We start from the raw sequence: 59424 nt of genomic DNA on the forward strand, positions 1-59424 counted from the left end.
GTACCAACAAGGCTGCTATGCCGGCGGCACCGTCCTCCGCGTCGCCAAGGACTTGGCTGAGAACAACAGGGGTGCACGTATTCTCGTTGTCTGCTCTGAGATCACTGCAGTTTGTTTCCACGGTCCCTCCGACACCCACCTCGGGGCCCTCTTAGGCCAAGCCTTGTTGGTGACGGTGCAGCCGCGATGATCATAGGCGCCGACCCGGACACCTCCGTGGAGCGTCCCATTTTCCAACTGGTATCCGCAGCACAAACCCTGCTACCAGACTCAGAGGGAGCCGTTGAAGGACACTTGCGAGAGGCGGGCCTCATGGTCCAATTGCTAAAAACGTTGCCAGGCATCATCTCGGAGAATATCGAGAAGTGCTTGGTGGAAGCCATGACACCCATCGGCATCGACGACTGGAACTCCATATTTTGGGTCGTCCACCCGGGTGGATGGGCCATTCTGGATAAGGTGGAGGCCAGCTTAGGGCTCAAGGAGGAGAAGCTGCAAACGACGAGGCACATCTTGACTGAGTATGGAAATATGTGGAGCACGTCGTTTTGTTCGTACTGGACGAGATGAGGAAGAAGTCGTTGAGGGAAGGAAAAGCAACCACCGGAGAAGGACAAGAATGGGGAGTCTTGTTCGGGTTTGGGCCGGGTGTAACGGTGGAGACGGTAGTGTTGCACAGTGTATTCCGGTGGAGGCAGGTCATTAATTAGAGATAATTAGTAATTACCTACGTGTGTGGTAATTCTATGGAGTTGGTCGATTTACGTGGTGATCAGGACCACATCCAAGGCTTGGAAAATTTATCATAAATATAATTTCAATTTATTTATTTTTTTTATATTTATAAAAAAATTTAAAATAGTTCTTTTAGTAATTACACATTTTAAAAGTTTCATTATCAAATACTAGTTTTAACCAATATATATGATTAACAAAGTCATTTTATGAAAGATAATACATATTTATTATAAATAATTAATTTAACTAATTTTCTTAATTTACTCAAATAATCAACAAACTCTTTATATTAAAAACCAGTATATCATGTATCATAGTACCCACGTGAGGCGTCTTTTTCCTTCTCCCAGGGCCATAACGCCATAAACTTCCTTGCGTCGTCCAAATGACTTCAACTCGTCCAAAAACAAATCTCTTCAGGTGCTACATCTCATCGACCATGGATATCTCTCTCATTTCATACAACTTAATTATAACTAATATATTTATAATGTATAGATTCAATGGTGAATATTTGTTCATCAACATTTTCTAACCCTTTTCCAAAAGAAGGAAAAGAAATAGAGATTTGCCCTGCCGCAGAAGCGTTTTGGGCTATTATTGATGATGAGTCTTTTTTGCTTCTTTGGAGTTACTTAGAAACACTTATAACTTCTTTCAGATACATTGGATAAATTTTTCTGCATGGTTACTACTACAATTGAAATGTTGATTTTGGAGAATTCAATTTTCATTCCAAATACTATTCAATCCAACGGCTACTGATACGTGTCGTTATTCTGATTGATTATTATTGTCTCGTACGTTATTGAAGTGACGTCCTAAATATATAAAAACGTGGGGATTTTCGTCGGGTCCACACTACATAGTACATACTCCTCTGGTCCTTTATATAGGGAAGAGAGAGTGTAAATTTTGGTCCTATATATTGGGCACCTGATGTAATTTTTCAGATGGATGTACAGAATTGCCCTTATTAAATTGCTGGCACATTTTCTTCTGAAGACTTCGTACATTTTCTTCGTTCCTCTTTCCAATGCTAAATACTTACTGTATGCTTTAATTTTGTCTTCTTCCTATGCCATTATTCCCGACTTTTCCTGTGGCTTTCTCTCTCTCTCTCTCTATTCATCTCTTCCACTCCCTCTGTCTGTCTTTTTATTCACCTGTTCCGATCCGTGGGCAGCACCATCTTTTAAAATGATTGGTTGATGAAGGGCCATGTGGCATTTAAGTTCGGTGCTTATCTGTGCACGATGCAATGCTATTTACGAGTAATTCCTTCCACCCATCATTCAATAGTTTTATTCTTTTTATTTTCAAAGTATTATACAGAGGTAAAATTGGAAAATTGTTATGTTTTAAGACAGAATTATTGCAGTTTAAGGTTTTTATTGGTCTGTATAAAATATGCTGGAAGTGCCTATAAATAGGACCAGAGGAGTACACGTTATTTTGCTTCCCATCCCGCAGGCTGGTGCCCCCACCTTATCCCCTGATCCACGTGGCTCGGCTACATAGACACATTATTATTCGCACCTGTCCTACTTTATATAGTGGTAGTAATAATAATATTTCAGTTCCTTGTACATAGAATGCAAAGCAAGCTTAGTGGATGGAAGAAACAGAATCTTTCCTTAGCCAGTAGACTTACTTTGGTGCAATCTATCACTAATCAAATGGCTGTTTTTCATATGCAACATTCTCACATTCCGGTGGGTGTGAAGCAAAAATGAGAGAAGATCCAAAGAGATTTTATATGGAACAATAATGAGAACAAAAAGAATTTAGTGAGTTGGGATGTTTTATGCACTTCAAAGGAGAAAGGAGGTTATGGATTGAAATATATGACAGTAATGAATGATGCGCTCTTGGGAAGGATTGGGTGGAATCTAATTGCAAAACTAGATAATCTATGCTCAAAGGTCTTAAGTGGAAAATATGGTAGGAGTGTCAATTTAAGAAGGGAATGTGTTGTAAAGACTACAGATTATGAATCTGGAAAAATCTTGCTCGCTTATGGCCTCAGTTAACTAGTAGTGTGGTATGGGAAATAAATAATGGAAGGGAAGTGCATTTTTGGAAGGATTGTTGGGTTGAGGAGGGCAGAAGACTAATAGACAGATGTAATATGCAATTAAGTGAGGAGCTTTCAATTGTAAGGCTAGTGAAATGGTTAATGTTGATGGAAATTGGGATTGTTGAAGCTGGAAGGTATGTTGTTTGAGGAGGATATGAGATTAATTCTTGCAGTACCACCACCAAAGAATATATATGGTAGTGACGTTGTTAAATGGGGTTCATCACTCCAAAATAAATACGTTGTTGCTGATATGTATAACAAACTGAAACAAGAAGGAGGAGTGAAGGATATATTGTGGAATAGAATTTGGCATTGGAAGGGACCTAGAGAGTGCAAGTTTTTGTTATGGCTAGCAACTCACAACCGGTTACTCACAGCAAAAGAAGAAGTAGAATATTGGGAGGAAATGCTAGTTGTTTTAGATGCAGTGAAGAAGAAGAATCTCTAATGCATGTTATGAGGGATTGCTATGTTGCAAGGATGATTTGGGAACGGCTAGGAGAAGAAAAACCTTAATTCAGAATTTTACTTACTACAAAATCGTGATTGGTTTAGATGAAATCTTGGGAGGAGGAATAAGAAAGAAGTGATTACTTTTGGGATCACTTGTTGGATGCTATGGAACTGGAGAAATAGATGCTTGTTTGAAGAGGGATTTGTCATTCCAAATACTACTCCGGTCCTTAATATAAGACCAAATTGTTGAGTTAGTTTTGGTCCTAAATATAAGACCCATTTCTCATATTTATCAGTTTTCCTAAATTACCCCTATGATGCTCTCTCAACCATAATCAAGTGAAAGAGGGAGATGAGGTATTAAGAAAGATGATTATGGTGTTTTAGGAAAAATGTGTCACTTTTTTTATAATTAACTAACTTACCTAACTTCCTTAATCTAATCAAACTAGTTAAATGGGTCTTATATTAAGACCGGAGGAGTACTATTCAATCCAACGGCTACTGATACGTGTCGTTATTCTGATTGATTATTATTGTCTCGTACGTTATTGAAGTGACGTCCTAAATATATAAAAACGTGGGGGATTTGCTTCCCCATCCCGCAGGCTGGTGCCCCCACCTTATCCCCTGATCCACGTGGCTCGGCTACATGCACACATTATTATTCGCCCCCTGTCCGACTTTATACAGTGGTAGTAATAATAATATTATCAGAAAAAAATTAACTATGTATATTTGGTCAACTATATAATTTTATTTAAATTATAATTAACAATATGGAGTATCGTTCGCTAAAAAATACAACCTTTCAATTCGTCATTTGTTCATATTTTTCAAAGGTGCTCTATTGTGTTTTGTTTTATGCTGTGTGCTTCAACGACCAGTATGCAGGATTTGAGTATTGTAAAAAAAAAAAAACATGAAAGCAAGTGAAGACAACATATTATAAGCGAAACATGATGAGAAACCAGCAATTAAAAATTCGCATTAATCCATCCCATTAACTGGACTAGAACAAGGTTGACCCCTGGATTAAAATTAAACCAGCATGTTAAAAATCCATCACCAAACCACATACTTTCTATGGATTTTTTTTTTGACAACTACTTTCTATGGATTTATAAGCACTACGGTACGTCCCACTTAATTTTTTTCCCCTCTCGAATCCATGCTTATCGCGAATTAATAAACTGCTTTTAGGGCATGATCAATATATCAATGTCAAAATTAAAACATATCTGAAATTATAGTAACTAATTAGAAACCATAAATAATAAGACTAATTTTAGATTTTGCATAACACTGTGAAGTATGAACTAAACTTAACAAAATAATTTAAGAATGGCTTATTTGAGAGATAAAAAAGGCCAAGAATCATTCTTCTACTGCAGGTAATCACTTAATTTAATAGTCACCATAGATGTGAATTATTTATATCAGTACAAGTCACAGACATGAACCGTGAGAGACAATGTATCCGTACATATGCATATAATAAGATCAAAATTGATTTCATTAACGAAAAATGCTAAATGAAGGAATTTAAGCAGTGACTTTGCATTTAGACTTTGACAATGAATTTGATTATATCCACTTCAATTTAAAGTAGATTTTGACAAAAGTAAAACCAGTGCTAATCAGAGAGGAAAATTCAAGTAAAGGAAAGGAGTGTGGGAAAAGTGAAGGGATGGCGACGTTCTAAAACAGTCAGTTTTGATTGGAAATTCAAATTTCTTAACCTAGTTTCCAGCTAGCTTTTGACCATAGGGACGAGTATAAAGTAAATGAACAAATAAATTTGCACAAAAAAGAGAGAACCAAATCGGTGATTAATTATGCTATGGAGGGCAGAGAAAACCAGGATGAAGGGCTACTAGACAATAATCAAGAAAATAATTTGGAGTAGTTGACGTTTAACTCCTCTGTATTTGAGAGCAACCCCTCAACTTCTATGCCTCTATTGGCAAAGCCACTTTCCCTTAAGATTTACTCCTAACGTGTTTCGCTTTTTTTTTTATGTACTCGACAGATAGCTACAATTTGTGAGACCTAAATTTACATTCTGGCTAGAATTCTTGCCCCCTACCAAATGTGAAAGATTTACTGAAATGGACCCTGCTTTTATGCCATTAATTGACAACGAGGTACCTGGAACACATCACAGATTCATAAATATCGTGTTCATTACATGCCCCTCTGCTTTAAATTAGAAAAAGTTTACAAGCCAAAAGTGGAATGCTTGGCATTCAGGGCTTTCCAAAGTCAGTTGTACTAAAGCACTCCCCAAATGATTCACATATGTCGTATCAGTAAGCACAGGAGCAACATGCAACGTGCCATCTTATATAGATCAGTTAAGCAGTAAAGGTCACATAAATAGTTCCCTATCGAGGCTCTAACATGGTAACACTTATTTCATTAGTTGAAGAAAACTGATGCTTGCTAGAAGAGTCTGTTCCTGGAAATTTCTTCTCTATGATATAAGCAGGTTCCGTAGGTTCGGGTATGGCACTCTCACTGCTTAACATAACAACCACGTTAGACATGCTTGGCCTATCTTCAGGATGTTGTTGCAGACATAAAAGGCTGATATGGATGCAACGCAATGCTTCGGAAAGATCAAATATATCATCCAAGCGTGAATCAATTAACTCTGAAGATCTGCCTTCTTTCCAAAGTCTCCATGCCTGATAAACATGCAAATATTTGTCAAACTTTTAAGATTTCAAGAATGGTAACACTGAAAAGGTCTCATTCTTTTGACACTTTAAACTTACCTGTCCAATAAGGTTAAGACTCTTGTTTGAATGGATAAATTCTCTATTCTTTTTTCCACTTACTATCTCCAGTAATAATACACCAAAACTGAATACATCTGATTTCACTGAGAACAGTCCATGAATAGCATATTCAGGTGCCATGTAACCACTGAAAAAAAATTATGAAATAAATGGTCAAGATGTGTTTAGTTAGAAGTAAATGTTAACAATTAATAGAATTATGACTACTTACTATGTTCCAACCACTCTGTTAGTATTTCCTTCAGTTTGGTCTCCTCCAAAAGTTTTAGCCATACCAAAGTCTGAAATCTTTGGATTCAACTCATTGTCAAGTAAAATATTACTTGCTTTAAGATCTCTATGTATGATCCTCAATCTTGAATCTTGATGAAGATACAAAAGCCCTCGAGCAACTCCACAAACAATGTTGAAGCGCCTAGGCCAATCTAGAACCTTACATCTTACATTATCTGGCAAGATATAAGTATGATTAATTCATTTTCAGCTTAACTACTCAGGTAAGAGAGAGGGGGAACAGAATATGAAGGAGAAAAGACATGGAAAACTTCTTAGGATTCAAGATCAATTATTACTATATAGTGGGAGAAACAAACCAAAGATAAAAGAGTCCAAGCTTTTGTTGGGCATGTACTCATAGACAAGCATTTTCTCTTCTCCTTGGATGCAACAACCAAGAAGTTTAACAAGATTTCGATGTTGTAGCTTGGAAATCAATATGACTTCGTTCTTGAATTCATTCAACCCTTGTCCAGAACTTTGTGAAAGCCTCTTCACTGCAATTTCTTTTCCATCCACAAGCATACCCTAAAATTAAGACACATAAAGCATAGGCATAAATACTAAGGTGAATCATACTTCATTAGACTAGCATGCTTCAGGATTACCCTGTATACAGCCCCGAATCCACCTTGTCCAAGTTTCTTGCTGATTGCGAAGTCATCAGTTGCTTTGACAATTGTGGGGAGGTCAAGGAAAGGAAGCTCCAAATCTTCTTGGTCGTCTTCATCATTATATTGTGCCATCAGGTTGTCCTCTGTTTCCTCTGTTGTAATGTGAACAACAAAAGTGGAAGGTTGACTCTACTAGACAAAATATGTTGTCTAACAATGCCTAAAGTACATCGTGTTTGTTTTCTCATCCGATTGAAATCCCAGTAATTTAAATAAAAGATTGGCAGAAGAAACAGAAAGGTTCAGTAATGTGGGCCAAAGTTATGTCTTAAAGTAAAAATAAAAACATCATTTAAGATGGAAAAAAAAATCATTTAAGATTACAGTCTTGAAAGAATTAAGATCGTATGTTTTCTCAGGCCGTGGTTTGCATAATGTTGATCATAGAAACAATTTAACTAATAATTTGCAGACCCACTTTGTTACCACAGGAAGATAAAAAGGTAAGCAAAATTACAGATTTTAGTGAAAATACGAGGATGGATGTTCAGTATAAGCGCTCAAGTCAACTTTAGCATCTAGGATTACATATTGCATGTGCCTCCCTACGCGCGCGCGCGGACGCGCGCGCGCGCGCGAGAGAGAGAGAGAGAGAGAGAGTAAGCTGCGACTAGAATTGATTAATCTTGTTCGATATGTAATAGCGATTCATTGAAACAAAAAACAGTACCTGTGAACAATTTCATGGTCTTGCCAATGTAGAACAAAATCAAAATTATCACAACAACTGAGGCAACAATGATGATAATCGCAGCCACCTTCATCTTATGTCCGTCTTTCACAGCTTCATCATTTGTCAAAGAAATATTGAGTTGGTCAGGGGAGGGGGAAAAAAACAGAGAGCATTAAATTGTGACAAAAGCGAGTATATGAAATCATCAAGTATTGCTACCTCATGACTCGTTACAATATCAAAAGCCAAAGTGTAAAAGAGAGATCAGGGGCTTACCTATCTCAGAAGTTTTCATCCGAATATATAGATCTCGACTATCACCAGGAATCTGTCTGATATCCATGAGGTCACCAAACCACAAGATACATCCACTACCTCCTCCTCTGATATCTGAGTTTGCATAAGCTGTGCAAGAACAGTTTCCCAAGCACTTCTCCATACATTCTTGAAGGTTCATACTCCTATTGACCCAAGAATGCATAGAATCAGGATATTTCAGCCCGCTAAATTTCTTGAATCCTACTTTATTCTTGTCCTCGCAGCTTAATGGTTGACTGCGTACGCACCCTTGAGTCCAGTCCATCATATCCCAGCTCTGTGGTGATTTGGGATTAAACCCACTTAAACACTGGCACACTGGAGACTCACCCATGATGCAATTTCCATAAGGACCACAAAGATTATAGTCATCACAGTTGTCTCTTGGAACAGATGCATAAAGCCTCCAACTTTGAGCCTCTTCGATCCATATGAAGCGCTGCCGAGAATAAACGGTTTGGTTCAGGACCATTCTTGAAATCATTGACTTATTCTTGAGGTAGTAGGTATAATACAACTGATCCTCAGTGGACACAAAATCGAACCCAAAAAGAGGATTGTTCCTTAATTCTGGGGCACCATCGAACCTGAGGCCATTCCAGGGTCCACTTCTGTAGTACTCTGCCGAACCCTTCCACATCACCACTTCGGGGTAACCATTAAATACAAGTCCCCACGTAAAGTCTCCGGAAGAAGGGTCGTCCCAACTCTTCCAAGAAGTTAGAGTCCGGTTCAGCCCAGTTTTTAGATCCCACCCTAACTTCATTCCAGGCAACAATGTATCAGAAGGGTAATCAAAGCTCTGCCACAAGTAATTTTCTGGATTTTCGTCTTTCTCATCTCTTAATACTAGATTTCCCGAACCAAGAAGCTGAACAATTGGGTTCAGGACCTTTCTCGCGGGATTTGCTGACCAAACAACGGTCTTGTTTTGGCTGAGAAGCACGAGGTTCCCCTGTCTGTCTAATTTCAACACGCCAGACTTGTCTTTGACTGGATTTTCCCGATTGGCAACCCACACAATAGTTTTGACGGGGATGTTCTTGTACCATACTCCCAAGTAGAGCTTTTCTGAACCACCTAGACTGAAGAAGCCCAATTCAAAACTTCCATCTCCAGAAACTAGGGTCTTACCTCCGGATATTGACTGAGATTGGGTCAGGTGGTCAGCAGCACTTGAAGTGTGAGAGAGCAGAGATAAAAACTGGGCAATGGAGAGCACATAAAGAAGATTTGTCATCGAGTGCCAATCTCGAAGCTCCATTTCAAAGACCCATTTTGATCAGCAATTGAAACAAGTATTACGCAAGGAAGTGGACTGTACACCACTTTTGTTTTTTCCCCAAAGATTTCGCTTAAAGAGGAAAAAAGAAGTTGCAGTGTAGACCAAAAACATCACGCAACCTTCATAATATATCGCCGTCTGCTGGAAAAACAGATTTCTTGTGAACCGTTTGCAAAGTCTTATATATTATTGGTCCACATGTAATAGGAAAAGAAACCTTGTTAGACTCAAATGTATGCCAACTTCCAAGTTCCCAGCAACATAACAAAGTTCCAGGTCAAAAAAAAAAAAAAAAAAAAGGGCAACATGACAAAGAAACCCGGTCTCAGCTATTATAAAAATGGAAATAAAAGGATATTCCTGTATAAGTCACGATGTTCACACTCGCCCTGCGTCCTTGTTTTAGCTTTTAGGTGAAGTCAAGCATGAATGGGAACAGGGGCAACCTTATCCGCAGAAACACGCCTTTGAAAATTATATTTTGTAATACTACTGCTTCCTTAAAATGATACTTCCATAAATATCTTTATGATAGAGGTAGGTCCATAAGTCACAGGCGGAAGAGATCAAAGTCAATAAAGAGAATGAATGTGCTACCAAAGTCCACCAAATCCTCTGTTTTCCTCTACTAACAGCGACGCGTACCTAATGAAGTAATGAACCGTGAAGCCCAATAATGACGCCAAGAAGACTCAGATATAATAGAACTAAAGAAGTGTGTAATGTTTGAACAACAAGCACAAACAAATGCCAATCCTCCAAATGGTCAAAGAAAACAAATGTGTTTGGGTGGTACACTGGCATAATAGCGAAGGATATCAAGGAAAAATCAAATGAATAATTTGTTCCATTTCATTTCTTTCTTTTTGGTTACAACTAAACGAGGCAATTGCCTTCAATAGACAAATTAAAATGGAAGAAAGATCCCAAAATCAGACATAATCTTTGAGTTCCTGTTGAAGGACTTCCTGTAACCACAATTTTGATCCCTCCATAAGCTCAGGACTCAATCTGAACATCAAAACGCAGAATTCTAACTGATTCAGGGCGCCATCGCCGTCAAAATCACCTTCTCTCAACATCGAGCGAAGATCCTCATCGGCAAAATCCTGTAGCCCCAGCAAAGCGGAATTCCTCTTGAGGCTGTCGAAAGTGATGACCCCTTTATCAGAATCCACTAATAGATCAAACCCATTACACAGTTCGTCTATCAAGCCATCTCCACCCAGCTTGTTGGCCATAATAGGCAAGTAATCCTGGAAATTAACTTCTGGGTTTCGAGATGCCATAGTTGAAAAAAAGAGGGAGACGCTTAGAAGCAGAGAGATGGAGAGAGACGGGAGATACATGAGGAAGAGAAAGGAAGGATATATATAAAAGGGGAAAAGAGAAAAAGGATCGGGATTTCCAAGAACAAAACCGCGGGAGACAACTAAGTTACAGGTCAGGAGACGTGAATTCCCCGTCTTTTTTTGGGAGTCCAGAATTTGCCCATGGCTTTCGCAGAAGGTCTTGAAGGATAAAAGCGTCCATGAGCAATTGTGCAAGTTGGACAATCGGAAGTTTCACTTCACACTACCGGGAAAAAGATAAACTCGGCGAAAGTTCTCTCTTTTGGTTAAGTTGTCAACTTGACAATAGACAGTTGGCCCGCAAAAGTTAATGACAACTGACGCGGTGAATATAACCGCTTCTTGTGATTTTAGAACACTTTTTGTCTATAAATTCTTTTATGCAATGTTTCTTTCTTAGAGATTTCAGTTACTGTGCTGGTAAAGAAAAAGAAATTTCAATTACTGCTTCTTGCGATAGGCATCTCAAAAGTTTTCTTGATGATGTTTAAATAACTGCGAGAGTAAAAATTTTTCTGGTATGTACTGTGGATAAAACTTACTCACTCTAATCCAAAATTATGAGTAACATTTTATTATTTTACCTGAATTAAAAAATTAGTTATGCCATTAAATATAAATTTCATTTTTATCTCTAATTAATATTATTAATATGAAAAATAAATGCCCTCTCTATTCTCCCTTCGTTTAAATCATGAGGCACTTTTTAATTAATTACTCCTCAATAACCCAAATATGTTGTATCACTTGGGAAATATGAGAATAAATTGTTCTTAATTTTTAATGGTCATTGATTGTTTTTTTTGGTTGAAAAAAATACCTTTATCACATTTCATTAATGGAATGACCTGATACAAGCATGAATTTAATGCAGTTGTTCACACCCCTAAACTATCAATAACCTAACCCAAGATACATGTCTAGCAGCTAGTCCAATTGTACATGCCCTTATTAAATACAAAATATATGTATATATTTTAAATTTTGGGAAAATGACAAAAAAATGACTATTGAAATTGGAAATGACAAAATGGGCATACAAATAACTGAAATGACCAAATGGGTATGGGGTATCAATCTGGAATTTTGTCAATTCGGTAGAAAGACTAAAATGCCCTGAACCTCTCTGAAGTATATGAACTGGAAGAAAACAATAATATACCAGAAGAGAGAGAGAGAGAGCTGCGAAAACGAAGTTAGAGCAAGGGTTGAAATCTGGAAAGAGGGAAAAGGTAAGCAATTTTTCCGTTAAAACTCTAGTATCACCCGATTTCTTGACTTGCTTTTTGCTGCAATCTCGAATGGGAATGGGTCTGTGAGTGTAGAGGGGTTGAATGAAGAATTTGACCAGGATGAGAGAGTGACGCGTCGGAAATGGAAAAATGGTGACAAACAGTAAGCATGAGGTGGCCAGTGTTGTTAAACTCATTAGTGAAGTTGTAAAATCCTATATTTAAGTTGTTAATGGAATAAGTGGATGTGTGTGTGTTTTTTGGGTGTTTCGAAAGATAAATGAAATTGATTATTGAGGAACTAAAATATTGATTTATGCTTCTTTGTTGCAGGTTAGCAGGCTTTGATGACATCTAACATTGGGTTTAACATTGAGGAGTAATTTTTTTAGTGTAAATAGAATAACTTTTGAACCCTTAATTTTTTTGGGAGAATAGCTGATAGAGAGGTTATCCTTTTTGTAAATGATGTTAACTGGGTAGGATATATTTGTAATCTGAATGACAAGAAAACATTAGGTGGTAGTTTAATCTTAATGTTAACTTGTCATTTGAATACAAGTTATGTAACTTCTGTCATAGGCGTACTGGTTTTTGATAAATATCATCACTTCAGTAGTCAATTCCATTATACATGTAGTAAAGTCTGAATGTTAATATAAACATATTATGATGTTCTTTAGGTGTACTTGTATGCTATTTTGTCAACACATTTTACCATTTGCTTAATTCCTCCAAGGGAGATGGTGGAAGTTGCCAATGGGCATGATCGGAGTGGTTAATTTGATTACAAATGCTGTTATTCACATTACAAATGTTGTTGTTATCATTATCAGGGCAGTGAGTGGCTATGGCATGTCATCTTACAAGCATGTGTGTGTGTTCATTACTGCTGGGGCTATTAATGCTTGAGGTTGCGGGATTCAAGTTTTGGAAATTTAAAAGCTGATATAATGGTGTTCAAAGATTGTTTAATGAATCTGAATTATATATTAGCATGTTCTGAAAGCTGATATAATGGTTGCGGGATTCAAGACTGTTTAATGAAGCTGATATAATGGTGAGCTCAAAGTAGGAGCTGAAAAATCAGTTTCAAGTTACTGAATTATGCATTCGTGTGGTGGCTAGTGAATCATGACCTTAATTCAAGACATGACAAAGCATTGAGCTTATTTTCATCAAATGAAGCCACCACACTGACCAAAAGACAGCATCTGTGATAGTAGTAAAGATTACATAAATTAAACATATAGTATTTGTGAAAGTAGTGTCCAGATATTATCAAAATACTTGACTTATGGTTGTAGGTTGTAAGTTATGATATTTGTTGGCTTAATTTAAATCTTTTTTGGAATAATTTCACTAAACAAGTAATGATAATTACAGCATGCATAATGAAAGTTGTAACTTCTGTCATGGTATTTGCAACTCAATTATTTGTACCCCAAATTACATATATTTGAACCCAAATTTCACTACACACGTAATGAGATTAACAACATTCGTAATGAAAATGACCACTTCCGTATTGTCATTTACAACTATTTTAAACCAAAGTAACATATATTTGGAGTCAATTTCACTACTCCGATAATGATAATGACAACATTTGTAATATGAATTACAATTTTTGTAATAAGAGTTATCATCTCGCTATTGTCATTTGCAACTCGTTTATTTCAAACCCAAATAATATATATTTGGAGCTAATTTCATACTCCCGATAATGATAATGACAACATTTGTAATGTGAATTACAACTTTCGTAATGAGAGTTACAATTTCGCTATTGCCATTTGCAACTAATTAATGTGAAAATGAATTTAACATGTATTTGGAGCCAATTTTACTACCCTGATAATGATAATATTTGTAATGTGAATTACAACTTTTGTAATAAGAGTTACTATCTCACTATTGTCATTTGTTAACTCATTTCTTTCAAATCCAAATAACATCTATTTTCAGCCAATTTTACTACCCCCCGATAATGATAATAACAACATTTGTAATGTGAATAACAGCATTTGTAATCAAATTAACCACTCCGGTCATGCCCATTGGAAACTTCCACCATCTCCCTTGGAGGAGTTAAGCAAATGGTAAAATGTGTTGACAAAATAGCATACAAGTACACCTAAAGAACATCATAATATGTTTATATTAACATTCAGACTTTACTACATGTATAATGGAATTGACTACTGAAGTGATGATATTTATCAAAAACCAGTACGCCTATGACAGAAGTTACATAACTTGTATTCAAATGACAAGTTAACATTAAGATTAAACCACCACCTAATGTTTCCTTGTCATTCAGATTACAAATATATCCTACCCAGTTAACATCATTTACAAAAAGGATAACCTCTCTATCAGCTATTCTCCCAAAAAAATTAAGGGTTCAAAAATTCTATTTACACTAAAAAAATTACTCCTCAATGTTAAACCCAATGTTAGATGTCATCAAAGCCTGCTAACCTGCAACAAAGAAGCATAAATCAATATTTTAGTTCCCCAATAATCAATTTCATTTATCTTTCGAAACACCCAAAAAACACACACACATATACTTACTCCATTAACAACTTAAATATAGGATTTTACAACTTCACTAATGAGTTTAACAACACTGGCCACCTCATGCTTACTGTTTGTCACCATTTTTCCATTTCCGACGCGTCACTCTCTCATCTTGGTCAAATTCTTCATCCAACCCCTCTACACTCACAGACCCATCCCCATTCGAGATTGCAGCAAAAAGCAAATCAAGAAATCGGGTGATACTAGCGTTTTAACGGAAAAATTGCTTACATTTTCCCTCTTTTCAGATTTCAACCCTTGCTCTAACTTCGTTTTCGCAGCTCTCTCTCTCTTCTGGTATATATTGTTTTTTTTTTCCAGTTCATATACTTCAGAGAGGTTCAGGGCATTTTAGTCTTTCTACCGAATTGACAAAATTCCAGATTGATACCTCATACCCATTTGGTCATTTCAGTTATTTGTATGCCCATTTTGTCATTTCCAATTTCAACAGTCATTTTTTTGTCATTTTCCCTAAATTTTTATCAGATGATTTATATGAATGACGATAAAGGAAAAAAAATCTGCATAACGTGTTTTATTTTTTCCCAAAAAAGAGGAATAGAAGAGGTTTAAAAATTGTAAATTTATAATATGGTTGCATTGAATTAAAATAATTAAATTATTATAAAGAGGTAAAACCAGAATAAAAGAAATCGTAATGGACTCGCGCTATATGTCATTGTAAAGAAGATTAATAAGCTAAAATAATTATGGATAATGATATAAACATATTAGATACTAATAGGTAGTATTTGAAAATGAAACTAATTAAGATGGATTAATGGATGGGATTAGGAATGTCGGGGGTTAATGGAAGCAAGTGTGGGTGGTGGCAAAAGTAGTTAAACTTCGCACTCACCATTATTTTATCTGAGCTGATTATTGGTCCCTCCCACGTTTTAACAACCCAGATCGATCCAAATCCACAATAATGACCTCTTCTTTGCCTTTGATTGTGACTGTGCCTGTTCATCCATCTATAGCCGATTACGTCGTATTATGGTATGTGATTTAAACATATCACTTTCCCCATTCATTCCTTTCTGCAATTCTTTTGTCAATCTGAGCACTCTTTTACTGCTTGTTACAAAGTCCCCTTGAATCTTTAATGTCCATCCATCCCTTAAGCTCCTTCCACGATTCTACCTAACTTCTTTCTTGGTTCCAAAAAGAAAAAAGTTAACTTCTTTTTGCTGCATTAAGCTAAATACGATGTATTCACAAAAACATTTTGCTGCATTAAGCTTGCAATATTGCTATGACGTACTGCTTGCCATCACTGGTATTATAAAGAAATTAACGCATTAATCTGTGAGCAGTGACATATAACAAGGCTCTTAATTAGATCAGTTATCAACGGCATTGCTAGGCTCTGCATGTGAAGTAACAGTACTTCAACATCAACAAATGGCCCCTCGCGATTAATTATACCTGTGATGTGAACCTCATATAATTATACCTTAATAAAATTGATTAACCTGTCATTATTCTATATTGACCCTGACAGATTGTTCTGTTAGCAATTATCTCTTTGCTTCCTAACCTCCTTCGTCTCCACAACAAGTGGGTAGTTTGCTGTTTGATTCACTCGTCCCAATCCATATTTATTTCCACAAGATTGATGGATGCCACTGGGATCCATAAGTGGCTTGATTGCTCAAATTGCCCAGCCTGAGGTATACTTCTTTCACCTCTTCATCTATTTCTAACTTGGGTCCGAGTTATTTACGTTGGTTCCTAAATTACAATTGATTAGAGTCACTGAACTTCCTAATACTATGAATTTAATCAAGAGATTTTTCATTTTGTTGAATTCAGCAATCAAAATTCATTTTGTACTAAGATTTGGTTATCAGATTTATAGGATCTCTTTCTCTCTGTTTTTTGCTCTTGTAATTTCACCAGTCTTGACGTGTTTAGAACTCATGCAGCTGTGAATGTATCATCAATTTTTTTGATAGAATGAGAGCTTATAAACACACGAAATGATGCATTATATGTTATCACATTAATTGGACACTGACATTATATAAACACCAATTTGATGGACTTGCTGTGAGCCCCTAATATCATCGACATCTTCATTTTCATCAGGTTATGGAAATTAAATTTATTTTAAGACATTACATGGAAATTGAGACATAGGAAGGTTCAAGCTTGTTTCGGCATTCTATCTTGGCTCTAATGTTGAGTTGGAAGCTTCGTTAATTGAACACTCTCCGCTGCTTCTGATAGTAGAATCTGCTAAGGGTTGATTATCACTTCCAATGTAGAACCCAGGTCTCCTGGATTAGGAAGTGACTTTTCACCATTCAACATTAAAATCACAGTGGACATGTTGGGTCTATCCTCCGGTCTTTGCTGCACACATAATAGACCCACCTGAATACATCTTAACAGCTCGGATGAAATAACTGAATCTTGCAGTTGTTCATCCATTAGGTCCATGGTCTTTTTTCAATCCATAGTTTCCATGCCTGAAAAGGAAAACAATAGTCACAAACAAATGAGTCGTATAATTCTCATAATTAGTTGCAATTAAGAAACTTACTCATGAAACCTACATGTCCCAGAAGGTTAAGACGGTAATGTGGATCGCAAAATCCCCTATTCTTCTTTCCACTTATTATCTCTAATACCATTACTCCAAAACTAAAGACATCAGATTTGTCAGAAAAAGATCCATGCACTGCATATTCTGGAGGCATATAACCACTGTAATATAATAAAGAAAAGAGAAGTCAAAAGGGTTTGCACCAAGAAAAAAAAACAAATTAATTAAATACATACTATGTTCCCATCACTCTATTTGTGTTGGCCTCGGCTTGATCTCCTCCAAAAATTCTGGCTAATCCAAAGTCTGATATTTTTGGATTCATATTAATATCAAGAAGAATGTTGCTGGTTTTGAGATCTCTATGAATTATTCGCAATCTTGAATCTTGATGAAGATAGAGAATGCCTCGAGCAATCCCATCAATAATATGGAATCGTTTACCCCAATCTAGTAGTTTAGTTTTTGTTGAATCTGACATATTTCACCTTTCAAGTTAGCATGGAAACTACTAAATAAAATTGATTAAAATTAGTGATATAAAAGCCACAGAGTGTATAGAGTTCATACTAAAAATAAAGTAGTCTAAGCTTCCATTAGCATGAATTCATAAATCAACAACTTTCTCCCTGTTGAATAGAACAACCAAGAAGCTTTACAAGATTGCGGTGTTGGAGTTTTGCAATCAATAAAACTTCGTTTTTAAACTCATCCATTCCTTGTCCTGATGTTTTGGAGAGCCTCTTTACTGCAATCTCTTGTCCATCTGCTAGTGCACCCTGTGCAACAGTTTGTGGAAGTTAAAGGTTGGTGGTTTAGGAAAGGAATACCTTGGTCAACTATAGATTTGTCACCTTGTACACCGGTCCAAAACCACCTTGTCCCAATTTATTCCTCTCCGAAAATTGATCTGTGGCATTAGAAATGGTTGAAAATTCAAATATTGGCAAATCAAAGTCTTCTTTGTCATTCTGGTCCCTCCAATAAATTGCTTTCCCTGAAATGGTGGCCGGAGGGTGAGTTCTTTATATAATTGATTATTGACAAATAAGAACTACCAAATCTAAAGGCAGAATGTGCGTGTGTGTGTTAAAATGTTTAGACTTAGGTTCTCTTCTCTGTATATTTGCCATCAAGATGTTCAATAAAATTATAAAATATTTAAACATTTTTTCAAACATTCAATCAATGATTCTAAGTGGTAAAAGACCTCAGACTTAACCACAATCACAAAACCCATTCACATGTCATGTTATTAAACTTATATGTACTTGCCTTATTTTAATTGAAAATGAAATAGTAATCATGTCATAAAAAAGTTGCATATAAGTTTTCCCGCTAAAAACTTGAGATCATAGAGATTTCAAATCTAGTCATCATTTCCTGAAAAGGAAAAGAAACACGCACTCTAGTGGTCATGAATTCATCACCTGGATGCATGAGCTTCTTCCTAATTATTAATCCGAGTATTACTATGCTCATGATTAATACAGCGCAGCCGATCACAATTCCTGCAAGCCTCCTCTTGTCCACGCCATTTTTCACTGTAAAATTTGAGATCTTCTGAATATAATCCTGTGAACAGTTTCATGGTCTTGCCAATGTAGAACAAAATCAAAATTATCACAACAACTGAAGCAACAACGATGATAATCGCAGCCACCTTCATCTTATGTCCGTCTTTCACAGCTTCATCATTTGTCAAAGAAATATTGAGTTGATCAAGGAAAAAAAAAATAAAAATAAAGCATTAAATTGTGGCTATAGTACGTATATAAAAATCATCAAGTATTGCTCCCTCGTGACTTGTTACAATATCAAAAGCCAAAGTCTAAAGAAAGATCAGGAGCTTACCTATCTCAGAAGTTTTCATCCGAATATATAGATCTCGACTGTCACCAGGAATCTTTCTGATATCCATGAGGTCACCAAACCACAAAATACATCCACTACCTCCTCCTCTGATATCTGAGTTTGCATAAGCTGTACAAGAACAGTTTCCCAAGCACATCTCCATACATTCTTGAAGATTCATACTCCTATTGACCCAAGAATGCATAGAATCAGGATACTTCAGCCCGCTAAATTTATTGAATCCTGTTTTATTCTTGTCCTCGCAGCTTAATGGTTGACTGCGTACGCACCCTTGAGTCCAGTCCATCATATCCCAGCTCTGTGGTGATTTGGGCTTAAACCCACTTAAACACTGGCACACTGGAGACTCACCCGTGACACAATTTCCATAAGGGCCACAAAGATTATAGTCATCACAGTTGTCTCTTGGAACAGATGCAGAAAGCCTCCAACTTTGAGCCTCTTCGATCCATATGAAGCGCTGCCGAGAATAAACGGTTTGGTTGAGGACTATTCTTGAAATCATTGACTTATTCTTGAGGTAAAAGGTATAATACAACTGATCCTCAGTGGAGAAAAAATCGAAGCCGAAAAGAGGATTGTTCCTTAATGCTGGGGCACCATCGAACCTATGGCCATTCCAGGGTCCACTTCTGTAGTACTCTGACGAACCCTTCCACATCACCACTTCGGGGTAACCATTAAATACAAGTCCCCAGGTAAAGTCTCCGGAAGAAGGGTCGTCCCAACTCTTCCAAGAAGTTAGAGTCCGGTTCAGCCCAGTTTTTAGATCCCACCCTAACTTCATTCCAGGCAACAATGTATCAGAAGGGTAATCAAAGCTCTGCCACAAGTAATTTTCTGGATTCTCGTCTTTCTCATCTCTCAATACTAGATTTCCCGAACCAAGAAGCTGAACAATTGGGTTCAGGACCTTTCTCGCGGGATTTGCTGACCAAACAACGGTCTTGTTTTGGCTGAGAAGCACGAGGTTCCCCTGTCTGTCTAATTTCAACACGCCAGACTTGTCTTTGACTGGATTTTCCCGATTGGCAACCCACACAGTAGTTTTGACGGGGATTTTCTTGTACCATCCTCCCAAGTAGAGCTTTTCTGAACCACCTAGACTGAAGAAGCCCAATTCAAAACTTCCATCTCCAGAAACTAGGGTCTTGCCTCCGGATATTGACTGAGATTGGGTCAGGTGGTCAGCAGCACTTGAAGTGTGAGAGAGCAGAGATAAAAACTGGGCAATGGAGAGCACATAAAGAAGATTTGTCATCGATTGCCAACCTCGAAGCTCCATTTCAAAGACCCATTTTGATCAGCAATTGAGACAAGTATTACGTAAGGAAGTGGACTGTATACGATTTTTGTTTTTTCCTCAAAGATTTCGCTCAAAGAGGAAAAAAGAAGTTGCAGTGCAGACCAAAAACATCACGCAACCTTCATAATATATCGCCGTCTGCTGAAAAATCAGATTTCTTGCGAACCGTTTGCAAAGTCTTATATATTATTGGTCCGCATGTAATAGGAAAAGAAACCTTGTTAGACTCAAATGTACGTCAACTTCCAAGTTCCCAGCAACATAACAAAGTTCCAGGTCAAAAAAAAAAAAAAAAAAGGCAACATGACATAGAAACCCGGTCTCCTTCTCCCGGCAGCTATTATAAAAATGGAAATAAAAGGATATTCCTGTATAAGTCACGATGTTCACACTCGCCCTGCATCCTTGTTTTAGCTTTTAGGTGAAGTCAAGCATGAATGGGAACAGGGGCAACCTTATCCGCAGAAACACGCCTTTGAAAATTATATTTTGTAATACTACTGCTTCCTTAAAATGATACTTCCATAAATATCTTTATGATAGAGGTAGGTCCATAAGTCACAGGCGGAAGAGATCAAAGTCAATAAAGAGAATGAATGTGCTACCAAAGTCCACCAAGTCCTCTGTTTTCTCTACTAGCAGCGACGCGTACCTAACGAACCGTGAAGCCCAATAATGACACCAAGAAGACTCACATTTTCACCTAGTCCACTCTTTTAGTTACAACTAAACTGGACGGAATCATAACCAGTTCAGATATAAAAGAATTAAAGAAGTGTGTAAGGTTTGAACAACAAGCACAAACAGATGCCAATCCTCGAAATGGTCAAAGAAAACAATTGCGTTTGGCTGGTACACTGGCATAATAGCGAAGGATATCAAGGAAAAATCAAATGAATAATTTGTTCGATTTCATTTCTTTCTTTTTGGTTACAACTAAACGGGCAATTGCCTTAAATAGACAAATTAAAATGGAAGAAAGATGGGGTAAAATCAGACATAATCTTTGAGTTCTTGCTGAAGGACTTCCTGTAACCACAATTTTGATCCCTCCATAAGCTCAGGACTCAATCTGAACATCAAAACGCAGAATTCTAACTGATTCAGGGCGCCATCACCGTCAAAATCACCCTCTCTCAACATGGAGCGAAGATCCTCATCGGCAAAATCCTGTAGCCCCAGCAAAGCGGAATTCCTCTTGAGGCTGTCGAAAGTGATGACCCCTTTATCAGAATCCATTAATAGATTAAACCCATTACACAGTTCTTCTATCAAGCCATCTCCACCCCGTTTGTTGGCCATAATAGGCAAGTAATCCTGGAAATTAATTTCTGGGTTTTGAGATGCCATAGTTTAAAAAAACAGACTCAGATGCTAAGAAGCAGAGAGATGGAGAGAGGCGAGAGATAAATGAGGAAGAGTAAGGAAAGAAATATATAAGAGGGGAAGAGAGAAAAGAATCGGGATTTCAAGGACAAACCGCGGGAGACAACTAAGTTACAGGTCAGGAGAAGCTAATTACTCGTCTCTTTTTGAGAGTCCAGAATTTGCCCATGGCTTTCGCAGAAGGTCGTGAAGGATAAAAACGTCCACGAGTAATTGTGCAAGTGGGACAATCGGAAGTTTCACTTCACGCTACGGGTAAAAAGATGAACTTGGCGAAAGTTCTCTACTTTGGTTAAGTTGTCAACTTGACAGTAGACAGTGGCCGCAAAAGTTAATAACAACTGACGCGGTGAATATAGCCGCGTGTTGTGACTTTCTTTTTTTAGTAATCAAAGAACACTTTTTGTTTATAAATTTTTTTATACAATGTTTCTTCTTATAAATTTCAGTTACTGTGCTGGTAAAGAAAGAGAAATTTCAATTACCGCTTCTTGCAATAAGCATCTCAAAAGTTTTCTGGATGATGTTTAAATAACTGTGAAAGTAAAAATTTTTCTGGTATATATTGTGGACAAAACTTACTCACTCCGATCCAAAATTATAAGTAACATTTTATTTTTACCTCAATTAAAAAATTAGCTATGCCATTAAATATAAATTTCATTTTTATCTCTAATTAATATTATTAATATGAAAAATAAATGCCCTTTCTATTCTCCCTCCGTTTAAAATCATGAGGCACTTTTTAATTAATTACTCACCTAAATATGTTATATCACTTGAGAAATATGAGAATAAATGGTTCTTAATTTTCAATGGTCATTGATGGTTTTTTTTTTCCCAATTAATGGAATGATCTCACTACAAGCGTCAATGTAATGCATTTGCTCACATTCCTAAAGTCCCAATAACCTAACCTAAGATACTTGTCTACCAGCTAGTCCAATTTGACGTGCCCGTATTATTAACGTGCGTGCCCAACTGCCCCTTTAGCCGGCAATGCTCCGTTTAATAGAAATTCTGAAATGTACAAATTTAAACTTCATTTTTTTTTCATTTTGATGTTTTTCGAGTTTAAAAATTAAATACAAAATATATGTATATATTTTAAATTTTATAAGATGATTTATATGAATGACGGTAAGAAAAAAAATATGCATCACATGTTTTATTTTTTCCTAAAAAAGAAGCATATAAGAGGTTTAAAAATTGAAAATTTATCATATGACATAGGTCGGATTATGGGTTTGGTATTTGTAATCAATGTTCTCTTTGAAATGCAGCATCAAGCAGACATGTAAATTAGATTTTCCTTACATTTGCTCATATATTCCTTGCTTTTAAATTTATGAAATATAAGTCTATCAGAGTTTGTTTGCTGATAAACTGTAGCAATATGAAATAGGTTGGGTAGTTGTTGTGTAAGACTTACAAATATCATTAAGGCATGGTAGGCTGGTAGTCCTCAGTTTATTGGGAAGTCCGTTCACGTGGAGAGGTGAAGGAATTTGTTTAGAGTTGAATTCATAATTTTTTTTATTTAGCCTAATTAAACCATTGCCACGGTTTTTTTTCCCCGTAAAAGCTACCTAATAAATAATTGGTGAATTCGTCATATGTTAAATTCATGTATCTTTTGTTTCATATTTTTATTTGCAGAGGTTGATCTAGTAGGAAAGAAAGAGCTGTTCACCAAAAAAAAAAAGAAAAGAAGGAGCTTTTTAAATTCATCAGTTCCTCCCCCCCCCCCGCCCCAAAAATTTTAGAGGTTGTCCTCAATAAAGTAAGAATGATTTGATATTGTTTTGTGCAACTCTATAAAAACAAAACCTACAGATGTTATATTTTTATTTATTTTATTTTATCTCTTTTTTTGTGCCATCCATTTATTTTATTTTCTCTATTCAGGAAAAATGCGATTTTCCATTCTTGACTTGGATTGGTATATAATAAATGCAAAATATTAGACCTTAATGATTGAAAAATTATAGGTCTTAAGCAATGTCAGACCTCATGAACATGAAAAATGCACAGTGGTATTGTTCGGTATTTCATATTAGCTTGAATTATTTGTTTTTTTTTTATCACAGAACAGCTACGAGGTATGTTGAGTAAAAAAAAATTTTTTTTTGGTGACAAGATTTTAAAAAGGGATTGGACTCACCTACGATCTAAAGGCAGGGCATATAACTCTTGACCCCAACTCAACCCAACGCCGTAGCAACTGGGGCCCCACTGAAAGGTTTTTTTACAAACTATGAGGCCTTAGCTTTGGAGATGCCTCCCCCAGCGCCGCGACATGATCCAGGATCGAACCTGCTCTCTTAGTGAGGGTGTCTGACCTCTTCACCTGCTGAACCCACGGATGAGGGGTATGTTGGGTCAAAAATTTGATAAATGAATATTGTCGTTTAGTTAGTTTCTTAGCTCATCTCTCAATAAAGAAGTTGCCTACTTGCATTGCGGGTTGAGCCCAATATATTGTAGAATTTTTTTTCTTTATGTCGTGGGGCTATAGTGTAGGCCAACTGAACCCGTTGATTATCATAAATAAAATAATCTTACATTGAATTATTTTATAAAACAATTTGAGATATTTTTACATTTTTTCTGACTGATTTTTCTATTTATAAGCATTTTTTGGATTTTTAATCTAGAATATAACTAACAACACTTTTTTACAGGGAAGTCTTTTTTTTACCTGTGAAGAACTTTTTTTTTGGTAGTAGGTCAATCATTTTTTGAATTGATCTTTTTGTTTGGTGAAAATATTAATTATGTTGTGTCTAAATCTCAAGATTAAATATGTGAAGTTAATGCATCTCGCGCATCGTGCGAGATAGCACGTGCTAGTTATTATAAAGAAGTAAAACCAGAATAAAAGAAATCCTAATAGACTTGCGCTATATGTCATTATAAAGAAGATTAATAAGCTAAAATAATTATGGATAATGAAACTAATTAAATAAACATAATAGATACTAATAAGTAGTATTTGAAAATGAAACTAATTAAGATGGATTATAATGGACGGGATTAGGAATGTCGGGGGGTTAATGGAAGCAAGTATGGGTTTAGGTGGCAAAAGTGGTTAAACTTCGTACTCACCATTACTTTGTCTGAGCTGATTACTGCTCCCTCCCACATCTTGGCAACCTCAGATCGATCCAAATCCACAATAATGGCCTCTTTCTGTGCCTTTGATTGTGACTGTGCCTGTTCATCCATCTATAGCCGATTACGTCGTATTATGGTATGTGATCTAAGCATGTCATTTTCCCCATTCATTCCTTTCTGCAATTCTATTATGAATCTGAGCACTCTTATACTGCTTGTTACAAAGTCCCTTTGAATTTTTAATGTCCATCCATCTCTTTAGCTCCTTGTACGGTTCTACCTGACTTCTTTCTTTGTTCCAAAGAGAAAAAAGTTAACTTCTTTTTGCTGCATTAAGCTAAATAAGATGTATTGGCAAAAACATTTTGCTGCACTAAGCTCGCAATATTGCTACGACGTACTGCTTGCCGTCATTGCTATTAAAAAGAAATTGACGCATTAACCTGTGAGCACTGACATATAACAAGGCTCTTAATTACATCAGTTACCCACAGCGTTTGCTTGGCTCTGCATGTGAAGTAACAGTACTTCAACATCAACGAATGGCCCCTCGCGATTAATTACACCAATGATGTGAGCCTTGTATAATTATGCCTTGCATTAAAATTGATTAACCTGTCATTATCCTATATTGACCTTGACAGGTTGTTCTGTAAGCATCATCGCTTTACATGTCTTTGTTTCCCAACCTCCTTTGCCTCCACAACAAGCGTGTACCTTGCTGTTTAATTCACTCATCCCAATCCATATTTATTTCGAAAAGATTGATGGATGTCAATGGGATCCATAAGTGGCTTGATTGCTCAAATTGCCCAACCTGAGGTACTCCTCTTTCACCTCTTCATCTATTTCTAACTTGGGTCCGAGTTATTTACGTTGGTTCCCAAATTACAATTGATTAGAGTCACTGAACTTCCTAATACTGTGAATTTAATCAAGAGATTTTTTCAGATTTTGGCTATCAACTTTATAGGACCTCTCTCTGTTTCTTTCTTCTTCTTTTTTTTGGCTCTTGTAATTTCACTAGTCTTGACGTGTTATAGCTCATGCAGCTGTGAATGTATCATCAATTTTTGGTAGAACCAGCATATGCTTCTTCCAACGTCAGGTATAATTACACAAAATGATGCATTATAAGCTATCACATTCATTGCACACTGACATTATATAAACATCAATTTGATGGACTTGTTGCGCGCCCCTAATGTCATCGACCTCTTCGTTTTCATCAGCTTATGGAAATTAAATTTATTTGGAGACATTACATGGAATTTGAGACATAGGAAGGTTCAAGCTTGTTTTGGCATTCTATCTTGGCTCTAATGTTGAGTTGGAAGCTTCATTAATTGAACACTCTCCGCTGCTTCTTATAGTAGAATCTGCTAAGGGTTGATTATCACTTCCAATGTAGAACCCAGGCTCTCCTGGATTAGGAAGTGACTTTTCACCATTCAACATTAAAATCACAGTGGACATGTTGGGTCTATCCTCCGGTCTTTGTTGCACACATAATAGACCCACCTGAATACATCTTAACAGCTCGGATGAAATAACTGAATCTTGCAGTTGTTCATCCATTAGGTCCATGGGTCTTTTTTCAATCCATAGTTTCCATGCCTGAAAAGGAAAACAATAGCCACAAACAAATGAGAAGTATAATTCTCATAATTAGTTGCAACTGAAGGAACTTATTCATCAAACCTACATGTCCCAGAAGGTTAAGACGATAATGTGGATCGCAAAATCCCCTATTCTTCTTCCCACTTATTATCTCTAATACCATTACTCCAAAACTAAAGACATCAGATTTGTCAGAAAAAGATCCATGCACTGCATATTCTGGAGGCATATAACCACTGTAATATAATAAAGAAAAGAGAAGTTAAAAGGGTTTGCACCAAAAAAAAAACAAATTAATTAAATACATACTATGTTCCCATCACTCTATTTGTGTTGGCCTCAGCTTGATCTCCTCCAAAAATTCTAGCAAGTCCAAAGTCTGATATTTTTGGATTCATATTAATATCAAGAAGAATGTTGCTGGTTTTAAGATCTCTATGGATTATTCGCAATCTTGAATCTTGATGAAGATAGAGAAGGCCTCGAGCAATCCCATCAATAATATGAAATCGTTTAGTCCAATCTAGTAGCTTAGTTTTTGTTGAATCTGACATATTTCACCTTTCAAGTTAGCATGGAAACTACTAAATAAAATTGATTAAAATTAGTGATATAAAAGCCACAGAGTGTATAGAGTTCATACTAAAAATAAAGTAGTCTAAGCTTCCATTAAGCATGAATTCATAAATCAACAACTTTTCTCCCTGTTGAATAGAACAACCAAGAAGCTTTACAAGATTGCGGTGTTGGAGTTTTGCAATCAATAAAACTTCGTTTTTAAACTCATCCATTCCTTGTCCTGATGTTTTGGAGAGTCTCTTTACTGCAATCTCTTGTCCATCTACTAGTACGCCCTGTGCAACATTTTTGTGAAAATTAAAAGTTTGGTGATTCAGGAAAAGAAATACTTGGTCAATTATAGATCTGTTACCTTGTACACCGGTCCAAAACCACCTTGTCCCAACTTATTCCTCTCTGAAAATTGATCTGTGGCATTAGAAATGGTTGAAAATTCAAATATTGGCAAATCAATGTCTTCTTTGTCATTCTTGTCCCTCCAATAAATTGCTTTCCCTGAAATGGTGGCCGGAGGGTGAGTTCTTTATATAATTGATTATTGAACAAATAAGAACTACCAAATCTAAAGGCAGAATGTATGTGTTTGCGTGCGCGTTAAAAATGTTTAGACTTAGGTTCTCTTCTCTGTATATTTGCCATCAAGATTTTCAATAAAATTATAAAATATTTAAACATTTTTTCAAAACATTCAATCAATGATTCTAAGTGGTAAAAGACCTCAGACTTAACCACAACCACAAAATCCCACTCACCTGTCATATTATTAAACTTATATGTACTCGCCTTATTTTAATTGAAAAATGAAATATTAATCTTGTCATAAAGTTACATATAAGTTCTCCTGCTAAAAGTATGAGATCACAGATATTCCAAATCTAGTCATCATTTCTTGAAAGGGAAAAAAAAAAAAAACGCAATCTAGTGGTCATGAATTGATCACCTGGATGCATGAGCTTCTTCCTAATTATCAATCCGAGTATTACTATGCTGATGATTAATGTAGCGCAGCCTATCACAATTCCTGCAAGCCTCCTCTTGTCCATGCCATTTTTCACTGCAGAATCTGAGATCTTCTGAATATAATCCACACACGAGCATGCTATCGAGAAACACAATATTATATGAATAATACGCACATACCTAGGCCTGAAACTGCAGATACTCGAATGTAGAAGTCTTGTCCTCCCTCTTTGAGTTCTCTCAAGTCGACAATGTTATTAAACCAGTGCAAGCAGCCACTTCCTCCATCACTGATGTTCAAATTAGAATATGCCGCGCAAGTGCAGTTTCTCAAACATAGTTTTTCACATTCCTGCAAACTCATGGTAGTGTTGTACCAGGAAGCAGATGTGTCCGGCAATTTCATCCTTTGGTACTTTTGAAAGCTATCTCCTCTTCCACATCCAAGTCGAGTAGTTCGAACACACCCACCAGACGTGCTTGCTGTGTATCCGGTCAAGCATTTACAATTAGGGTCAGTGCCGCCGGTGCAATTAGTATTTGGACCACACAAGGCATAGCTTTCACACTGATCGAACTGGCTAGGGTAGAAATATTCCCATTTATTTTCCTGAGAAGACCATGTCAAACGTAGTGGATATCCTTGTGGCGTCAGTCTGCTTCTCATTAGAGTTGCATTCTTCAGAACAGTATATTCATAGGAGGCTTCATCTTTACTTAGCTCAAAAATAAATTTCACGGATTTGATGGTTCTCAATTCAGGGGTCCCCGTAAAACCAAGCCCAGTCCACGGTCCTGCTCTGTATGTCATTTTGTTTTCCTTTGTGACAACTAGCTGAGGAAGGCCTTTAGTATCTATGTGCATAGAATACTCACCAGGGGTAGGATCTTCCAGTGACTTCCAGGAAGTCAGACCCATATACTTACCTGTCCTTATGTCGCTTCTAATTTTCATACCAGGGAGAAAAGTATCGCCTGGATAATCAAAGCTCTGCCATAGTATGCTGCTCAAGTTCTTTTCATCTCTCAGAACTAGGTTTCCTGAATCCAAAAGCTGCAAAACTGGGTTCTCTGCTTGTTGCGATGCATTCGAGGACCAAGTTTCGATCCCTTTGCTGTCCAAGATTCTAAGAACTCCTTTATCACTGTCTATCTGCAAAACTCCTGAGGCACTGTGGAGTGGGTTTTCTCTGTTGGCCACCCATACGATCGTTTTTTCGCGAATGTCTTTGTACCAAATTCCCACGTAACGGCTTTTTGAATTTGCAAGGTTGAAGAATCCAGCTTCGAAGATTCCCCTATCTGAAACCAGACTTTTATTCTGGCCATCACGCAGGGGTTGGTCTGGGGTTATCATGTCCAGCGTGGAGGACATGCTTGTGAAGCATAGTAACAAAAAACACACAGAAAGCTTTCTGAAGCTTTCCATCGTTTTTCTTATGGCTAGGCGGGTGCAATTGTTGAAGAGATACTGGCGGGAATTTAAAAGCTAGAATTTGATGAATATTCTAGCTTGTGATTCGAACTTCGAATTGGAATGGACTTTAAGGAGATAAAACAACTACTTTGGAGGCCACATTCATCGTAGAAGACTAAAATGAATGCGTCGCGTTGATTGTTTCCGGTTCAAACAGGGGAATAGCGAGACCGAGTCAGAAAATTACCGTGGAAAGGGGTTTCATTTAATGGGACTATGGGAGTACTATATCCCTGTTGACCATTGATGCTTCCCCTTTTCACTGGTCGTATGTTTTCCCCAGCTCCAAACGTCAACACTAGTTAACTTTTTGGCAGATAAGATATCTTACAAAAGTCTCAGAATTTGTTGATTCAAGGATCCAGATATATCCAATCGGTTCAGGAAGAACGAGCCTAAATTTTAATATCCTATTGCCCTTCTTATTTTCATTTCAGTTTAGATAATTACTAATAAAAAGCTTAAATTAGCGGAAGAAGAACAAAATGAAGAGGGACAGAATATATGCTTTCAAGAAGAGTCTGTTCTTTCTTTCAAAGGAGACGCGCGCGAGCATGAGACTAAGTCTCCGCAGTTTAGAACCATAATAAATATGGATAGACCGGCAGCGAAAGAAATTTTTCATTCCGTAAACCTTTAACAAATTAACGTCTTCTTTCCCTTCACATAAAATTTTCAACTAGGTTGCAGTCGGCTTATCATTCTTTTGACCCGACCGTTGCCCTCCATCGACGTAATATCTTCAAAATCATCCTCTTACTCATATTTGGTAGTTTCAAAATTTTTTAGAATAACACGCTGAAATACGCACAAGTTATAGTAGACGACGTTATTTCTCGTAATTTTCTAAAAATTTTCCCGTGGCAAACCACGGCCCTGTGGAATAAAATGCTTACTCTGGTTTGGATGAGTAAAACAGAGCATTTAAATATTATGTCGCAAATAGTCAACATGAATTTGAAATATGACCTCCAAGTTGCTTCCCAAGAACAGTTAACAAAAGACATTTATGTAACCCTATTGTGTGTGTGTGTGTGTAACCTGTTACAGTACAAAGAAATCGGTGCATTAATTTGGGAACGGTGACAAGTCACAGAGATCCTAAGTATGGCCAGCCTTTGCTGATCTGCACGTGAATGAGGGGAAAAAAAAAAAGACTCCGATATCAATGAATATGGCCCCTCCAGATGACAGTTATCTAACCTATCAGCCATATTTATGCCTTTAGAACCCACCCCTGCGCTGTTGATATTGACTGCTTCCTCCATAAACAATGACATTATCGCTTGCAACAAGTCTCTGCTCTAGTCTTCTTTGTCGTTACCAAAATACAAATATGAAAAATAATATTCATCATAGTGGTTAATACTCGCAATCCAAAAGAGAAAGATGTGTTACACACTTCCACCAGAGAAGCTTACCACTGTGTAACACACCATTCATTCCTGGAAGTGCGAAAAATCAATCGATAGTCCAAAATTTGTCGCTAAAAAGCTAAGGGACAACTCTAATCAGGCAAAAATCTGCAGCAATACGAGGAAAATCCCAATAAAACAAGTTTTGAACCATTTTTTTACTACGTTTCTGGCTTTGATTGCACTGGTCTTTTCCCCTTCATGCCAAACATCAGATATTGAATTATGTTAATTGTCAGATTATAATAGTTGAGGTTCTTTGCACTATCAATTAATTAATGGGTTACTGGGTCTTCATGTTTAGTTTTGTTGATATAAGAGTATATTCAACCTGTTTTGGATGAATTGGCGACTGAATAGAAGGCCAAGCATGTTGTCCATAGTTATAATTCTGAGTAGTGAATCCTCGTCACCTCAACCTTAGATGCCTGGGTTTTAACTGAAAGATTTAGTAGGTGGCAGTTCATCATCAAGCGTATATAAATCATCTTGAATAAATGATGTTGAATTAGTCCAATTGATCCTCGGTAGATGGCATTCCATGTAGCAGTTGTGAAGCATATTTGTTAGAATAGGCTGATACTCTGATGCTCGTTGAGTGCGACTCGGCCAATTTCTTTGATGTTTTGAAGTTTTGATTAAGAACCTATGTACAATGCCGCTCTGGCTCAGGTAGAAATAGCCTGAGACAACCGGAGCAACTAATGTGCCTTCATCGTCCCTTACAACGACGAGTTTAGTCAGGCGGGGGTTCAACTGCTGGTTTAGATGTTTATATAGAATGTCAAGAAGTTTTTTAGGACTTAATCTTCTTTTACAGCACAATCAGAGTGATTTTCTACTGATGAATGTATTTTACTCCAAGAATAAGAGTTGCCACCACACCAAGTCTTTCACTTTCGCAGATTCTCTTTTAGTTCCAGGCAACTGTTATAAAGTTCAAGCTGACCTGACAAATCTCTTCTGAACTTTACAAACAAAATCTTGTTCCATCAGGGAATATGCCCCTATCGAAACAATAAAGGTGCCCTAGAAGCTCTCTATGGGAGCTTGAACTTGCAACATATGCAAAAAGCAGCGTCGATTTTAAAGTATCATCTTCCTATTGGAAGCCATACGATCCTATGTTCAATTTTCTTGGGAAATAAATACTTTTAGGTGAATTATAGAAAACAAAGTTCATGAATTAATCTAGCCTTTGTCATCTCAATCAGCTTGGCTAGGAAAAATGCAGAAAAATCTTTAGAGAAATTTTTTCCTGCTTAACAAGTGGCTCATAACGCAAATGAAAACAACCAGGTAAGAATTAGATCGGCTGACTAACATGAGAGATTATACCATCTGAATATTCTTTTGATTTAGAATAATCAACGAATCCCATTCTGAAAAGTAAAGCCATTATGTGCACTATCTTGCCTCGAATGTTGTAAGGGACATTTCATTTGGTGAGGAAGGTTTGCATTTTTCCGAGGAAGAATCTGCTTCAGGTATTCTCCTTTCAATGTAGAAAGCAGGAACATGAGGGTCGGGCAATGATTTCTCTCCGTTCAGCATTAGAACCACAGACGACATGTCGGGTCTATCTTCTGGTATTTGTTGTACACATAACAGGCCCACTTGTATGCATTGTATGACTTCAGATGGATTGAATCTCTCTCCTAAGGCTTGATCCATTAATTCCATCGCCATTCCTTCTCTCCATAGTCTCCATGCCTGAAAGAGTGGGAATCATGTTAGTAAGGTAAAAGCCATATTCTGATTTGATGAGTCAGGTATGAAGTCAAATCATTATACTTACATATCCAAGAAGATTCAAGAAGTTTTCTAAATCTGAAAATTCTCTATTTTTCTTTCCACTTATTATCTCTAGCACTATCACTCCAAAGCTGAAAACATCTGATTTTATCGAGAAATGTCCATGCACAGCATATTCAGGAGGCATGTAACCACTATAAAAAAAAAGTGCAAGTTGAAATAAGTTTTATGTAAATACAGTAACATAGGACAATGAATCATGAAAAGGAAACCTTACTATGTTCCAGCTATCCTTTTTGTTTTGGCGTCAATTTGATCTCCCCAAATGTTCGAGCTAGGCCAAAGTCTGATATTTTTGGGTTTAAATTTGTATCTAATAAAATGTTGCTAGTTTTCATATCTCTATGAATAACTCTCAATCTAGAATCTTCATGAAGGTAGAGAAGTCCACGAGCAATGCCATTAATAATGTGGAAACGCTTTGTCCAATCCAACAACTTGTTTCTAGATTCATCTATTGAATTAGAGAGACATGTTTAGCATAACTCCTACGTTCTTAGTGTTCAAAACTAAAGAAAACAGAGCACTACCAAAGATGTTGAAGTGTAACCTATAAAGGTTCATACCAAAAATAAAGTGGTCCAAACTTTTGTTCAGCATGTATTCATAGATCAACAGTTTTTCTTCTCTTTCAATGCAGCAACCAAGAAGTTTCACAAGGTTACGATGTTGAAGTTTGGCTATCAACAAAACTTCATTTCTAAACTCTTCCAATCCTTGAACAGAATTCTCAGATAGCCTTTTCACGGCTAATTCTTGTCCATGTCCCAAAGTGCCCTTCAAATCATCATATAGAATACTTAGAAATCTTTAGAAAATTGAAATACACTTATTTGAACAATGTTATATCACTTTCAGGTTTAAAAAAAGAAAAGAAAATATTATATTACCTTGTACACTGATCCGAAACCACCTTCTCCCAGTTTATTGGTGCTTGAAAAATTATCAGTGGCTTTAGCTATGACTGAAAAATCAAATATTTGTAGTTCTGTGTCTTCCATTCTCAAGTTATTGTAGTAAGGATTCCTATAATATATTTTTGTCATCCCTGCAATGGTGTAAAATGACGAATTCCAAAAATTAATTGCCATAACAAAACATATCCCTTTTCTGTGCTTTCTGGGTGCCTATCTCAGATCTTAGAAAATGTTGAAGCTCACCTGACCTTTTGGGTTTCCTTTTCCGTACACATCTAATCAATCCAAAAATTATAAGTATCATGCCCATGTTTATTGTAACAGAAGCAACAGCGATTCCTAGGAGCTTTCCCTTATTGGTGTTCCCATAGCGTTTGTTCTCAGAAAAGTCTGCCAAATGGAGACTATTATTAGTGACCAATTTAATCACAATGTTTCAATTGATGCTAACTACAGGTAAGAGAACAAGGTCTAATTAAATCAAAATACAATTATCACTCGATGATTCAGACAAAGCTGGCAGTGAGTGAAAATGTAATTTCTTTTTTTTTTTTTTGCGCATATGATCAAATACCAAAAGTTTTTAACTCCCATATACTTGTTTTAGCTATTGTTGCTACTGCTTGTGGATCAAATGTTATATAGCAGAACTGAAAGGACTATCAATATCATCATGGAAATTCTCTCTCCATTACCCCCATCGTTTCATTTGGGGGTGGGTGTGGGGAACTGGGGATCACTCTGAATCACGATCAAACAAGTAAAAGAGTCATAAAGGTTGAAGAGGTCGTGTTAGGCCTATAGCTATCGGGCTCTTATTTAATGGGCCAAGAGTAAATCGCACGAAGTGTGTGAGCTGTATGACTGAGAGGAAGATAAAAGGCTATTAGTTGTATATATTGGGGAGTGAGGTTAAGGGAGGGTTTAAGCAGAACGTGAGTGGTTTGTGGGAGAGCCTCTAGCCTCTCAAATGCTAGAGGTGGTTTTAGGTTCCTGTGTTACTTTGGTTATGATTTTCCTACTTCATCACTGTGCACCTTAATCCATTAGAACTGCTGTGGATTATAATCTGTGATCTAATATCAATTCTGGAAGTGGTTTCCATCAGATAGGAAGAAAACACACGAAAAAAATATAAACAAGGAAGAAGCGTGCACCTAGCTCTGAAGCAGGGACGCGAATAAAAATGTCTTGTCCTCCTTGCATTAATTGCTTCATGTCAATCAGATCTTTAAACCAAAGTAAGCAGCCACTTCCTCTATCACGGATATCCAAATTTGCATATGCTGTACAAGAACAGTTTCTCAGACATAATTGCTGACATTCCTCAAGGTTCATGGTCTTATTAAACTGGGAAGAAGATGTGTCTGGCAATTTCACACCATATACTTCCGGAAGCCATCTATACTATTACAATCCAATAGAGCACTTCGAACACACCCACCAGACCAATCTGATATATTCCACTGTTCCACATTTTTTGGTACAAATCCTTTCAAGCACTCACAGACCCTGGAGCTACTGAAATCACAGATAGAGTATGCCCCGCATAAACCATAATTGTCACACTGATCAGCCATGTTAGCTGAGATAATCTCCCATGTGCCTCTTTGATTACCCCATATTAAACGCTTCCCAATGCCTGAAGGAGACATTGTAATTCTGGCGTAAACTGAGCTATTCACGAGTTCATACTCATAATATGCCTCTTTATCGTTGAAAATAAACTTAGACTTGTATACTGGATTTCGTTTCTGAACTGGATATCCAGTAAAATAAAGGCCATTCCACGATCCCGCCCTGAAATGTATGACATTTCTCCTCAATTGAAATGATTGTGGATATCCTCGAGGGTCTAATTTCAGTATATGTTCCCCTTGACCAGGATCATCCGGACTTTTCCAAGAAGATAGGAACCTATTCAGACCAGTGACTAGGTTGAATCCAAGCTTCATTCCTGGCAATAAGGTATCACAGGGATAATCAAAACTCTGCCATATGAAGTGGTCCTTATTACTGTATTTTTGGTCACTAATAATAAGATTTCCTGTGTCCAAGAGCTGTACAATTGGCTTCTCAGCCATTATAGAATTGTTAGACAACCAAACAGTCCTATTTGTGCCATCAGCCAGGGCAAGAACTCCAAGATCGTTTAATACTAAAATTCCTGAGCCATCACTGATTGGTGCTTCTCTATTGGCCACCCATACCACCGTCAAAGGAGAAATACGATTGTACCATATACCCAAGTATCGATTCTTCGATTTTCCAGGACTGAAAAAGCCCATCGCAAATACTCCTACACTTGAAACTAAGGTCTCCCCATCTCTTAAAGGCTGGCTCCGAGTGATCCCGTCTAACGAAGTGGAGGTTCTTATAAAGAGCAAACTAATGCAAATAAGCAGTACAATAAAGTTCTTCATCACCACTCAATGCACCAATCTATAGCTTTTGCCACCCAGTAAAGGTCAAGGAAGCAAGACACAAACCTGGCTGCGATGGTTGAAGGGGTAATGGATTCAAGGATGCGGGCCTCAGTGAACAGTGAGTTTATGATTTGTTGCTGCTTGAGACATCTTCAACCGGAAATATGCTTTCTTCTGCCTTCATTTCTCACGCCTTCATGAATTTCCTGCAGTCCAGGAAAGCACTGATCTTTACAGCGCTTTTCAAGCGGATTTTAAGAAAGCAATTCTTTAATCTAAAATAAGATAATGAAAATCCACATTCTGGTTTACCTCGTTGAACTTAGCCACTAGGAAGATCGATAGAAATTGGCGAAGATTAACTTGAGGCCATTGCTGCAATAGACAAATGTGGAATTGATTTGATGATAATGATGCACAGAACGTAATGAAGAGAGGATACTCGGCCCTGTCTGCACCCTGCATCGCACTATACTTTAATGACAAAAAGGACGTAACAACAGCACATTCAACCCTGGGTCAGAGTCAATCCAATGATTATTTATACTGCAACTAGCTGCAATCCACATCCCAACAGAAATTTTATACTCCTCCGCTACTTAATATAAGACCCATTTAACTAATTTGATTAGATTAAGGAAGTTAGGTAAGTTAGTTAATTATAAGAAATATGACACGTTTTTCCTAAAATACCATAATTATATTTCTTAATACCTCATCTTTCTCTTCTACTTAATTATGGTTGAAAGGGTATCCATAGGGGTAATTTAGAGATAATTGATAAATATGAGAAATGGGTCTTATATTTAGGACCAAAGCCAACTCACCAATTGGGTCCTATATTAAGGACCGGAGGAGTAATATATTATGCATATCTTTTTTCTTTTTTTTTCCTTTTACTTTCATGCTTATATCCACGTCAAGAATGAATGCATAGAATAAATTTTGCTTTTCTTTTCTTCCGTCCAAAACATATAATATGATTAGATACAAAGATAACAATACCACATGGATGAATCATATCTGTAGGTTACAAGATCCAATGGCTTCTCTTCGGTCCAGGTTCTCCGTGCCTGAAAAACCTTGAGGATCAAATTAGTTACTAAGTTTGATTCTAATTTCAGCTTTGACCTTCCAAAAAGTTGTAAATTCCAGTGTGCTTCCAACCAAAAGATTATGGTTGAAGGTGACTATTTGAAAGAGATGAACAAGGAATTACAGTAATTTCTTTTTTTTCTCCCGAGTTAAACACAATTACGGAACTTTAAAAGGAAAATTATAATAAATAATATTATGGGGAAAAATTGATTCTCAATTTATTAGAGGTCTTAAACGACTGCATCAACCACCTAAAATCTCTCACGACCTTGGGCAGAACAGTCAAGAAGAGGCCGGCGAGCAAATAAACTCTAGCTGACACATTAAAAAAAAAAAACAAAGAAATTAAGAATATGACCGGTCTTCTTTTTTCACTGTCAGCCTGATGGTGATCACTCATCAGGCCTTAGCCTTCGTTTGATACGAGGAAAATAGAGGAAGGGAGAGGAAAAGAAAAATTATAACAAGCTCAATTTAAAAAATTAAAAAAATAAAATAAAAATTTTTCATTAATTTTCATTATTTTTTATATTACTTTCTCTTTCTATTAAAATTTTAAAACGACAATTCTTTAATTTTTTTTAAATAAAACTCATTAAAATTTTTCCGCATATCTTCTTCCCTGTATTTCCCTCGTACTACCGGGTTCCTCCGAAATTGTCAGCTGACATTGGCGCTAGAGGATGACAAACATATATTACAAAATTGCTTAGGGCAGTGTGTCCACTAATTCGATGGAAACCCCCACATTTATTCATAACAAAATTTTCCTGAATCATTCCTTTTACAGCTCAATCAAAAATACAAGAGATCTCCTAATGCAAGATTGGACCATCATAATTGAGTGCATGTTTAGACTGTTCGAGATGCTTATCTTGAGACGTTCGATACAACAATTTTATATGATTCACCACGGGAATTTATTGAGCTCTGATCGAGTTTGTTGTCTTCTACACGGCTTTGCGAGTGCCCTTGCATTCCAATGGGGGAAAAAGAATGCTTATTAAAATCAATAAAATAATAGGATGACATGAATCTAGACGTTTGACTTGTCAACCATAAATATGCTTTATTCTACCTTCATTTCTCCACGACTTCATGAATTTTCTGCAGTACAGCAAAGAACTGGTCTTTCGGCGCTTTGCAAGCGGATTTTAAAAAAGGAATTCTTAATATAAGCATAAATTCGCATTCAATCCAAAATAACATAATGAATATCCACATTCCGGTTTATCTTGGTGAAGTTAGCCGCTAAGAAGATCGATAGAAAGTAGCAAAGATTAACTTGAGGCCACTGCAGCAACAACCAGACAAATGTGGAGTTGATTAGATGATAATGATGCAGAGAATATAATGAAGAGAGGTATTTTAGTGCAGAGAGCAGCACAGATCGGAGAGGAACTATAAGAGTCAGTTGGTATTTGAGACTAAAATAAGATCAGGCGAGGGGATAAAACATCATGCGCCCAGGAAGTGCAGAGAATCATCACCCGTTCAAGCAGATGGTTAGTCATCGTGAGCAGCAGCCCTTGAACTGTAGACATTCTGATTTTTTCGTTTCTAACAATTTTGCAATGTTAATTAAACCAATCTATACCTGTCTGTACCATGCATCGCAGTGTACTTTAATGAGAAAAATAAACGTATCAAAAGGATATTCCCCACTAACATGGGTCAAATCAATCAATGATTATTTATACTCCAACTAGCTGCAATCCATGTCCCTACATACACACACATAAACATACACACGGCATTATGTTTTATAATATATTATGCATGTCTCTATTTTCTATTTTACTTTCATGCATCTTTCCCATAAGAACTTATCTGTAGGTTGCAATTTCTAATGGTTTCTCTTCAGTCCAGGCCTCCAGGGTCTCCGTGCCTGAAAACCTTGAGGATCAAATTAGTTATTCAGTTTGATTCTAGTTTCAGAATTGACCTTCCAACTAAGATGCAAATTTCACGGTGCTTCCAACCAAAAGATTACGGTTGGAACTGACAGTTTGAAAGAAATGAACAGGGAATTACATGGAAGAAAAAATATTTTTTGAGTTGAACACAATTACAAAACTTTAGAAGGAATATTATAATAAATAATACAGGGAAAATTGAACTTTAATTTGTTAGAAGTCTTGTACGGCTGCCTCACCTACCCAAAGTCTTTGACAAAAAAAAAAAAACAGCTACCCAAAGTCTCTCCCGGCCTTGGGAGGAACATTCAAGATCAAGAGGGCCGCGAGGCAATAAACTCTATCTGTCGCATCTTTCAAAAAAAAAAAAAAAAAGAAAATAATGGTACTTTGTGGTGTTATTCTAATTCTTAATAAAAGGCTATTGTAGAGCAAACTTCGTACAGTAAAGTGTGCACTGCAAAAATGCATTTGAAAGAATTATTGCAAGGAAAATAATTACAAATCTAAGTTATCATTTTCTATTCTAAAACTTATCATTAAAAACTGTTTAGATTGTTATTAGGACTTTCCAGTAATTATTTTTCTTATTTGGGATATTGTAATTCTCCTAATACATCCTAGTACCTGAGCTAGCAATAAGAATATGATCGGTTTTCCTTTTATCTTTTTGGCTTGATGTTGATTGTCAGCCAACATTACCGCAGGAAGATGACAAAAATATACTCCCCGGTCCTTAATATAAGATATATTTAACTAATTTGATTAGATTAAGGAAGTTATGTAAGTTAGTTAATTATAAGAAATATGATATGTTTTTCCTAAAATATCATAATCATCTTCCTTAATATCTTTCCTCCATGACTTACTTGATTATGGTTGAGGGAATATCTATAGGGATAATTTAAAAAAAATTGATAAATATGATAAATATCTCTTATATGTAGGACCAAAATTAACTTAATAATTAGGTCTTATATTAAGAAGAGAAAGAGTATTATTAAAATGCTTATGGCAGTGTGTTCACTAATTCGTTGGAGGTCGCCATATTTATTCACCAAGAATTTTTTGTCTTGAATCATCCCTTTATAGACTCCATCAAAAGTATAAGAGATCTTCTGATACAAGATTGGACTGTCATTATTGACTATGTTTCAGACTATTCAACATACCAATCGTGAGACGTTCAACAAAACAAGTTTATGATTCACCACTGTTCAGCATACAAGGCCACTGATGCTAGTGCGTAGTAATTTATACATGGAGCTCTAATCTGATCTAACTTTGTTGCCTCCGACACAAATTCGCAAGCAGCCTTGTATTCCCCCAAAAAAAAAAAAGAATGCTTATTATAATCAATAAAATAATAGGATGACATGAATCTAGACACTTGACATGTCAACATAAGCCATTAAAATTTGTCAAGCCCCTGTGAATCCAAAAAGGCGGCTTTGGGATCGGTGGAACAATATAGAAAATAATACGTTTCAATTTTGATTCGTATCTTCTCTTTCTCCCTCTATGTTTGTGAGCAGAGCAGAGGGCGGAGTATCGACCTGCAGAATTTTTGCCATTATGTAAATAATACAACACCTTCTTACACTTGTCGCTGACTTAGTCACTTAATCAAGCAAGGGTTATCAAAAACAATATCCTTATGATTGCCTTGTCAATCCTTTACTTGATTCCTGATTTTTGATACAATTTTATCGAGATATAACAGAAAATGAAGTAGAAACATCCTATAATGCAAACCTGCAACGTTTGCTAAGAAGTAATATACATACAAGGAAATGCAAACTCATCTTGCTTCCATAACTGAAGCAGTCATGTTATTGGTAGAAACAGTTTCTGCTGAGCTTCCGTCTGATCTTGAAGTCCTGATACCTCTTACATTTAGGAAAGCTATGGGCTTAGGATAAGGTAGTACCATATTCTCATTCCCAAGCATTGAAACAACATCAGACATGGTCGGTCTGTCTTCTGCACTTTCTTGAACACAAAGCAGTGCTATGTTCACGTATCTTCGCACCACAATTTTCTGTACGGATGCATCCTCTGACGCTGAATCCATCAGCTCTGTTCCTCTCCCACTTGTCCATAGGTCCCATGCCTTTAAAGCCACACAGAAACACAGCACCCAAAATTAAAATGTAACTGATCTCTGCTAGCTTCTAGATATCACAATTTTTGTATAATCAATTCTGAACTTACAGAAATAAGATAATCAAATCTGAGCTAAATACTTACATATCCAAGAAGATTGAGAGAGTTTGTGTGATATAATCCAGTATTCTTTTTGCCACTTATTATCTCCAATAAAAGAACTCCAAAACTAAACACGTCTGATTTTATTGAGAAAATGCCTTCTAATGCATATTCAGGAGACATATAACCGCTGAAAACCACCAATATAAAACAATAAGATACTCAGTAGTGAAATATACCTCCAAAATGCTTTTATATTTGTTGCAATGATTTGATCTACTTAAAAATTTCTCTCTATAGAGTGATAAGATTTTCTAACTATACTTACTAAGTACCAACTATCCGGTTTGTATTTGCTTGTAATTCATTTCCACCAAATAGTCTTGCCAAACCAAAATCTGATATTTTGGGATTCATATCGATATCCAGCAAAATATTGCTAGCTTTTAGATCTCTGTGAATGATTCGGAACCTAGAATATTGGTGAAGATAAAGAAGACCTTGGGCAATCCCATCAATTATCCGAACTCGGGTTTCCCAGTCTAGAATCCTGCATTTTGTTGCATCTGTTTCGCATCACCATAAATTAGGCCGGTTTAAAATAAAATGAGAATATTCCACATACAAGTTATGAGGAGTTTTGAGATAGCAAAGTACAAACCGAAAAGGAAAACATCCAAGCTTTTGTTTGGCATGAATTCATAAATAAGCATCTTTTCATCACGTTCAACGCAGCAACCCAAGAGCCTGACAAGATTGTTGTGTTGGAGTTTTGCAATGAGCATTGCTTCATTTTTCAATTCCTCCCATCCTTGGCCTGATCTTGCAGATAGCCTTTTGACAGCAACCTCACCCCCATTCAACAGCTTACCCTGCTAATTAATCTAAACATGCTCATTTTATTTCAAGTAGCACTGTTGTGGACCTAAAGGATTTAAACTTGGATCTTACCTTGTAAACAGGTCCAAAGCCACCCTCGCCTAGCTTATTTTCAGGTGAAAACTTATTGGTTGCTGCGGAAACACTTGCAAAACTAAACAGTGGCAATTTGACATCCCTCTTGTTAACTTTTCCAACGTTATCGCCATCAGTAAGCTCTGAGATCTCAACTTTCATGCTCATGCCTGTATCAAACATAAGCAGATCCTCCCCTACAAAGTTAAAGGAAAGTTAGCTACTTTTGCAACCTCACATTATTAACATTCATATCCACAGCTTTAAACATTTCTCACCTTCTCTCCTAAGCTTTCTCCTCCGGCAGTAGTATGCAAACAGGGCTAATGCAAGCATTACAAGAAATATGATGACTATGACAATTGTTAGCAACGCTTTCTGACTCAGACTGGAGTTATGATCAGGATTATTAATCAACGCTGCATAGAACGATTATCAAATTGCAATCAGCATAATCTTCCGAAAAAAGGAAGGAAAAAAAGAAATTAAAAAAATGTGGTGAAACCAATTATGCGAAGTCGAAAGAGTTGCCGTCATCATACCATTGTTAATCAAGTCAGGGCGAGCCAGTTTGAGATGGAAACTTGGTCTATAATTGTCATCTCTATAGTCAACCGAGATGTTCTTCAGATTCAACACTCGATCAAGCCAGAACAAGCAACTACCCGTAACATCGTAAGCATAAGCGACGCAAGAACAATTGATTGAGCAATCTCTTTGACATGTGAATGCGTTCTGAGTTTTGAAAGCAAGCGGACTATCCAAAGAAAAATCCACTCCATCGACTAGTAAAAAACCGTCATCGAGTCCATCACTGCTCGTGTTACTGCATAACTCTGTTTTTCTGCGACAACCTGCGGGTGTGTCCCCCTTCTTCCAAGAATCTTCATCGTACGGCTCAAATCCTTGGAGGCACTCACAGGGATCAGTGGCTTGTGGGTTACAAATGCCAAAATTTCCACAGGTTGCGTTTCTCCCGCACTTGGATGACAGCAAGGAAACCCACCGCATCGTATCTTGTGACCAAAATTGCTGGTTAAGCTCCCCAGAAACTTCCAGAACCAATCGAGAAGTGTAGTCCCCTTGCCAAGTCAAATAGCCTGTGTCCCATGTAGCGGAGGCTCGATTACCAATACTTTGAAACGTGAAATTAGATTGCTCATCACCAATCCAGTATATCTCGGATTCCCTCCTGATGATTAACCTAGCGCTCCCCATGGAATTGTCGACTTCAAGAGAAAAATTTCCAGGACTCGGGTCTTCTACACTTGTCCATGATGTCAACGACCAACTGGCTCCTTCGTCAGATCGTACCGTCATTCCAGGCAAAAGGGTATTTGTGGGATTCTGGAAACTTTGCCACAAAATGTTCAAGTTGGAGTTGTTCATCAGCAGGAGATTACCAGAATCCAAGAGCATAACATGGGTACTGCTGATGTCGGAAATGTTGGTGACAAAGTACACCATCCTGTCATTCTTGACTACAAGATTTCCATCGTCAGTAACAGTGAGAACGGCATTGGAATCGCTGGCTGCGAGCTTTCTATTTGCAACCCAAACAATGCTGTCTTTAGGAACTTTCTTAAACCACATCCCTACATAGTACTTGGTCGAATTCCCTCGAGTGAAAAAACCCAGCTCGAAGTTCCCGCTAGCAGACACCAAGGTATCCGAGGTTCCAAGTGATTGGCCCATCCCCAACGTTTCTTTGTACGTGATTGCATTCGTGGAACGCAAGAAAAGCCAGATCAAACTCAGGAACGAATTGAGAGTCCAGCTTAGTTTCATGTTGGTGTCCGTGAACCAGATATCCCGATGTTCAGCTATCCGAATGGACGAGAGCAAGCGTTTGAGGGCAAGGCATGATTAAATGACACTATCAGCCAGCCCTCCACTGCTTCAGGGTTGCAGACTTTGACCTCTTCGAAATCTCCGTGTGTGCATTGGACAGGACGCGGGAGCCTGGAAAACAAACAAAACCAACATATTACTCCAACGTCCTAAAACCTAATTAACTAATTCAAATATATTAACAATATTAATTATATTAAGTAATATGATTTTTTTTAAAACATTCTAAGCATTTTTTAATTTTTCTCCATTTTCTGCTTGATTATTAGGAAACATCAACAAGCTCAGTTTAAAAAAAATTAACAAATATATAAAATACGTTTTATATATAATACATAGAACCAACATTAATTCACCATATTGTTGGATATTTAACATTTCACTTTAATTTGACCTCATGTTTTATTCAGAAGAAAAGCAGTTCGTTAGGGCGTAGTAATTAGTAACGGCGACTTTGAAGTGTAAAAATTCTCTTGGTTCTCTGTCTCACTTACAATGAAGTCATGAATTTCATGTGATCATATGGAGTTTCACTGGTTTAGATGAATCAATGCGGTCATCGGTCAAAAAAAACAAAAGAGATGAATCAACGCGGTGTACTCCTTTATATTTTATTAAAATTGATTATATTAATGTTGCCCGTGGTTGAGCGTCACCCGTGAAATAGAATCTGCTTTTATGTGTGGGCCCATGTCAAAATATGTTGAATACAAGTCAGACTCTCACGAGTATACCTCGCGGAAGTATTTTTCAACACGAGGGGATGTTTGGGTTATGCTCAAAGCCTCAAAGTGCTTTTTAAAAAAAAATTTATAAATCGAGATAAATTTTTTTATATTTTTATTTTGTATACTGTAAAAATATTTTTAAAATCATAGTTTTGTTTCTATCCAAATACCCCTGAAAAGAAAGATGGCCAATAAACTCTAGGGTCTGTTTGGAGAGGAGGGGGAGAGCACGGAGCAGCCAATGGCAAAACCTTATTAAGCCTTGGTTATTTCGCTAGCTAACTCGTCCATTCGCTTGTATTATATACCCAAGTATCGGTTCTTCGATTTTCCAGGACTAAAAAAGCCCATCTCATACTCCTACACTTAGTTACTAAGGTCTCCCCATCTCTTAAAGGCTGGCTCCGAAGTGGAGGTTCTTACTAAGAGCAAACTAATGCAAATAAGCACTACAATAAAGTTCTCCATCGCCACTCAATGCACCAGTCTATAGCTTTTGCCACCCAGTAAAGGTCAAGGAAGCAAGACACGGACCTGGCTGCGATGGATGAAGGGGTAATGGGTTCAAGGATGTGGGTCTCAGTGAACAGTGTTTTTATGATTTGTTGCTGCTTGGGACATCTTCAACCGGAAATATGCTTTGTTATGCCTTCATTTCTCAATGGCTTCATGAATTTCTTGCAGTCCAGCAAAGCGCTGATCTTTACAGCGCTTTTCAAGTGGATTTTAAGAAAGCAATTCTTTAATCTAAAATGAGATAATGAAAATTCACATTCTGGTTTACCTCGTTGAACTTAGCCACTAGGAAGATCGATAGAAATTGGCGAAGATTAACTTGAGGCCATTGCTGTAAATCTGTAATAGACAAATGTGGAATTGATTTGATGATAATGATGCACAGAACGTAATGAAGAGAGGATATTCGGCCCTGTCTGCACCCTGCATCGCACTGTACTTTAATGACAAAAAAGAGGGATTTGCATTGGATGTGATGAGCACCCAATACTCATTAGATCTGGACCGTCCAGATCTGATCTAAACAGTCCAAATTTTATTTTATTTTTATTTTTATTTTTTAAAATAATTATTTTAATAGGTATAAGATAAAAAATAAAGATAATCTCTTAATTATCATTCTTTAAAAATATAAATTTTTTATTTTTAAATAATTATTTAAAAATATTAAATCTGAACGGTCCAGATTAAATCTAAACGATACTAATTGCTCATAAAATAATGAGCACCGGTGCCCATCAACTGATTAGTACCGAATGCGGACACCCAAAAAAGACGAATCAACAGCACATTCAACCCTGGGTCAGAGTCAATCCAATGATTATTTATACTGCAACTAGCTGCAATCCATATCCCAACAAACACACAGAAATTTTATAATATATTATGCATATCTTTATTTTTTTTTCTTTTACTTTCATGCTTATATCCACGTCAAGAATGAACGCATGGAATAAATTTTGCTTTTCTTTTCTTCCGTCCAAAGCATATAATATGATTAGACACAAAGATAACAATCCCACATGGATGAATCGTATCTGTAGGTTACAAGATCCAATGGCTTCTCTTCAGTCCAGGGTCTCCATGCCTGAAAACCTTGAGGACCAAATTAGTTACTAAGTATGATTCTAATTTCAGATTTGACCTTCCAGAAAGTTGTAAATTTCACTGTGCTTCCAGCCAAAAGATTATGGTTGAAGGTGACTACTATTTGAAAGGGATGAACAAGGAATTACATTAATTTCTTTCGAAGGAAAATGACAATAAATAATATTATGGGGAAAAATTGAATCCTAATTTATTAGAGGTCGTAAACGGCTGCCTCAACCACCTAAAATCTTTCACGGCCCGGGGCAGAACAGTCAAGAAGAGGGCGGCGAGCCAATAAACTCTAGCTGACACATTTTTTTTTAAAAAAAAATACTCCTCCGATTCTTAATGTAAGACTTATTTAATTAATTTGATTAGATTAAGAAAGTTAGGTAAGTTGGTTAATTATAAGAAATATGACATGTTTTTCTTACAAAACCATAATCATCTTTCTTAATATCCTCCCTCCCTCACTTACTTGATTATAGTTGAGGGAGTTTTCATAAGAATAATTTAGAAAAAATTGATAAATATAATAAATAGGTTTTATATTTAAAACCAAAATTAATTTAATAATTAGGTTTTATATTAGGAATCAGAGAAATAATAAGAACATGACTAGTCTTCTTTTTTCACTTTCGGTCTGATAGTGATCACTAATCAGTCCTTAGTCTTCGAAATTGTCAGTTGACATTAGCACAAGAGAGGATGACAAACATACTCTTTTGATCATAAATATAAAACTCATTTTATAGTGTAATTTATACTATAAAAATAAGTTAATTATATTATAAAATGGGAAGAGTATATTGAAAAATTGCCTCCACTAATTCGATGGAAACCCCCACATTTATTCATAACAAAATTTTCCTGAATCGTCCTCTTTACAGCTCAATAAAAAATACAAGAGATCTTCTAATGCAAGATTGGGCTGTCATTATTGAGTACATGTTCAGACTGTTCGACATACTTATCGTGAGACGTTCGATACAACAATTTTACATGATTCACCACCGGTGTTAGTGCACAGGAATTTATTGAGCTCTGACCTAGTTTTTTGTCTTCTACACAGCTTTGTAAGTGGCCTTGTACACCAAGACAAAAGGGGGGGGGGGGCAAAAGGGAGTGCTTATTACAATCAATAAAATAATAGGGTGACATGAACCTAGACATTTGACTTGTCAACCATAGCAGAAGCCATAAAAACAATCAAGCACCAATAAATCCAAAGAGGCGGCTTTGGCATCAGTATTCAAATTAATGGAACAATATTAAAAATAATACATTTCAATCTTGATTTGTATTTTCGCTTTCTCCCTCCATGTCTGTGAGTAGAACAAAAGGGGCGCGGTATTAACCTGCGGAATTTTGCAACTTTGTAAATAATACAACAACCTTCTTACACTTGTATTTGACTTCGTCGCTTAATCAAGCAAGGGTTATCAAAAACAATATCCTTATGATTTCCTTACTAATCCTTTACTTCATTCCTGATTTTTTATACAAGTTTATTGAGATATAACAGAAAATGAAGTAGAAACCTCCGATATTGCAAACCTGCAATGTTTGCTAAGAAGTAATATACATATAGGGAAATACAAACTCATCTTGCTTCCATAACCGAAGCAGTCATGTTATTAGTAGAAACATTTTCTGCCGAGCTTCCGTCTGATCTTGAAGTCCTGATACCCCTTACATTTAGGAAAGCTATGGGCTTAGGAAAAGGTAGGACTATATTCTCATTCCCAAGCATTGAAACAACATCAGACATGGTCGGTCTGTCTTCTGCACTTTCTTGAACACAAAGCAGTGCTATGTTCACGTATCTTCGCACCACAATTTTCTGTATCGATTCATCCTTTAACGCTGAATCCATCAGCTCTGTTCCTCTCCCACTTGTCCATAGGTCCCATGCCTTCAAAGCCACAGAGAAATAAAGAACACGAGTAACTGACCTCTGCTAGCTTCTAGAAATCACAAGTTTTTATACTACCTTCAATCCTTAATATAAGAGCCAGTTGACTAATTTAAGTAGATTAGAAAAGTTTGTTAAATTAGTTATTTGTAATAAATAAGTACTGTCTTTTCTAAAATACTCTTACAATCAAGTGTATTAGCTTTAGTATTTTATGAAATTTTTAACATGTACAACTACTACAAAGACTATATTGAGACAAAATGAATAAAGATGAGAGACAAAGTAGATTGGGGTCTTATATTTAAGACCAAATTAAAAGTCAGACTAACTTTTATATTAAAGACTAAAGGTAGTATAATGAATCGAAACTTGCAGAAATAACAGAATGAATGAGTTAGATACTTACATATCCAAGAAGATTGAGGGAGTTTGTATTATATAAACCAGTATTCTTTTTGCCGCTTATTATTTCTAACAAAAGGACTCCAAAGCTAAATACATCTGATTTGATTGAGAAAATGCCTTCTAATGCATATTCAGGAGACATATATCCACTGCAGGCAACAATAAAACAAATAAGATACTTTCTAGTGAAATGTACCTCTAAAATGCTTATATATTTATTTGCAATTGATTTGATCTACTTAAAAGTTTCTCGTTATATACTAATAGGACTTCTTAATTATACTTACTAAGTGCCAACAATCCGGTTTGTATTTGCTTGCAATTCATTTCCACCAAATAGTCTTGCCAAACCAAAATCTGATATTTTGGGATTCATGTTGATGTCCAGCAAAATATTGCTAACTTTTAGATCTCTATGAATGATTCAGAATCTAGAATATTGATGAAGATAAAGAAGACCTTGGGCAATCCCTTGGATTATCCGAACTCGGGTTTCCCAGGCTAAAATTGTGCGTTTTGTTGCATCTGTTTCGCATCACTAGAAATTAGGCCAGCTTAAAATAAACGAGAAGATTTCACATTCAAGCTACGAGTTTTGAGACAGCAAAATACAAACCGAATAGGAAAAAATCCAAACTTCTGTTAGGCATGAATTCATAAATAAGCATCTTTTCATCACGTTCAACGCAGCAACCCAAAAGCCTGACAAGATTGTTGTGTTGGAGTTTTGCAATGAGCATTGCCTCATTTTTCAACTCCTCCCATCCTTGACCTGATCTCGCAGATAGCCTTTTGACAGCAACCTCATCCCCATTCAACAGCTTACCCTGCAAATTAATCCTTGTACGTTCATCTATTCTCAAGCATCACTCCAAAACATTTGAACTTGGAACTTACCTTGTAAACGGGTCCAAAGCCGCCCTCACCAAGCTTATTTTCAGGTGAAAAGTTATTAGTTGCTGCAGAAACGCTTGCAAAACTAAACAATGGCAACTTGACATCACTCCTGTTAACTCTTCCAGCCTTATCGACATCAGTAAGCTCTGACATCTCAACTTTCATGCTCATACCTGGATCAAACAGTAGCAGATCCTCCCCTAGAAAGTGAGAGGAAAGTTAATAGATATCTGCAACTTCATATTATTATTATTGTTCATATTCCTTATTTCATCCTTTTTTCTTACCTTCTCCCCTAAGCTTTCTCCTCCGGCAGTAGTAAGCAAATAGAGCTGCTATAAGCAGTGCAACAAATAAGATAACTATTACAACTGTTAGTAACTTCTTCCGGCTTTGATTAGGCTTATGATCTCGATTATTCCCTGCATTCGACACTGCGCAAAACGACAATCAAATTATCATCATAATGTCCGGTAAAAAAAAGGAAGAAGGACGAACCAATCATGCTAAGTCACAGGAGCTTCCGTCGTCATACCATTGCTAATCAACTCAGAACCAGCAACTTTGAGATAGAAACTTGGTCTAGAATTATTTCCTCCAACGTCTACCGAGATGTTTTTGAAGTTCAGCAATTGATTAAGCCATATTAAGCAGCGACCCGAGACATCGTAAACATAGGCCACGCAATTACATTTGGTTGAGCAATATCTTTGACATTTGTATGCGTTCTGAATTTTGAGGGGAAGCAGACTAGCGGAAGGAAAATACACTCCGCTAAATGGAAAAAACCCGTCAGGCGGTCCATTACTGCTCCCGTCTCTGCAGAGCAACTCTGTTTTCCTCACACAACCTGCTTTTGTGTTCCCCTTCTTCCAAGAATCTTCATCGTGCGGCCTAAAACCTGGAAAACACTCGCAAGGATCAAGGGCTTGTGGATTACAAATGCCAAAATTTCCGCATGCATCTATTCTGCACTTGGATGACAGCAAAGAAACCCACTGCTTGTTATGAGACGACCATATTTGCTGGTTAAGCTCCCCAGAAACTTCCAGAACCAATCGAGAAGTATAGTTCCCTTGCCAAACGAAATAGCCCACATCCCCTGTAGCATTGTTTATGTTATCAGAACGTTGAAACAAGAAATCTGTTAGCACATCGCCAACCCAATATGTGTCAGAATTTCTCTTGATGATTAGCCTACGCCCGTCGTTGGACCCGCCAACTTGAAGAGAGAAAATTCCAGGACTTGGGTCATCTACACTTGCCCATGATATCAAGGACCAATTGTTTCCTGATTCAACGTCAAATCCTACTTTCATTCCAGGAACAAGGGTATCTGTGGGGTGGTCGAAACTTTGCCATAAAACATTCAAGTTGGAGTTGTTCACTAGCAAGAGATTACCCGAATCCAAGAGCATAACATATGTACTGCTGATATCGGAAATGTCGGTGACCTGGTATTCCACTCCGTCATCCTTAATTACAAGATTTCCGTCCCTATTATCAACAGTAAGAACCGCTTTGGAATCGGTGGCTGGGTGCTTTCTGCTCGCAACCCAAACAATATTCTCTCCAGGAACTTTCTTGAGCCGTATCCCTGCATAGTACCTGGTTGGATTCTCTTTACGGAAAAATCGCAGTTCGAAATTGCCATTAGCAGATACCAAGGTATCTGAGGCTCCAAGTACTTGGCCCATTCGCAACGTTTCTTTATATGTAATTGCGTCTGTGGACTGCAAGGGCAGACACAACAAAATCAGGAGAAGGGAATTAAGAGTCAAGTTGAGAATCATGTTGGTGCGTGTGAGACCAATCTATGCAGATTTTAGTCGGTGCAATGTCTGGAAGCAGGCGCTTGAGCTCAGTACATGATCAAATGAATGCATCTGAGTTAACACAGCTTGAGCGCAAGGCATGATCCATTAGTCGACATTGACTTTTGTGGGGGGTCTGGAAATGTGGTTTTTTCCTTTTAAAAAAGCCATGTTTCTAGTGATATATTTTTTTATTCCAATATACTACCTCCGGTCCTAATTATAAGACCCAGTTGACTAATTTGAGGAGATTAAAGAAGCAAGTTAAGTTAGTTATTTGTAATAAATAAGTGTTGTCATTCCTAAAATATCCTTGCTAATTAAATGTATTGACTAGAACTATCATTATTATAAGGACTATCTTGGAAAAAAATGCATAAATATAATAGACAAAATGGATTGGGGTCTTATAATTAGGATCAAACAAAAAGTCAAACAGGGTCTTATATTAAGGACCAGAGGTAGTACATTATAAAAATTGAGATTTTTTAGAATCTTCTGTTATATTTTTATATGTTAATTTAAATGATATATTGTTTTTATTATTGAAAAAACCGTAAATAATACAGTTTTGAATATATATAATATATATAATATAATCTGTTACAGTAAAATAAATCCAATTAATAATCGTACAGAAGGTGAAAATATGAGCATATGGAGAACATGCAGGTGATGAATGATATAAATTGATATCAAGCTCTTGAAAACACTACAATATGAATGATGAAGCCTTGGCAAGAGGAGTAAGTTTAATTTGCAGCCAAACTGGACCACAGACGCTTCTAATTAGCTTATTGTACGTACTAGTTGACTTCGCGATCAGGTCTTCAGCTAGACAGCCAAATAACTCCTCTTTTTTTTTTTTTTTTTTTTTGGTTGCCTTGAATTAGCACCACATGGCTTCAAGGGCTTCAATTTCAGTGTCTTAATCTTTTACACATAGGGCTGTTGAATTAGTCGCCTCCAACTATGGATGATTTCTTTCGAGCTCTTTCTGGGGCCCATGCTTTTGGACTCTGAGGGTTTTGGTTAGTAGCGTATTGCTCGGCGAATCTTGAATATTCACACCAATCAATTATTGAAGAGAATTTTCGCATCAATTTCCTCCATTTAAAAGTTTAAAAATTTTGACTTTTCCTGGTTATATATGTGGCTATGTGCAAGGAGGCGATTATGTTTCTGTGTGTGTATATGTGTGTGTGTGGTCGAATGGATGAGAACACAAATAACAAGGAATAAAAATAGTAATAATACAATGTAGGATGTAATTAAGGAGTTAATGTTGGTCCTGTATGTAAGACATATTTCACATATTTATTAATTTTTTTAAATTAATTTTATTAATATTTTCTCGGTAATAATCAAATAGAAGAGGGATAAAAGAAATTGAGGAAGATAAATGTTTTAGAGGAAAAAAAAATCATATTAACTAGTTTAATTAATATTTTCAATATATTCAAATTAAATTAATCGATTAGATCTTACATCAAAGATTAGAGGATTACTCTCTTTTTCGGAAACCATTCCTTCCTGCTACGTGGTAAACTAAAAAGTCCTCTCACTACCACTGGGAATGGGAATGTTGCTCTGTCTATTTGTTTTGTAACTTTTATATGCAGATATTCTTAGATTTGAACATACAGACACTCGCCAGACAAATTTCCTAGACTTAAACGTATTTATGATGCTTTTTTTTTTTTACAAATATTTTAAGTTAATATATAATTCTAGCCTTACGTTCAGTCGATGCTGTTCTACAAAATTAAGAAGTATTAAAGAGTTAATATTTGACCCTATTTTAGTTTTAATCCCTCAAATTTCAAATTCATAGTTTTGATTTTTAGAATTTACTTCATCTCAGAATGTTAGTTCTCAGAAGTGTAATTAGGGATGTTCACGAAACAGGATGAATAGTAACGGGACAAGGAATTTGTCCCCTGTCCCGTCCCATGATCAACACCCTTCAGCAGAGGAGCTGGTTGATTTTCACGATCTACTCAAGATTGAGGCAAGACGAGGTTTTTTGCTACAAGAGGCTTTTGTCAAATATCCACAATTACTGGAATGGAAGAATGAAGATGAGAGAATAGCCGAGAGGGGAGACAGAGAGGCGACTAGCTAGAGCTTCAGCCTTCAGTGGCGAGAGTGCGAGACACGATTCAGGTTCACTGCTTTCGTCAACCATCACTGTCTGAAATCTGAATGGAACAAATTGAGGTGAAAACAGGAGACTAGAGACTGAGAGTCGAGAGAGGCAGAGCCAAAGAGTCAGGGCTTCATATTTTATTTATTTTTACTTTTTAACATTTAATAATAACTCATAATAAATATAATATAAAATACTTAAAAATATATATATATACATATCAAGACGGGACTGGGACGAGACGACCCCGTCCCGTCCCTGTCCCATTTTTGTCTTGTCCCGGTTTGTTCCATTCCATAAAATTTCGGGACGGGCCCATCTCGTCCCAATAAGGCCGAGACGAGACGGGCTGGCTATGAACACCCCTAAGTGTAACAGTGTTAAAATCTATTAAAGTTTCGTAAACATATGTAAACTCACCAAATAATATCTAGTTAGATTTTGTATGAATAATAGAAAAGAAAAGAAGAACAGGTTCTCAAAATGCAACTCTTTAGCATCTTATTTTTTTCTTCATTATTCGTTTTCAGGTACTATTCATTAAGCTACGTTTTGTTATCCATATAAGATCTTCTTAGGTGTCATCTGGTGAGTCAATATCACTAGTTGTAATGTCATTAGTGATACTTCAACAAATTTTAATACCATTACATTGTCAGGGACTAATATTTTAAAACAGGCAAAATTCTAAGGATTAAAATCACAAATTTGAAATTTGAAAAACTGAAATCAAATTAGACTCAAAATTTTAAGGATTAAAAATTATATTAAGTCAGCATTAAATCGTTTTCTCATGGTCTTGTTCTTGTGATTGGATTAAGTTTGTACATTCTGACATTTGTGGTCTCAAGGAACGGTGGTGTTTGATTCATTAGATTATCCAAAGGATATCCAAGAGAATTATCATGTCAATTTTTCTGCGGGGTCTGCATCACCAAAGTGATGTCTGCTACTGCTGACTGCTGACTGCTGACTGCTGGCTGAACCGCTGTGTTCATTTAAATCTAATTCCTTCTTCCAGTCCTTAATATAAAATAATCTCACTTGTTGCAATTTTACTGGACAAAATTCAGATGATGTAATACTCTCAGAATGTGCAAGTATTTTTCATGGTGAGGTGAAATGGATGAGAACACAACTAATAACAAAATAAGTAGGAATAAAAATAGCAAACTTTTTTTTTGGAGTTCATTCCTTCCTGGGTGAGAAGCCCCAATTGTGGAAAAGAGGCCTCTCAATCACCACTGGGAATGAGAATGCTGCTCCGTGGCTCTGTTTATACGTTTGGAATTTGTATATTTTGACATCCTTAGACTTGAACATAGTGACACTCGTCTGACTTATTTTCTAAGCTCAGATGTGTTTATGATGCTTTTATTTTTATAAAGATTGTAATTTAATCTTTAATTCTAGTTCTACTTTCAGTCTATGTTACTCTTCAAAATTAAGAGAATATTAAATGTTTTCCTTATGGTCTTATTCTGGTGATAAGCTAAAGTTTGTACATTTTGATATTTTTAGTCTTAATGAATGGTTATCCATTGGATTATCCAAACGATGTGCAAGAGAATTATCAGATAAATTTTTCTGCGGGGTCCACATCACAAAGTGATGTCTGCTAACTGTGATTGTGCGGACTACTTCTGTTTTCATTTAAATCTAATTATTTCCCTTAATAATGTTAACTATACAGCAAAACCCACGATTTTAATTTTTCTATAAACATTCCCATTGATTAAGGTGAGGAGATATCCGTATTACAAATTTTATGTACTCCTCTAATCCTAAATATAAGGCCCTTATACATACTAGTATAATGGTCTATTATTTAGGACCGGAGTATTTTTTTTCCCCCTCTTTTCTTCTTTCCTTCTTTTTTCACGGTTTCACTGTAGGCTGTAATCTCGTATTGTGGTAAGAAAATACCACTTCTCCTCAATATAACCCAGCCAGATGGGCCGCCACTTCATGCAAACATCAGTCTGCTCTAAGAGTCCAATAACTTCTGCAACTGATATCCATAACTAACAATAACTTCCCCTTAAATTTTAAGCTGGGCCAGCTTCCGTCCCTCGTTCGGTTCCTGATAGAATTAAAGCAATAGACTTTGCGAGACGCACAACTGCTCGATCTCTCATTCCCAAGCATTGAGACACAACATCGGATATATGTCGTCGTTAATTGGTCTGTCTTCTTTACACTTTTTCTTGTTCACAAAGCTGCTATGTTCACTAATCTGAGCACCCATTGAGCGTCACACGTACGTGAACTGAATAGTGAATACACACGTGGTATCTGCAACAACAACATGCGGTTCCCCAAATTTCGGTGCATCACAGTTCCATCATGTGAAGAACGCGGTGTCCAAAATTATATTTTTCCAGCTAAAAATGTCCTAAACATTGTCATTTTTCTAAGGAAACTCACGCATGTTAGGAACGTACAGACCCCCAGAAAAAGGGAAATCCTTTTTTGAAGAGTCAAGCAGTGATATAAAAAAGAAATCATCAATGGGATCTCCACAAAATATATAGGTTTTGCTTTTTGATGGCATGAACAGAAGAAAAATTATTAAAGGAGCACAAAAAAAACAAGATTGATAAAGAATCAACAAGCAGGAGGGAAGTTTCAGTGAAGGTTCCGGCTTGAAAAGACGCTTCCCATAAGTTTGAACTAAGATTTTGTAAAGTTGGTCGATCTCTTGCTTGTCCCGTTGAGTTTGCTTTGTCGTGAGGAATCGGAATCAAATGTATACTGTAAGGGCTAAGACAGCGTCCTGATTTTGTCAAAGCCCAGTGTTGAAGCGGATTGGCAACTTTCCTAGGAATAGAATGATACTGTAGCCATCATGTGTATAAATATAGGCACCGGTTTGTCACGTCCATTTCAGAAAATTTCATTGCACTGAAGTTGCACATTATACCATTAATTTGTACTATTCCAATCTTAATTATAAGACTTTGTTTATAGACGATTTTTTATAATTAGAATTGAAAATAGTATTATTTAGACAAAGTTGGGACAGATGGATCTGCTAAATTAAAAGCAATTATGGGGAACATTCAAGTGATTGGGATAGTTTTGACGTGAACCACGTACATATATATGGATGCTTTGTTTGATCCAATTTCTTTATTGTTCTGATTAAATGTTTCACTCTCTATATATTAATTGTGGGGGTCCATGGTTTTGTACTTTTATGTGGGAAGCTTTTTATATATAAGGCTGATTTTATGCATTATGGCTGCATTTACAGGAGAATCGATGGAAAGCTCCAACTCACCCTCCTTTCCACACTCCTTTTCTCATCATCTCTACTCTTTTTCTTTTTCCTTTTCTGCCCCTTTCGATACATTCATTTCAGGATTTAACCCCTCCCCATTATTCTTATTTTCGTCTAATTATCGTCATTGCTTCCACCATTTTTTTTTTTCATTAGCAAGCAAGCAATTGTGCATATTTCCCAAAAAATAAAAAATCGTTCACTTGTCTCTTATAATTTATATCAATCTTTTAAATGGATGTGTTAGACATTTCAGGATGCTTCAAGGATTTTTAAATATCCCTTTGGTTTGTAATGTTTTCAATTTTTCATCCTTCAACTACCTAAACTTACGGTGTTTAAAAAGTAATTGACTGATGTGGCAAACAGAAAAGCTGATTCAGGCATTTAGTACGGAGTCCCAACATTTTTGTCGACGTGTCTATTTGAAAATTGATTTAAAGTGTAAGGACGCCAAAAGAATAATTTGTATATGCTTGAATGAATGAGAACACAGATCCTGAAATGATGGTAAATAGATATATATTGCTTTCTTTTTGAGCTTAATCATTTTAATACGAAAAAGACCCAACAAAGTGACAGTAATTGATATTTTGCTTTATTAGAAAGCACTGCTATATATTTTGTGCCACTGAGGTTTCTACTACATATGCATATCCCTTCTCTTTTGCGTTCATGCTGTATCCTGTACTCAATAAATTGAAGGAATTAGCAGAGATTGATGTGGAGTCAATTGTTTTGTATAATGCAGTTGCCCGTGACTCCCACTGTATGGTGTCCCCCACTCACTCCTAAAACCTAGGAAATCCTCAACCTAAATCAAATCCTAAACTAAATACGTACGCATGTTATTCTAAAGATTTTTGTAGACTTGAATATACTAACACGCACGTTAAACATATATAGGAGTGTTTTCTAGAGATAACTGTGTGTATAATATTTTTATTATTATGCAACTACCACATATGTGTGATATTTTAACCACAAGCGTTTGAGTCAGGAAGTTGCTTAAAACTTACGGCAGAGACTATATGGTTTAGGATCATAGGTACGATATACTCTGTTATATTATCCTAAAAGGGGAACCACCTCGACCCCAAATGTCATATGGTGAGCCCACGTATAACACGTGCCTATCGATTTCCCAAAGCCCGAGAATGAGATATTCCTTTCCTCCCAAACAAAGTCGTCCACTCGTCCTCCCTTGGTCGCGCGTCTTTCTCACTATCATGTCCTCAATACAGGCAAAATAATTTATCTGTAATAATAATCATATTTTATAAAAATTAAATGAACTATTGCCTTCCCTTTGTCGGCATTAGAACTTTGACAAGGTGGACAAAAAGGTACTCTCCATTTTGCAAGGTAAAAGGCAGCAGAAGAAACAGACAAAGAAAAATATGGGTGGTGTGTTAAAATTTTAAAATGTAAGCGAAGAAGTGGATGAAGGGTACATCAGATGAGTGTGATAGTCGCAGATACAGTGGGATCCCAATTGGGTGACTTCTGAAAAGAGCATATGTATAGTGGTGGGGGTAATAATGGAGATAGGAGTGAGCCATTGAAAGACACGAGCGCCATTTCTTTGAAAGGATGCGTCACATCCTGGAATGGCAAAGTGCCCTGACATTATTTGGGCGATCATATAGGAATAGCCCTTCTCACTGGGATTCATGTGGAATCTCAATTCCACGAAATTTCACTGAAGTTTCCGCCTTTTTCCTCTCCCTCTTCTTCGTATTTCCTTATCATCCATAACCCCGTTTTGTTTGCATCTCACACTTCACATGAATTATCTTCTTGATAAATAGATCCTATATATATAAATATATATATGATGCGTTATCATTATATTATATCAAATACATATTGCATCTGTTTTTCTTTTGATAAATTATACTCTTCTAGTCCTATTTATAAGGAAGAGATAGAAGATTTTTTTTAGTCCTATTTATAAGTTATTTTATTAAATTTTTAGTGTGAATGTACTATTTTGTCCTCCATTCATTATAGTATAGGTCGTTATCTTTTTTTGAAAGGTGCATATATTAAATGTGGATCAAATTAAAAATTTATTATATTTTAAGAAGAATTAATGTATTTTAAGATTTTTCTTACTTTATGTAAAATATGCTAGGAGTGCTATAAATAGAAGCAGAGGAGTTCTTAGTACACGAAGTCATAGCAGTCTCTGATTAATTAATATGAATTTGAGCCTGAGACAGGGATAACTTTAATTTCCTGATGCCATCTTTGAATCCACGCAAATTTAGAGCTGAAAGTATACGCTGGCTGGTATAATGACATGAACATCCGAGCTGCATGCTAGTACATGCACTGGGATAAGTACGACGCACGTTCCGTTTGCGCTTGTGTGTGACAATTTGTCTGGTTGAGGCTTCTGATAAAGAGAAGCCAAAAGATCACGGATAATGCACGGAGCGCCTCATACGTTGCTCTCTCCATCCCTTGCTCCTTTATCTCCAAATCAGCCATGCACTTTAACTATGCTTTCCCATTTAACTAACTTTTTCTGGTTTAAGTTCATAAATGGGCTTTAAAAATGTTGCGCTTCCTTTCTTATTTCCCAAATCATCATGTAACTATCTTTTGTTGCCGCAAAACACACATGTCCGTCTTTAATTTTACTTAATGATCAGTGCGTACTATA

General features: G+C 36.6%; 3 protein-coding genes and 4 pseudogenes across 3 annotated transcripts; 1 reads left to right on the forward strand and 6 right to left on the reverse strand.

Moving 5' to 3' along the window:
• The first annotated feature begins 4 nt into the window (after positions 1-4).
• LOC114720357 (chalcone synthase-like) lies at positions 5-706 on the forward strand (annotated as a pseudogene).
• A 4958-nt stretch (positions 707-5664) lies between these two features.
• On the reverse strand, positions 5665-20194 carry LOC114720358 (uncharacterized; annotated as a pseudogene).
• A 1014-nt stretch (positions 20195-21208) lies between these two features.
• LOC114720359 (calcium-binding protein KRP1-like) lies at positions 21209-21565 on the reverse strand. The gene has a single exon (XM_028906005.1). The coding sequence runs from the start codon at positions 21563-21565 to the stop codon at positions 21209-21211; it is 357 nt and encodes a 118-aa protein (XP_028761838.1).
• A 4223-nt stretch (positions 21566-25788) lies between these two features.
• Positions 25789-28408, reverse strand: LOC114720356 (G-type lectin S-receptor-like serine/threonine-protein kinase SD1-1). Its single transcript, XM_028906003.1, has 7 exons — positions 28058-28408; positions 27858-27971; positions 27270-27412; positions 26982-27192; positions 26648-26885; positions 26424-26574; positions 25789-26335 (listed from the first exon to the last, which is right to left on the reverse strand). The coding sequence occupies exons 1-7, from the start codon at positions 28281-28283 to the stop codon at positions 26027-26029; spliced, it is 1392 nt and encodes a 463-aa protein (XP_028761836.1). The 5' UTR covers positions 28284-28408; the 3' UTR covers positions 25789-26026.
• On the reverse strand, positions 28303-29504 carry LOC114720360 (G-type lectin S-receptor-like serine/threonine-protein kinase At4g27290). The gene is made up of 2 exons (XM_028906006.1): positions 28447-29504; positions 28303-28360 (listed from the first exon to the last, which is right to left on the reverse strand). Exons 1-2 carry the CDS (start codon positions 29304-29306, stop codon positions 28303-28305), a joined length of 918 nt encoding a protein of 305 aa, XP_028761839.1. The 5' UTR covers positions 29307-29504.
• Positions 29505-32010: 2506 nt separating this feature from the next.
• Positions 32011-36369, reverse strand: LOC114720355 (G-type lectin S-receptor-like serine/threonine-protein kinase At4g27290; annotated as a pseudogene).
• A 4233-nt stretch (positions 36370-40602) lies between these two features.
• Positions 40603-51363, reverse strand: LOC114720361 (uncharacterized; annotated as a pseudogene).
• Between the last annotated feature and the right edge of the window lie 8061 nt (positions 51364-59424).

This window comes from Neltuma alba, unplaced genomic scaffold, assembly GCF_004799145.2.
Source record: "Neltuma alba isolate B1F8T4 unplaced genomic scaffold, ASM479914v2 tig00011975_pilon, whole genome shotgun sequence".
Taxonomy (NCBI): Eukaryota; Viridiplantae; Streptophyta; class Magnoliopsida; order Fabales; family Fabaceae; genus Neltuma; species Neltuma alba.

What these genes read in the sequence shown, in the direction of transcription:
- LOC114720359 (XM_028906005.1), bottom strand. Translation starts at nt 21,565, where the DNA reads ATGGCATCTCAAAACCCAGAAATTAATTTCCAGGATTACTTGCCTATT.
- LOC114720356 (XM_028906003.1), bottom strand. Translation starts at nt 28,283, where the DNA reads ATGAAATTGCCGGACACATCTGCTTCCTGGTACAACACTACCATGAGT. An exon ending in GTTTTGGACCGGTGTACAAG is followed by an intron (nt 27,193 to 27,269) that starts GTAACAGATCTA and finishes AATGTTGCACAG; the next exon opens with GGCGTACTAGTAGATGGACA. An exon ending in AATAGAGTGATGGGAACATA is followed by an intron (nt 26,575 to 26,647) that starts GTATGTATTTAA and finishes ATTATATTACAG; the next exon opens with TGGTTATATGCCTCCAGAAT.
- LOC114720360 (XM_028906006.1), bottom strand. Translation starts at nt 29,306, where the DNA reads ATGGAAAGCTTCAGAAAGCTTTCTGTGTGTTTTTTGTTACTATGCTTC. An exon ending in TACCCTAGCCAGTTCGATCA is followed by an intron (nt 28,361 to 28,446) that starts GTGTGAAAGCTA and finishes CCGGATACACAG; the next exon opens with CAAGCACGTCTGGTGGGTGT.